Source organism: Drosophila santomea, chromosome 2L (genome assembly GCF_016746245.2).
Source record: "Drosophila santomea strain STO CAGO 1482 chromosome 2L, Prin_Dsan_1.1, whole genome shotgun sequence".
Classification (NCBI taxonomy): Eukaryota; Metazoa; Arthropoda; class Insecta; order Diptera; family Drosophilidae; genus Drosophila; species Drosophila santomea.
Window position 1 is genome coordinate 20092277 of NC_053016.2, and position 72089 is coordinate 20164365.

A 72089-nucleotide genomic window follows, 5' to 3' on the forward strand; every position below is an offset into this window, starting at 1 on the left:
TCCTATTAAGTCTTCAGTACTGTTTAATAATTAATAGGTTAACGTAATAAAGAACTACATCGAAGTTAAGTAGCTTAAACATACTCTTAGTTATTAAATCCTTCTTTAAGTTTCTGCACCAAGTTCAACCTGGTAATTCTAGGTGATACCCACGAAGGAGTGAACCGAATGTGATAAATAGAGACATTTGTATTAAATAGTATTTTTAAGTGCAGTTCTCTGGGAAGGTGTTGAGTAATTTTTGCTTTTTTTCTTAACACTGGGTATCGCCGCGCGCGACTTTTCGCTGATTGAAATCGCAGCCGCTGATCACATAAATTGCCAGATTTTCGGTTTACATGACAGTGCGCTGCCCCCTCCTGCTCCCTTCCCCACCCGCGCGCTTTTCCGGACGCATAATTGCATTGTGCGGCGTGTGTAATTGAAATTAATATGAGTGAATTACCACAGCCGGAATGACGTATTTTTATGTAGGTAAATTTAACGCCCAAGACCTGGGCAATAATTAAGCAATTTAAGCGGATTGAATTTTATACTTGGTGATTTATGGTAGCGATGGCAGGGGTTAAGAGGTGTCACGATAAGTTTGGAAAACGTCCACAACGCTTGGCTATCTGGAATAGCTACAAATCCTGGGATTATAGTGGCTTGGGATCAGTTCAGACTGGAATTGGTAGGGGCTGGGAGCTGAGTGCATGTGATCCTCACATTTGACCATAACTCATCACGCTGATAAATCTGAAAGCCCCCCTTGGACTCTCAAATGATTTCCCACACACCCAGAAAAGTCCAGAGGGTTCTTGTCGAATGCGTAACTCAAAGCGATCGGTTGATAAGGAAGGTAGTCACTCGAAAAAATTGCGTTAGTTAATTTATATAAAATATATGATATTAGAATTACCAAATAATTCGAATAAACCAATTGTCCGAGCAATACCTAGCACTATTGAGCATTCATTGTGCAAACAAATTTTGTAAGACTTTTGTAAGTAATAGATAACTAATCATTTTACGAAAACTATCTTGTCTAATTGAGCTTTTATCGATAATGTTTGCATTCATTGCGATTAGAAATATCCAAAGATATAGTTACCGCCATTTTCTAACCAGTTATCGTTTTGTTTTCTGTGTAACCTGGGTAGCTCCAAAGCTCTGCAGCGGCAGCAATTCATTTGAGACAATTAAATGACCCTCCTAATGATGATGCCACAAGCCCTGCAAGATATGGGGACAGACAGACAGGCAGACTGGCAGCCAGACCGGTCCGATAGATAAGGCATTAAAAAGCAATTATGACGACAAATCTGTAAACATACGGCACAGGCGTCGATCGTTTAATGGCGGACTTAACGCAACATTTAGAAGGTAATAAAATCGAGGCGGGCGCCATTTGGTAGGAAAAAGCCGGAGGAGCAGCAACCCAAGTCAAAGTTGCATTAACATAAAAATGTCATAAGGTTTACGGCGGAGATGCGCTTAGCCAGATCGATCCGATAGATACAGAAAAGCGGGGTGGCCAGCTGCCGATCATTTTGCAACTGAGCATCAGCGAGGCTCCATAATTATGGCGAGGGTATTTTGAAATGGTTTGGTTTGCTCCTAGAATGTGACATAAATTATGAAATGCGATCGTAAATCTTGGGTCGATCGCAGATCATTGATCTTGCGGGTAAGCCCATAAGAAAGGCAATTTCTCTTGGAAAACGGAAAGTTCAAAATAGAATTTACTGATGGATTACGCAAACCAAATTTCTATGTATTGAATATGCATTGGAATATGACAAAACATTAGTTGTACAAAGTGTCTAACAGAACTTACTGCAATAGTAATTGCTTTAGATGTAAAAAGAAAATTCATTTTGACCGCACTAGTGGTGAGTTCAGGAGTTACGCTTAGACCAAAGAACAGAAAATGACTTTGGTTGCTCCTTTAAAAAATGAATATTTTTTTAAACTTATTGTTCATCTAAGATTTATTAATTGATAATTACTTAAATAGTAAGTTTTATCCGGTATTTGCATAAAAGGTTCACCCAGTTAACGTCTCTAATTTGAGTGAATCTGCTGACCGGAAACCCGTGAACATTAATTAGGCCCCAAATTCCCGGAAAGCCGCTCTACTTTAACCCAAACCTCTTAAGCATGTCGTAAGAAACGAAACTGACCGGGCACATGCTAGAACCTAGTTCTTATGAGATTGGGGATGGAGATTGAGGAGGTTGGGAATGGAGATGGGAATGGAAATGGGGATGGCGATTGCCAACAAAGTGGATGTGTTACCTCTTAAGAGACGACAAACATATCGCTCATTGAGCGTAACAAAGGTGCACCTTCAATGAAGCCTAACCCAATAAGGCATGCCTCGCAGCCGGATGACAGCTTTGGGGTGCGCTCCACAAACTTGACCTGAGTCCAAGGAGGAGAGCTTGGTAGGGGCTTCCAGGGCGGAGCTGTGCGAGGGGTCCCGTGGAGGAGCACCCATTTTACCTGCGACGTTCTGTTTGGGTGACTAAACACTTGTTTCGCTTCAATAACGCACCGTTCGCCGATCGCCGATCGCCGATCGCCGATCCAAGTCCACCTCCAAGTCGACGCTGTCATCTTCTGGGCAACGCTTTCGAAATAAACGAAAAAACAGCGCTTCAAAAGGCAAACAAGCAAATGTGTGAATGCACTGCGGGAAAATCGGTAGCTTACAAAATTATAAGACTCCAGATAGTAAATATAGATATACTTTTTGTATTTCAACATCATTTTAAAGATTATTATTGTTTATATAACTATAATAATAACATTGATTCCGGAATTGGACTACTCGTTTCAAACACATTTCTGTGGGTTAGTAATATTCTAAAAACAATCTAGGACATTTGCCATCCTCATTTTTCCCAGTGCAGTCGTGTGCGATCATCGAAAACATATTTTAACAAGTACGCAATGCTGGAACGTTGACAGGGCGGCCACCAAACCCAAATACAATTTTAAGGCGCTGTCCGTTCGATTCGTTGACTCAAGGTGTAGTATGTGGTATGCATATGGAGGACCGCGCTCAGATCAGTTTGGTTATGGAATGGGGGTGGGGGTGGGGGTGGCACTGGGGCATAACGGTGACCCGTGTTTGCCGTTCGTCGCGGAAGTTCTCTTGGGTTGGCCTGAAGACGAAGACGCCGTCGCAGGTTAGTCGAGCTGGACTTGCACTGAAGAAAAATATCTACCCCTAATGACTTTTCTTATGAAAATAAAAAATGAAAATATATATTTGGTACAAGCATGCGAAAGCAGTTCTTATAATGAATACTGAAGAAAGGCCAGACTGTGTTTTAAGTGTATATCTAAATAACGATTGGGGTTGGAGTTCGGGAAGTTCGGGGTTTCTTCATCGATCGTTCTATATATTGTTCGAATCGGACACACTCCCCGCACGAGAAATTCGCGGTGCGCTGCGGGTCGAAAATTATGGGAAATTAAAAATGTTTTATTTATGAGTAAGAATTCTTGGCACACACTCGTGTTTTGTGTTTCGTATTTCGTGTGGCAAGTCAAGTAAATCTAAGGTGCGGTTTTTGGTGCACAAGCGCAACAGATATGGAAATTATAATTGTGGTTTATGAGCATTTAATAGCCACCCGCGACGGGGGGAAAAGACGGCTTGTTTTATGAGTCCGAACTGCGATTGCTGCAAAGTCAATCAATTGTGACACAGGTTCAGTTGATAGTCGCTCGGCCTGGCCGTGTTCTAAGCCTATCCACTCCATCAAAATCGTGGCTAACCGCCCCCGATCTCCTCCGATCTCGTCCGATCCGGAGCGGCGGCGCTATCTTCCGCCCGACGATTGCGAAAACAACTTTCCAACATTAATGACAATTTGTATCGTAATTGAAATCGAAATGCCGTGAATAAATGCCGCTTTGCACTAAAGCACCGAGACGCAGACAGAGACGCACCAACAAGGAACACCTTTTTCCATGTCCAAGCCTCGGATTGGAACACATACATATTTATGTGTTCCGCAAACCAGTCCGGTCGCCTGGCAGCCACTCCAACTCCAATCGGGAGTCCAAGCAAACCAAAAACACAGGTGCCAATTGGGGAGTGGGCCACGCCGGGCGAAAGCTCAGCTCAGCTCGGTTCAGTTGAGATACTTCGGTTAATTTCAGGCAGCCGCTTTCGGTGTGTAATCCATTTTAATGCCAACACCATTACGAACAGTAGCCTCAGTGTCACATTTAGCAAAAGCAAAGGCAAACGAACGGCGACCGAAAATGCAAGCTGTCACACACTTCAGTGAATCTGCGAAATCTGTGTAGAGCATTCAGTGGATCAGTTCTTCTGATTTTCTCTACAGTACAGTTTATAAATATGAAAACCTCAAAAGAACTCAAATAGTCTACAATATCCTATGTCCAAGAAAGGGGAACATACTATGTGGGACTTCCAAATACCAACTAACAATCCTAACAATAGAGCAGAGGGGTATAATATTAGTTATAATAACTACACCTAATTTAAATCCTTTAGACTTCTCCTACTTCCCCAAAAGCAGCGTATTTGGCAGTCGCTCATCTCACAATACAAGTCTGGACTCGCACTTTGTTTTATGATTTAAATGAAGCGCCAAAATGGGATGGCAGTGCTGATAGCGACTGAAAAAGCCAGTGGAGTGCGACCTTAATACGGCGACAATTGATTAGCGAGCGACGGAGGCGCGCAAGGCTAATGAGGATCGCTCCCTGCGGATCGAATAATATGGGATGGGATCGTATCCAGGCGACAGAAATGAGGAAAAAAAGTGTTGAATGGGCTTCATATGAGATGTTCATACATAAAATAATAAATGTTTGACTATGCAACCAATAGTTGCATACATCTGGCATTTAATGCTATACCATTCGGCTATTTATTAAAATGATTTCTATCCTTTTGGTACGTGCAATTTATAAATGCGTCCTTATTACCAGCTTTCTCATTCACGGAATCATAAATATACACTGCATTTGGCGCCAAGTGCATTGGAAACCTGTTCCCCAGGCCTCGTCATCTCCGTCCTGGGACTCTGTATTAATCACTGCGATTCAACGACGATCGCCTTCGATAGCTGCCTGCACTTCGTCGTTCCGATAGCCCTCGATAGCAGGCGCACAATTTATCAAATACCAGAAGGCAGAAGGCAGAGGGCAGAAGGCTGGACGGGGACGGGGACGGATATCGGAGGGACTGAGTCAGTGGCCAGGCATGCCATAACGAACCTTAGCCTACTTAGCAAGTCCAGCTCGAGTGGCCGAAAAAAACCCGCTGGTTGTTTCCCACAATTATGCAAAACAAAGAGGGAGCCAAAGTGCTTCTACGAGGAGCGGGTGAATAAGGGGCAGAAACAAACATGCCCATACCACAAGGTGCATCTCCCATCCAGCCAATTGCCTGCAAATTATAATGCATTATTTCATAACTCCCGCCAGCAACTTGTTTGAACTGAGTCAGCCACTGCCGGACCCCAACCCGAATCCTATCCGCCACCCGACCCCGGGCGATGGCCAGCAATCAAATCACTTGCCGCCCCAAGCGGACCTCTAAATCGAGTCAGTCTTAGAAGTCGCGGATTCGAATGGTAGGTTCTCAGTTCGATTCCAAATATTGTGGACAGAACAGTAAGGAATCGAGAACTTCTAAACTACTTTGAAAATATATAATAGATACATATGATCGCTAATTTAAATGATTTGAAGTATTGCTTATAACTTAATTGTAACTTGATAACTATTTTTTAAGAGATTTTCCATTCCGCCCATACTCTATACTTTACATTTTACATGCATCAAAAGTATCCGCTCGCCGTTTATCACCCCCGTAATACCCTGTTTTCTAGCCTCAGAGATTGCTAGACAACAATCGTCTTGTTCGTTCCGTTGTGGCCTACATTTGCAGCATTGTCCTGACTCGGACTTCTCTTCTGGCAGTTAATTTGATTATGTATTTTCCACTGGGCCGCATTGATTAACTGCCGTCTGACATGACAGCTCAATTCGGGCCCGTCGATGTCATGATTATCGATTGCGCAATATTCCCTCAAGAGTACTATCCTCGGCATCTTCGGATCGGGGTTTTATGGTCTTCAGCAAACAACGAGAGCTTTGGCTGCTTTGCCTGCTTTGGCCCTTAAGCCACTTTACCTTTTCTATGCTAACTTAAATCGGACAACGATCTCGTAATCGCCCTTAATCCATCAATAAAACGGGGCCATCACGATATCTGCAAGTCGGAGGTTGCAGTTGCCACTGTTGCAGTGAAGAAAATATGGCCAATTGCGGCGAACGATCCACAACACCATCAGTCAACACAATCAATCTTTTGGCAAGTCCGTTTGGTTGTGAAAATATTTGACTTGTATTCGATCGCTAAGTGCATTTATTGGGGCCTAACGAGCAGGCCCGATCGATCAAGTGCCCTAAAACCTTTCACTAATGATTCGATCATGCAGTGGGTGGCGCTATGGCTGTATCTGTATCCGAAAATTGAAACTGCATGCAATAGATGCATGTGGGGCTGCTGGCACAACCGGCATTTAGCCTGCCAAATGGATTGTGACAGTCCAATTAGTATTAATTCGGGGTCTTAGTTTGTTTTAACCGTTCGTTCAATTTTAGCCGTTCTTTGGCGATCTGGGTCTGTGTGCAATTTGATCGGATTTTGGGCCATAACTCATTGCCATCTTTCAATCAGGCGATACTTTTTACCTTCACTTCTTCCTCGACCCGATAGCGGTGGATAAGAAGTGTCCCACTGCCGAAAACAAACGACTCGCATTCACTTTTAGCCATACGGGCAATAAAGAAACAAATTAACTGATGATCAGTGTCAATGGAATGCAACCATGTAAATTTCATACATCCTCAATCCCGGCCGCTCACCCGGCGAAATCAGAGCCACAGCCAACTCAACCTGGCCATAACGTTGGCCAGGGCCTCTCCCCGCATCGAAATCCTGGCCTGGCCTGAATCGTGTCGTGATTACAGGTTGTTTGGAGGATTGGCCCGAACTATGCGATGTGTTGTCGTTTTGAAGCGATGAATTAAGCGATATTTGCAATTAATAACTGTCATGCTTCGGAAATCTGTTCAATAATAAAATTTGTTTAACGAATCAAAGACTGGCACTGTGAAACTGGGACTGGGACTGGGATTGGGGCTGGGTCTCGGTCTGGGTCTTTCGTCCATCTGAGATTCTTTGGAGCCGGCGTACTCGTCTCCACTCTCCTCGCGATGGCCTCAAGCGATTTCGCAATCGAGGCGACTTTCGTGTTAATGGCATGCAGGCACTGCCATTGATTTCACTTCGATTGCCCATAAAATACGGCCAAGTGGAGATCCAAGTTCGAGGCAATGTCGGAGGACTCACACTCGGGAAAAAGTTCCGATCCTCCGAAAAGGCAAACAAATGAAACCTCTAGGAGGCTGGATCCCTGAATCCAGATATGCAAGAATTTAAATGCCTTTAAGACATGTGTTTACTACATTTAAAGAAATCTTGAATGGATTCTTCAAAACGCCATTCAAGTTTATTACCTGAAACTTAATAATGTAATCATAAACTTCATTGAATTTTTTTTTATTTAAAATTATTTTTGTACTGTTATAGTCAAAAACCAACTACTGGACCCATTTTCTAAGTGCAGGGCCACGTGCTTGAAGGCGGCAAAAGTTATTGACTGATTATGAGATTTGGCACGCCATGAGGAGAAGGCGGAATGTCGGCAGATTATGTTTTGAAAGTGCAGTCACTGATTTCTTTATGAATTCATTAAACTTTAAATTGGTTTTAAATTGGCCCCGACTCCAACTCCATCTCGATGGTCTTGTCTTCCGTCGTGTGGAATTTGGCACGACCTGCCCGCCACAATTATCTGGCAGCACACATCTCGGCCAGCCCGAGTTGCCAAGTGGCCAACTGGGCAACTCGGCAACTGGGCACCGCTCAACTGGCCCCTGCTCGCCCTGTGTGGCCAATAGTCGGGAGCAGCCTGTGGGCCAATAATATTAATAACACGCACTTTGTAAGCCTGCCAGCCATCCAACCTCCTGCCTGCGAGCCAGCTGCCTGCATTCTGGCCCGTGGCCTCCGCATCAGCTTCTCATTGTTTGTTTTCATTAAGAGAAATATTGCAGCGTCAACATGAAATCAATACCGGGTCCAAGGCGATACACCCGCACCTAAGGCCAGGACACAGACACAGTTAGAGATGGTCCTTAGGTATGCGATTTCAGTTTCTTAGACTATCGCATCCGCACTCTTCAGTTCAATTGAAAATATGTACGTATACCGATGTTAAAGGTTATAAAATATATTAATATTTCCATACTTATGCAGAGGAATTAAAAATTAGCATATCATTCTAAAACCCTAATTAAAGAGTCCCTTTTATTTCGTTGTAATATCGATATTGGGGAGAAATTCAAAGGTTTACTTATTATTTATTTAATAATTTAATAATGCATAGATATCACTAGTTGGTCTTTAAAACTATTTTCTTGTTCTTCAGTATGTTTTCAGAACTCCTCAACATTTTGGCTTGACTCCTCACGTTGCCGTCTCTAGCCCGCACTCACTGAGCCCTTTTGTTTCAGAGGCTGTCTTTCTGATGGGGGTGACTGATTGGGATTGTGATTGTAGCTCTGCAGCATTGTGTCCCAGTGCCCCGACTCCTTTCCAAGACTTGCAAGTCGCATCCAGGGCTCAGGACATGGACACGGACACGGACATGGACATGGACATGTGCAATGTGCCGTTTCTCAGTGGCGCGTAAAAGAAAGGAGTTTTCTGTTTTCGGTACTTGGTCGTCGTCTTTCAGTTTTCTGCTGGTGGCTCTGCCTTCTCCAGAAATCTGATACTTTGGCTCCGCTCGTAATTGTGCAGATGCATTGGTCTAAAAGGTGTCACTGAGTGAATGCTGTTGTCTTTGTTGTTCCTACCGATGTCGCCGTCGGTCCGCCCAGCCACATCGTATATCCCCAGACCAACGAACGGATAGCAGACGAGGATCCAGGCACAAGTCGTACACGCGTTTGTGATTTGAGCCACCTACCTCACACCTGTTCAGCCTGCGGAGGAAGTGCGCTATTCTTGGGCTCGGAAAATATCGGAAGTAATGATATGTGAAGGGTTGTTTGGCATCCAAATCGTAGAAACTGAAAATCTACAGCTGTATGAGTCTTATAAATAGGTTGGTAAATGTATATTTTGTGCGATTTGATTGGGGATTGAGTATGAAAACCTAATGGTTATTGAAACATCTGTGGTTTCTTTGGGTGGAAATAAATAAAATGGTTATCGTAGCTCGTGTCTCTATATTATATCGTTATATCTTTATAATCCTAAGACAGCGTGAACTATTTTCCCTGCTGAAGTATGTAGAACACAAAGTACCATAGTTCATTAGTACTGACCAAAAACCTAGTGGCGAAGACCTTTAGGTCCATTCTGCTCAAGTCCCCACCCAGTGACCTCAACCCACATTCTGTCGATCCCCACACCCACCAACAAAATGTGGATCGCCCCAGGATGCGTGCCAACCTTGGGGTCCCATCATCATCGATCGATTGAATCGCCTGACTGGGCTACTTTTTAATTTCGGAACCTTGAACTTTTTGTGGCCGGCCGCAAATTGCACACCAGTAAATGCAATAAAAATAAAGCCATGCTGCAGATCTCAGTAATCAGTTGGCAAAATCGCAGCTGGCTGGCCAAAAGCAAAGCAAACAACTTCATCACAACAATGGCTAATGAGTCAGTGGTGCTGGTCTGTCTGGTGATCTGTCGATCTGTCGGCGGCAATCGACTAATAAAACCATCAAAGACATTAGACGTTGTGGGTGCCATTCATTTGATTGAACTTTGACACCCAACCCCAGAGCCATTCAGGCATCAGTTGCCAAAAGGCAGATGCAAATGCAAGTCTCTCTGGTTTTGACCACCGCTAATACTTACTTTGGCTTCGAAGCCACAACGGCGCAAAGGCGCAAAGGAGACCCCATCAAAATAATAATAATAATAAGCGCAATAATAATGCAAGATGCTGCAAACGAGTTGCAGATAGGAAAACCGTTCGCAAAATTACCCAAACCTATGCTTGTCCATCTACTGGTTTCGATTATAATACCCTTCCTAAGAAATAATTATTATTTACGATTAGATACTATCGTATTTCGATTTTTGAATTCTAAATAAATAAATTCTAAAATAAATAATACAACAAGATTTTATCGAGTGTTAGCTTTTGCAAACCTCTAAGTCTTTGCGATTAACCAGCAAGATGCGTTATTTTAATAGATCTAAAACATTTTGTAAGGGCATCCAACCTCTTGGATCCCCGTTAACCGCCTTGTTGCCAATACGTTGGCAACGTTAGTGGATTTGTAAATTATGGCAAGGTCTGCACGTGCTCAGTGGCCATTGTTTTGGGCCAGCTTTGTTGCATCATCGGTGGCGGCATCATAATCCGCTAAATGGGCGACAAATCATTTGGCTGAGGAAGTTCGGAACTGTAAGCCACTTCCTATCGGCTTGATCGCTCGATCAGCTGGCGAGTGCTGTGAGCACTTGGACCCAATACCATTCTTGAAAATCGGTAGAAAAACGTTTTCAAAAAATATAATTGTGTGGCCACTTCAATTTCATTTAAGTCTGAGCAGCCCGCGGGTTATGTTTCGACTGTCGCAAAGTTTCGATCGAACTGGCATTGTTTCTGTTTCTGTTTCTGTTGGCTGGCTGTCTGCCCGTTTTGCGGTGATTTCTTGAGTTTTCTTGGTTTCGGAGACTGAGAGATCGTTATAATCAGGCCTCTGGCGCCGCAGTTGCAACTGCCCCGTCCTTCGATTCGAGTGGGTGGCTTAAATTGTTTGGCAGGGGTCTATTTTTTGGCCGGTTTCCGTTATTTGCTGTTTGATTTAAAATATAATTTTATATAATCTGCTACCAGCCTCAATTAAATGCACGTTTTGGCTGGGATAGGTCTGCTAAATGCAATCGATTATTGGTTTATTTTAATTGCTTTGCCTTGGACAAAAGCAACGTGAGAACCTGCGATTCTGGTTACGCCGATCAAAGACAGATACTAAGACAAAAAAGTCTGGTGGATACATTTTTCGGTTGCTATTTCAAGTAATGCAGCTTACAACTTAACTTCGCAGCCCCATTTAAAATCATTGTAGAGGGTTAACATATATGGAGGCAATACAAATGATGTAAACATCTGTTGTTAACTCATTTATGAACCAGCAGCACCCTCGCGACCACTCGACGTGTTAAACGTCAATAAAGTTGCTAAAATCAACAGAAACACGGACCATCGGTTCATATGGAGGCGATTCATAAGCCCGCTGGCAGCCAAATGGAAACAATGGAGCGGAACCCTTTAGCTCTGAAAGCGGGGTGTACTATATATACATACATATATATATAGACTGGTCTGTCAATTAACTGTGTGAAGTGTCGTGGTAATTATGTCGCTGTTTAGGGCGAAAGTGTGCCACCAGACTCCGCGAAGGGGTTAATTTACCGGGCGCCGTCGAAAGCAAACAGAATTAGCCAGTCAACTCGTTGGTAATTGGAATTGCGTGGGGTTGATAAGGGAGTTCTACTAAATACAGTGGTTATTTCAAAACGGCCGTTTTATATAAATAAATGATGAAAGCGGCAAACTATTGCTGGTGCTAGGTATTTATTGAAAATATTTTAACCTTATAAAAAGCACAACTGTCTAAGAAGCTATTCGTTTAAATTTTAAATACAATTATTAGATAATTTTTATTATTGTACATTGTGTACATTGTTCCATTTGCATAGGTACTACTAATTTAAAAACAGCAGAAAATAATATGTAAATAAAAGGAAAAATGGGGAATATCTACTATTTTTTCATGCTCTCATAAAATATTCCTATAATGTCCCAGCGGCCACTGTATTAAGTACACAGTATTAGAGCAACTCAATTTATGACGACGTGGAGGCGCCCCAAAAAAACGAGTATCTCCCGCCAAATGCAGCAAGTGAGTTATTGAATTACGAAAAACCCCAAAAAATGGCCCCGAGCTAAACATTATAATAATGCCCTGCGGTGGAAGGAGGACTGAACGCCCCATCGAAAAATCTCACGTGGAATCGGGCCCGGCGTGTGAAAAATCTGCTTGAAAGGACGCCGACCCTTGGAATCGAGTGCCCGTACTCCCCTCGATCCCCGGAACACGTGTCGCAGACTGGGCGGCACTAAATCATAGCCAAATGCTTATGATTAGAGGAAAAAGGCGGCTCCTCCCGCCACGGTCACATTACACTTCACGGCGAGTTAAGCGCCCGGAGCAGCGAGTTTTCCGGCAGCTGGATATGGATATGCTGGCACCAAAAATAGACCATCATCACGACTTCGGGCGATCTGGTGCCTTAGCATTGTGTTGTCCCTGTGCTCGGCTTTTTAATTAGAAACATTTGAAAGCTATTGTCATCGGGAGTGAGGAGTGGGAGTCCGGAACCAACACACTTGTTGGCAGCTATCACTGCCTTAGACGGGCTAATAAGGCGCGGATTGTGGAAGTTACCGCGTAAACTTGGGGAGACAGGGCTCACCAGCAACAAATGAGCCTGTCAGTGGAAATTTTGTTGGGGAAAAGGCAGGCAAAGGAGCGACAACGGGTAGATGATTCTAATTCAGAAGAGGATTTAGAGGTATGGAAGGGAGAATAGTTTAGGGAATTATTACACATTCTGCTAGTTTAATTTGAAAAATATCTATATATCTGTATTGATTACAAATATATTGACTATAACTTAAAGATTCCTTAGTTCTCTTTGCTTTGTTTTGATAATGTTTTATGATCCAAACCCCTTTTACTATCCCTTCTTTTACATGAAACAAAAGTAATTCAACTTTGTGTGCTTTTGTGTATAGGGCTTTTCACGTATTTCAAGGAAAGAGCTTCCCAAATTCCTATTTCAAGGTGTTGAATACCAGTATTTACAAAATAATTTTCGAGAATAGGCATCGGCATCCCATCTTCCATTCTCAGAGGACATAAACGTCATGTTTTCATCGGGGCTTAGCCGGTCCAAGTGTTATCCCCCCTTTATCGAGCGATATGTTATGTTTTGTTAGCTGCAAACGCAATCATGATGGCCCATAATCGCTGAATTTGGCTTAGTTGCGACACAAATAAAACGGGCCATCGTAGGGGGATTTTGTAGTCGGTGCAGGGATACTAAAAGAATAAAAACAACTTTTACGACGGCCACAGATTTACTCTCAAAGTGCAGTAAAACTTGCACGGGACAATCCGTCAACGGAGGTCTCTAGATTCCCCAATTCTTGGAGAACTCTGGCGAAAGGTGACAAAGCCTCCGGCGATGGGAAAGATATAAAATCAAAGTCAAACGCGGCTATTTGATGGCATTTGCTGGGGAATCAATTTAATCGCATTTAATGCCAGGCCAGACATCGAAATAGACGACGGGTGACGCAGAGCCCACTGGCGATATAGAAATTTCAATAATTTTCCAGAGGCAGCGCCAAAAATACCTACCGAGAAAAGGGGGAAAGTTAAGTGCGACATCGCTGGGGGAATTGCTGCACCCCGTCCGATCCGCTTGAGGGATGTGATGGGGCGATGGGACACCTTGCCTGGGACAAACACCCACTAATTAGTTGTACCCGAAGATATTTATGCCCAATAAAACTCTTCTAGCAGCTGTGTGCGATAAAAACGCACCCAAAATTAGGCAAAGTGCAGTCGACTGAGAAACGATTAACGGCCTGCATTAGCCTAGCCGCCTCTGCTCTGATTGATGCCACATATTTGCAGAGCCCTCGATGTGTGTGCTCTGCTAATATAAAAATGGGTCTTTCCGGGCGGGAAACTAGCTCCACTTCCACTTCCACCTCCAGCTTCAGCTCAAACACCAACTGGTGCCCCTTGCATTCAAGAGCTTCGAACGTCCGACTGGGCTCGCCTGATCGCCCCAATGTATCACGATGGATTTATAGTTTAGTATGCACGATCAATCAAAAATCGTGAAGTGCGCAGAGAGAAAGAGAGAACTGCGATTCAAACTCTTCTGCGTCTAACAGTAAACGACGACCAAGGAGATGGAGATGGAGATGGAGATGGACTCGTGACCAGCATTCTGCAGGTTCTTGTGGTAATTAAAATCCATTTAAGGAGACATTAATAATATTAGCCATTTTAATGAGATTATTTATATTAGATCGTCACCTTACGTCCACTATTAGCCTTTGTCAAAGCTATCAAAATTGTATTGGTATTACCTAGATGTTGGATTGCCAAAAACATGTTAAGTAATTAGCATTTTAAGGGGAAAGCTGCAGAAAAAAGTACTCGAAGTGCCATTAAAAACATGTCTCGTTTCTATTTCTTGTAATTTAAATATCACCTAGAGTTGATACATGAACATTCAATCAAAATTATTTAAATATTTTATTCAAACAAACGTAGTAGTGGCATATTCAGAACTATTTACTCTTGGTTGCGGGTCACGGGTCCATCGCCAACCAGTCCTCAGTCGGCGGGGCATATTAAAAGAAAGTCTTCTCGACGAAGCGTTGCCAATAAGAATTATTACACCTGATTGGAATCTGCTGCCGCAGCATCGGCAGCTTCAACTTGACCACTCTCTACTTGTGGGTGGGTGGGTCGTCTCGAAATCAGAATCCGCCAGCCGGGTAAGCCGCCTTTTGGTTGGTTACCTGGCTTCAGATTCAGATTCAGCTGCGGCCGACTGCATTTATTAACATTTTGACTTGTGACCAATATTGGCTGTGCTGTGTAGCAGACGAAACGTTAGGCTTCCCAAACCCAAATCCCAAATCCCAAATCCCGAACTTCGGCTTGGTAGGCGTACTTAATCGATCGCTTGTTGATAGGCAAATTGGCAACAACAAAGCTGAAAACTGGCCATAACCTGTTTCGGTTTACTCCTCTTAGCTCGGTGGAAAATTCGTGATGAGCACGGAGCAAAAAAAAAAATTAAAACAAAACAAGGGGGAAAAGAGGCTGCTTTGGTTCTTTTTGGCCAGGTCCACTGTGTGATCTTTATCTTGGCCGCCAGAAATTTTAGCTAGGTCTCCATCGTCCGTCTCGAAGTCATTTACATTTGGCGGAATGGGACTCGGAACGTCTGAGCCAGCCCGACTCTGGCTGACAGCTTGGAGCATTGCAAAGTGATCGTTAAATCACGAATATTTAATTGTCTTCATCACCTGAGGGTGCTTGAAATTAGTTTGGACTTGCTTTAAACATTTCTTCGTCGTTCGAACTCCTTTTTGTAATGGCCTGTAATGGTCTCGGCTTTCAGATGGGCCATTTAAACTGACGGACTGACTGCCTAGCTGGCTGGCCATGGCCCTGGCACTGGCACTGGCACTGGCACTGGCCCTCCCATCGCAGGGGCTAGGGTTTAAGACATTAGCCACAAATTGCATGCATAGATTCGGCCTTTAATGAGCTCAGCAAGCGAACAATATTTAGTGCTAGTTTTATGGATTCAGGCTGGCTAAAAAGGGTTTGGGGCCAGGAAATGCCCATGCACGTCCAGAAAATGAATTTGATTGATCCATTTTTGATGGCTCTCAATTACGGTCTCAGTGTACAATTTTGTAAGTTGGAATAATGCAATGCCAACCAGTTCCCACAAGTCACCGGCCCAAGTGGATGGCGCCTAAGGTTCTCATCATAAAACAGAAATCATTAGAATCGCTAATATAACATTTTAACTTCCTTTATAACAATTCTGATATTTTTCCCATGTGGGCAGTCACACTTTGCCGGTTTCGATCACACCTAAAATCAATGAGTAAGTTATAAAAGGTTCCATTAGAGCCAGTCCATCAATTTCCAATTCCCACGCTTAAAACTCCCTACATTTCCCATTGGAAATGCACTTCATTCTATGACCAATCCTGGGTAAATATGTGCCCTTAGTTGACCCAAAACAATTAACGGTTAACGTTGGACGACCTTTTTCGCTCCTTGGGGTGGGTGATCGCAGATCAGAAATCAAATAGTGACTAAACAGATATCAATTATTGCAACCCATCGATGATGTGTGCTCTTCTAATGGTGTTCCCTCATAAAGTGGCCATGCATCATTGCACATGTTTCAATACAAAGTCGGTGAAATACTCGCAGAACATAAGAACATGCAACCCAGGGTGGAATGAAATGACAGATTCCATATTGTCCCAACCCATATTCCCACAATTGTCAAATCACAATCGTTGCGAATTTGGCAAAAGTGCCGCTGTAGCAGTTTCTGGTAGCTACAGCTACCAGTAAAAATTAAATTAAGCCAAATTAAATGGCAAGTTGCAAGCGACTCAGGGGTGGTTTTGCACCCTGCGTCTGTTCGATCCATTAATGAGCGACAAACGCTGATGATATTATTTACTTGACGTCATTCCACTGAGAACTATTTAATTTTATTCGTAAACTAATTTAGAAAATTGTAATAATATGAAAGTAATAAATTGCTACACATTTTCTTTAAAATATAAAATATTATTACTGCATAATATTTCTTACTCCTAATATGTCAAAAATATTACTTAAAAAATACGCATCATTAAAGAAATACGCATTCATTAATAAGTAAATGAATAGAAAAGCACTCATTCTTTATATATGTATGTAGATGTATGTAGGTATGCGTATTGTTTTTCAGTGTGCCATCACTGTTTCATGTAATTGCTGGCTGGCCACACAGTTGAAAGTCAACGAGGGGAGGGATGAGTTGGACGCTAAGGGTGAGGGTGGCAAGTGGGCGTCACGGCTGCCTGAACACCCTCGCCCAGTTGGCTTAACCCCTCGCTTCATGCGCCCGTCGCCCGTCGGCCGTCGGCTTAACCCCTCGCTGCCTTTGGCCCGGACATTTGACATACGTTTTGAGCAGCGTTCAGTGCTTAATATGCGACACGTGACCCACACTTTGCACGTTCAGTTTTGTTCTGCTGCGACCTTCTGCAGTTCCACCTTCATTTCGAGCCGTATGCAGGTCCTGGTCGTGGTCGTGCTCCTGGTACTCCTTCTCTGGGAATCGTCTGCTTTCCGGTTTGACTTGTTGTTGTGTGACACGCGCTCTGCTATCGCGAACTCCATCGTTCCGTCTAAATTTCCAACTCCATTGTGGGCTGACCAGCGACACGCGTCTTCATTGGACGTGGATATGGATTGCGATGTGGGTGTGTCATCTGGCGGCTAGGAGAGGGTTGACATGTGGCCAACTGAGGGTGGATCGCAGAGCTTTTGTCCAGAACCACTGATGAGGCTGAGCTCTGAGTGCAACCGTTGTGTTTTGTCCGTAGCTCATTAGGTTCGCTTTTGCTTTCTGCGGCTTCCATTGTGGAGCTTATAAGATGTCCTGACATCACCACAAGTGCTCTTTCATGGGTCAAGCAAAAAGGGATATTTATCTTTTTTTAATATACATATACAGATATGTTTGACAGTTAGGGTTCCAAGTTATAAGTAATTAAATACTAGCAAGCTACTCAAGCAAGCTGAAGAATTGAAGAATTTTTTTTATCAGTTCTCGCGTTAATGGCACTTTCCTGACCTCAGAGACCCTGTCTCGAGAGGTCATGGAGAGTCCTCTGCTCCGGGGCAGTTTAACTGTCGGACGACAAACGATCACAGCTTTGAAACTTAAAAAGAAACACCACTAGGATAATCCACCATAATGTTTGTACATTATTTGATCGAATTTGCACCATCGTGAGCGCTGTCCACAATTTCCCCCAGCACGTTTTCTTTTCTCCTAGCGGTTGGTCGAACGGCGAAAATTGCGATACAAATTAAGTGATTTGCCATTGACATTTCCGCCAGGGTCCGAACCTAGAGCCAGTCTTGGCCAGGGTCCAGATTCGAGCTAGCCGCGAGCCTTGAACGAAGCACGCGCGTGAGTAATGAAGTGCCAAGATCGCTTACACTCAGAGAATCTGCGACTGCGGTCATTTTCACACAATTCGCATTGACCCCGCGCACACTAACCTGACCCTGGGGAATCGAGGCTCAGTCACAGTCACCGTCTGTGGCCAAGACTCAAGCTCAGGTTCACTGGAGAGCCAGAGCCTGGATGGCTGGCCGGCCGACAATCGATTTTAATTTGTTTAACTTGTGCATCAATTTCTGCGCTTGTTTGTGCAGCATCTTCTTCGTTTTGCCGGGGCCATTGTGCATAAATTACTGACACTTGTCTCCATTAAAAATGAAGGTGATTCAACTGTCAGCCCTGACTCTGAATCCCAATTTGAGACCGCGACTCCCTGGCAGTCACGGCATGTTTTCCGCTCGGACATGCCATGGATGTGGCTGGATGCCATGGCTATTGGATATCGCTATGACGTTCCATGGACATCAATCGCTGGCAATTTTCTTGTAATTGTTTGATGCTGTTGTGCCAGTACAATTGACAAGCGAGCTGTTCAACTGACTTCGGTTGAGTTTTCCTTGGATTCGTTGAGCTATGGATGCATCTCAACGTTAAGTTGCATTGCGGTAAATTTCTATTAAATCTTTAATAAAAATTTTAATTGTATTATGAGAGTTAAAAGATACTCTGATTATTGTTAAAAGCACGAAATAGCCAACAATAAACCCAAAAACGTCACTCAAGCTTTAGGATATAAAAATTCCACTTTAATCAGATCTGCGGACTCACAAACTCTCTACTCCCACAAAGCACAGGGTACCTCGTTTGGTGGTCTAATCCGCGTACAATTCGTCGCTGTTAAATAAAAATTATCTATAAATTAGCTTTGACGCATTTTGAAATATTTTAGCACTTTTGCGTTATCGCGGCGACAAAATCTATTACTTAATTTTTTATTTGCGCCACTCTCGCGCATATTGGGAAAATATCAACCGAGATGAAATATGAAATGCAACTGGCCCGAGAGGTCTGGTCAGCATTTAACTGGCCATTTATGTGCGTGATTATTACGTGATATGGCGAGCAGTCGGCTCATAAATAATATTAAGCCAGTTTACAGTTTTCAGGCGAATGTCCAGAGTCGAATTCGAAGTCAGAGTTCCATTCCAGGTCCAGGTCCCACATCCAAATCCCATGCTACACCCTCTCGCGATGCGAATTGATTTCTGTTTGGGCTGCGAGCACAAGCAGACTGTTAAATCATTTAATATACCAATTATAACAAGTCGAGTAGTTAACATAAATCCTGCTATCCGCATTCAATGAAAAAGTTAAGTGATTTTTCGCGCTGGACCTTTTTTATATTTGGCCAACGGCGTCGTCGCCAAGAAATCAAAACTCATGCATTATGAATGCCAAAATTCTCTGACGTGGTCAATTTCAAATTTTATTTATTTTATTGCCTCTAATGCATCGGCGCACTGCCTGGCAAATAAATAAATATTCGAAATAGCAACAAAAGCATGACATTTTCAAAAAGGAACCCACTCTGCATGTGGAGAGAGCGAATGAGTTGGTGGCGGAGGCATCGTGACACGGCGTCTTTTGTGATTTCAAATAAAGCCTTACAATAATTGGAATAACCAGCCTCCAGAAATTTGAAGCATTCGTTAAAGTAAAAAGGATCTAAATATCTTCCTTTATTATTCAATATATTTATTCCAATTACACGATTTGATCGCGAAATGATGTCGAACACCTCACATCTCTAATCGTGGTTTTATATCTTGGGCTGACAGGTTGGTTTCCCCACTCGTTCGCTAGGTGGCGTCTAGTGCTCGGACGTCTGTCCAGCGGGTCATATATATTCGAGTGTCTCGGCGGACTTCTTTTCTTTGGCTGCTTTTGTACTGAATCATTGCCTGCCCCACGTCTGTGCACCGCCAAAAAACCAAAACCGCTGACTGTCTGCCCCACTGTCTCATATTTTATCACAGCAGCCGCTGTCTCGAGTGGCCAAGTGTCTTGGCTAGAGGTTTTTGGCCGTGGTTTTAGCCAGACTTTTTCTTCGCCTTTTTAGCTGTGGCACATGCTCTAAGACCGTTGGTTTGTATTTTTTTTATTTTCGGCACAGATTTACGACTTTTTATGCTGTTTTGATTTGTTTTTGCATAAGGGTGTTCACGTGGCCCAGGCTGGGAGACTGAAGTCGCAACTGTTTGGCCGTTTGTCTTGTCAGTGGCGTTGTAATTGGGTTTCAGAATATGACGGAAAGAGTGTTGCTAATCAGCAAATCAGGCTCTGGCGTTGAGTAGACGAATTACAGCGCACTTGGGGTATTTGGGCTATTTGTATTTGGCTGTGGGTCTCTGTTAATGCCAAGCGAGCGGAGCGATTGGCAACCTGTTTTGTATTTCCATTCAAAATGGAAAGGCGTTTCTTTGGCTCGCCGACTGGACCATCAATCTTCAGTCAAAGTGTCGCCCAGGACTTGGTGTTAACTTCCTAATTTTCAGCCAAAGTCCAACGGGAGTGGATTGCTTTAGTGTCAAGCAAACACAAAACTTTGCATTTTATTTCTCAATAAACCCATATTTTCATATCTTTATGTTGCAGACGAATAAGCATTAATACTTAAAAGGCTTTTTGGGTGAATTTCTTGTGCAAATCAATAGCACTAGTCAACAGTAAAAGCATTAAAATGATAAAGGCCGTTGGAAAGATTAATGCAGAAGGCAATCGATTTCAATTTTTGATAGGTTTCTAGGTTTTTTTTTTAGGATGGGAACCTCTTACAGTATTAATTACTTTTGTAAAACATATGAAGAAGTGAAAAGAAAATTGTGCTACATTTAGTAAAATATATACCAATATAATAATAATCATTTAGGCAGCTAGCATAAATTTTATTTTATTTTTGTTTAATAGCCTGTTTCAATATAATGTAAGACATAGTTTTTTTCTTTTAATAACTTAATTCGTTGCTAAATAAAGTTTGCGTACTATGTTCAGGAGTCGTTTTTCTTAACGTTCATTTAGTAAAAGAAAAACTTTAAAGGATGATGTCTGACTAGCAGCAATGGACTCCTCAGAGGTGGACATGCCACGGGTGGCATGATAGAGACTAGGGTGGTTAGGGCAGTGGAGAATAGACTGGCAGCTGGTCAGTTGGACTCGCCGAAAGTCGTAAGTTGGGCAGTTGGCCAGGTGCGGGTGCCACACACACTCGCACACCTCGCCTGCAAACTGGTTGCTGGACATGAGGTGAGGCAAAAGGCTAGTAACTGGCCAGCAGGTGTGTTGGGCCTGGGTACTTGGCTATTTTAAATCCTAATGCAAATGGCTATTTTAAAGGACTTTATAATTTGTATGCACATGTATTGATTTTCGATTTATAGAACGATTAGGGTTGAAATAATATAACTATAATATTACATTCTTTATTTTATTATTTTATTTATCTGTTAGTGGGCTTCTAGGTTTATAATATACACTTTAAGTTTCATACATATGAATGTCGCTCGAACTTTAAAACTTGATTTCTTATTGGATTTCTGTAAATTATATAAATATATTTTTGGCATAAGAAATATTTTAAGGCTAAAAATAATAGTTGAAGGTAATATAGTATTGTGATGCGATCTAGCGAGTTTGGTAGTCCAAGTTGGCTGCCCAGTGCAGAGACGTGGAACTCTGCGTGGCTGGGAACACACCCGCATCGCGGCAGCAGACTGGACTCAGAGCCAAACTCAGTTTAAAACCAGATTAGCGCCCAAGTCTGCGCCTAATTTTTGTCGGTGGGCCTAAGCAAATTTGAATTTGAATGTTAGCGGGTGATAGTCGCCGTTTTTCTAGTCATTTTTTCTTTTTTCCTCTTTTTGGGCAACGAGAGACCACTTGGTCGGTCGGCGAACGCTGTTCCACAATCTCGTGCCGCTGGCGGGTTGACAGTGTGGCCCGGTGCAAGCCCCTCGCGGTTCCTGTGAAATACAGGATGACATGGGGCATGGTTATGGTTACGTGCATACAAAAGCTACTAAGCTGATTACGAAATGTTGACCTTTTTGCGGCACAACCCAACCACTTGTCAGCGCCTTTGGCGGAGGAGCTGCCGGCGAAAGGTTTATGTCAACTGCTTTTTCGGGGACTCCTTGTAGTCCCCCGATTTCCAATCTCCGGCTTCCCCGGATACCCCAGATAATTGCCCGCGAATCGAGTTCGATTTAATTCACCCATAACTCAGGTGGCTCCCGCTAATGGCTGAACGGGTGGTATTGTCGTCCGTCGTCAGTACTTCCTGCTTATCACTTTGCCTATAAACTAGTCCAGAGTGAACCATAAATCGAGCTGTTACACTCTGGCAAACTGTTTGCTTGAAAGTTTCGTAATACTTAATGGAATGACCTATGCGTGACTCATTGGTCGGCCAATAGCAATTACGCTTTTCGGGGTAAAGAGTGCATACTAAATCTATAAACTTTTCTAGGGTGCAATGATTGATAAGCCAAAGAGTTGAATATACAAAGTAGTGGATTGTATCGTCTATGACTCATTATTGCGCTGATTAGTTTGATTTTGCCCCAAATTTGTTTGGCAAGTCCCTTAACGTTAGGCACAAATGATACTGAATAATAATAGATTTAATAGTAATATTATTACATTCAAAGAAACTAATTTCAATACATAACACTGCTAAAAAGTTGAAAGGCTTTCTATTTTCTGGCAAATAGAGTAATCGCTTTGGACACTCTGGAATTTGGTAATTTTCCATCAAGATCCAAATTGAGCGTGGCAAAAGCTCAGTTGGATTTGTTTGCATGCCGGCAGCTGGTCCTCGGCTGCATACCTGCGCACTATCCACTCACCCCGATCGAGTGGGGTGGAAATCAGGGTCGAAATGGTGGGAAAAGTTTTGCAACCCCGAACGGGCGAAGTGAGACAAAAGCACCGGCTCCGAAGAGGCGTCGCTTGACAGCAACCTGGTGTCGGGTACTGCTTACCATTTACCATTTACCATTCACCGGGCACCAAACCGCCAAACACCCAACACCAAACACCGGGTGCCTTCAAGGACAAGCCCTGCAAATAACCCACCCCATGCCACCCAGCAGCAGGCTGTTGCTATTGAAGCTGTGGAAGCACGATGTTCGTTCTTCGTGAGTGTTGTGTTGTCCTGCAGCTGCGCAGTAAATCCTGTCCGACGGCAGGGTGGCTTTTATGTTTTGGTGGGAAAATAAATCAGTCGAGTTCTCAAACATTGCTATACTGATGATTAATCGCCAGCGATTTTTCGGAAACTGTACTTGATCACCGGCGGAAAATGTGCAGCGGAATTCGGCGGACTCATGTTGCTCTTTTCAAAATTTGCCTCCTTTATAACTGTGAGAATGTTCATTTGATTTTGTAATATTTCTGGATCGCTGCTTTTTTATATTTACTCACTTGGAATGGGCAATCAAGTAAAATGATTTAATTTGACTAGGCAGAATTTAAAGGAGCATTCTTGCAATTAGTCGCTACTTTTGGTATGGTTTCAAATTACTGAGAAAGCTCTGCATGATATCGAATCTAAAGCGACGATTTTGGTCTCCCATCGATATAATATTTATTGAGGTGCAATGGGTTGAAAAAGTTAAGGAAAACAGGCCTGGGAAATTTATTTTCTCTTAGTAGAGCACTATTATTTTCTTCACAAAAGATGTTTCAAACAAAAGAGAAAATTGCCTGCCTAAGCAGAAAGTAAAGTCAAGCAACATTTGGCTACTTTAAATAATAGGAAACGGAATCTATGATTGGGATCAGCAAATATGCATATACATATATATGAGTTTTCAAAGTCGGTAGTTCTGTGACAAATTTGATTCCGGGAGACAATCAATTTAATCAGCACATATTTAATTTTCATATTTTTTTGCTGCCGTAAATTCACGCCTTTGGCAACATGTGGCGGTGTGGCAACTTTCCATTTCCAGATTGGTAGTCGCCAGGACAAATGGGTGCGCATGTGCGCGCCATCAATAAAAACAACAGCATTAGTCAACCGGCAATTGGCCGAAAAGAGAGTCGCTGTTAGAGCCGGGCCCAAACAATACCTCGGGCTTTGTTTTGGAAGAGGAGCACTTGCAGCCAACCTGATTCCGAGTGGGAGTAACGGGGCCATTCGATTTTCAACTGACAAATTCGCACTCATTTATTGGTGATTGGGAATTAAGGTCGACCTCTGAGAGTGAGGCACCACCAACCCCAGCATACGGTTGTCTTTTTCATCGTTGTCTTGGCCTGGCAAGGCGCAGGAACATTTCAGTGAATCGGTGTACTGGATAACGCCATAGTTGCCCGATATCATCCAGTTGTGATCGTTCCTCAAGAGCGTATCCGCCATTCCCTCCGGCAGTCCGCAAACCACCTCGCATTTGACAGTCCGCAAAGCACATATATTGGTGGGTCTAAAGCCCCGCAGGCAAGTGATAAACTCCTCTGCCGAATCCCATATATAGTCACCCAGCAACTTTCGGTAGTTCAGATCCCCCTTGAAAATGGCCAACTTGGAGGTGGTGAGCAAACGATAAAGCTCGATATCCGATTCCACCATAACGAAGTAGGGTTGTGGTCCAGTCCAGAAGTGGGAGGTAGGAGCTATAACGATTTTCTCGAATTTCATCAAGTGGGCCCACTTCTTGCCCACCGCAGAAAGGGTCTCATCCTGGTGGCCAGTCAGAAAATCTATTGTCCAATCGATATCAGCCCGCGTAACATCGGATATATACCACGGAATGGCCTTGACATGCAGACGCACTTGGGTGGCCAGGTTATTATCCACCATATATTCCAGTAACAGCATATCCGTAAAGAACTCGAAGCCTCCGTTGTCGCAGATAAAGTCCACAATGCGATTCCCGCTGGTCTTGCTCGCCTTCATCAAACAATTCCAAATAAGAGTGGAGTCATCCACGAGAAGAATTCTATCGATGTCGGCCACCTTAACCAGGACATCTATATCGTTCTTGCTATCTTCCTCCGCGAAATTAAAGTTGCCAATTTGCAGTTCGAAGTGGGTTCCCCACAGGTCAATCCGCAAAAGCTTGCTGAACACCTCGAAGCTCTTGGGCAATCCTCGCGTGGCTCTAGCCAACGCTCCCATGGCCACCTCGCTGAGCATCAGATCCTCCTTTTTCAGGTGATCGAAGCAGTCGTACTTGTGCAGGTGGCGGCTGTTTTCGAAGAAGGAAAAGATTCGCCTGTACAAGTAGCATTCGGCATGCAGCCAACAGGCGCGGAAAAAGGACTTTTTGGGACGTGGCATCTCAGTTATGAAGGCGTTCCACTCAACTTTGTCCGGCTCAGCACCGTGAAACAGCAAAAACTGCCGATCCCGGTTCAGTTCCATCTTGAGGCGTTCAATGGCATCCACTATTTGCTTGACATCCTTGCGCACTTCCTCGCCATATTTGTTCACCAGATCCGGTACATCGGAGAGGAGCCTCATAATAATCTGCTGCATAATTCCCGGCATCCGAGTCCTTAGCGTCAAATAGGCGAAACTCTGTTTGTACCTTCCGGACAGCAGGGAATGGCGAGGAGTCGGGCCCTCGAAAAGATCGGCTGTGGTGGACTTTTCTGAGTGCGTTGAGACACGCCAGCCCATCTTGTTTAATTTAATTTGAACAGTCAGCGTGATTTTTTTTTAATTTTTTAGGAAAACGAAAGGAAAGACTGAAGGAAGACTGAAAGCTGATTTAAGAATCAAAAATTCTCAACAAGTCTTATTTGGGTATCGATAACTTATAGAACACTTTAAATTATGCTTAATACATAATTGGTAGTAAAAATTTTTTAGTATCTACCATGATAAGTATTTATCTATATCAAGTATGCCTGTAAGCCCAACAACTCAGTGATAAAGTTTCATTAAAATCAACAAAATAATAATATGCAAAATTTGGGCTTTCTCGGTTGAATTTCACCCATCAGCATTTATTTATCAACTCGAATCCCTGAGCGTTCCAAGAAAAGTTACCAGAAATGTCCCCACATAAACCAGGTAAGTACTGTGGGAAACCTCAAGGCATTAATGAGATCCAACCTCCGCGCTTCCCATTTATGGAACCACTTCCTTCCGATGCCCAGGTGTTATCCGCATCGCGTCATGTCCAAGTGTAATTTACACGGTCGGTGGCAAATGAAATTAGCATATTCTTAGAGTGCTTGCCCTTGATCCCTGATTGCATCCGGTTTGGGATGGGTTCGAGCTGCAGTCCCGGATAAGTGAAAATCTTGGCAAGGCTAGGGGTTGGCTGAGGGTTATTGCAGTTAGCATAATTGTCACATGTTAATAAACAAGTCCGCGGCACTGTGGGAATCTCAATCTCCCAGTTGTCGGGGTTAATTCTATGCTAATGGAGCAAGGTGTGCACTTCCTCTGACAACCCTTTTAGGTTCCTATCCGATCCAATTGAATGTTTATGAACTGCGGATGACGCAAGTGTTCGTCCGGATCGTTCAGTTTCTGCCTTATTTGCATAAGCATTTGCCAAAGGAGCCGAACTGATATGATATTATTTGTTTGCCCAAGACACACTCATAAATATCACGCGGAGAAAAAAAATATGGTCCCAATTCTTAAAAAATTCTGTAAATATAATATAAATATAATATAATACACGTAAAAGAAACTACGAAAACTGGGCGGAATACGAAAATAACAATGGGAATTTGAGATATACCATTCTCCAAATATGTCATAAAAGTAATCGAAAATAAATCATTCTCACAGTGTAGCACTTACCCCTTGTGATTTTGTGTGGCAGACACCGGTGCGTCAAAATAGTGAAACTTGCGGCTCTTTATCGCTGGCCGTGCACCTTAGACCCCGCCGATTCGCATCCAGGTGTTCTCTTCCTCGGAAATCGGAAACTTCCCCCATGAAAATCCGGTTCCAAGTTCGGTGGTGATTCCTTTTACCTATCTTTGAATTTGCGACTCAAGGTGCTACATACCATACTTTCCGTGCGCCATTTTCGTTCAACAGTTAAGTCTGTTTTGAGTTGCTAAGGAGACGTTTATACACCCTATAAAACGTAATGCATACCCTAAAATTGCCATTCCTTTTGCATCGCTATGGGAAACAATACGAATATATGGGTAACATTAGAGATAATAATGCCATGATATGATTTGAAAATCAAAATAAATAATATAAAATTATCAAATCGTTTGATAGAGAAAGGGTAGTAGTATCTTCGGTGCCTCGGCTGAAGCTGTTAAGACTGAATTACGTTTCCTCATGAAATCACGAAATCGAAATCGCCTAGCAGCTGCGTAGTTATTGTGGCAAGTTCTGGCATGTGCTCATCGCTACGCAATATTGTCAATCTTTTTTTTTTTGGGTGTGGGGACTGAAGTCTATGACTGGACATTGTTCGACATCGGGAACGGAAAAAACGGACCCAGCCCAAGCAAGTCGCATTAAGACCGAACGGATATCGAATTCCACAAAGTAGCAATTCAGCGATCTCGGCTATCTCGCCGTAGCCAAATTATGTTCTGCCATAAAAATGCCTCAACTTTCACCCGCCACGAGAAAAAAGTGACAAAATATGGCCGGCCCCGTAATTGCTCCCAGCAGATCAGTGAATATATTTATGTTATTGCTGCCCCCGATCGTTGCAAGTAAAAATTGCATTATCAGAGTCATAAACAAATTAGGGGTCCCAACAAAAAATCAAAACGAGCACGAAAGCGGGAAGAGCGGCAGCTGCATATGTGGCCGGATAATCAAGGCTCAAGTGGCGGGTCCCATTAGCTGACACCGCAGAGAGGGAAGTGCACACAGTATTTTAGAAACAATGGCCAATGGCACACTCGAAAAAATATACATAGTTTTGTTGTACAATATATTTTGGTTTACAAATTAAATATCTCTTATCTGTTTGTATGTTCCTTAAATTGGTTTTATCTTTTTTCTGTACATCCAATCGAATGAGATGTAATAGGCAGTGTAGTTGATTATTGTTAAAACGATGCCCCGTGTCAGTAATGTTATAACTAGTACAGCTTTGCAGATCTCTCCCTATTATGTTAGCATTTTCTAAAATTTATTCTCACTGCAGCCCAGGCAACTAAGCTCGAGAAGATTAATAACTCGCCAGCGCACGTTCAATTAATCTTTCGCTGCGCCTGCTCCGAAAGTGCAACTGGATCCGGCAGACATGGAAATCGAAGTCCCACCCACTGACAACTTAACGGCACGTCTCCGGAACGGATTCCCGGGATCCGATGGGACAGTAGCCGACGAAATGGGATGGTGGCACTGGGATGGAATGAGGTGTACCTGCCGTATTGTCAGTGTCAATTGTGACAGTGCCTGCGACAGAGGCTCACTCCCCGAAAACAAACAAACGGACACGTTCTCCTGGGGGGAGAAGATGGCCCCATGATGATGCCAAGCATTTGCCCATGAACGTGACAAAACTGAAGAACACGCTGCCGGGAATCCGGCTAAATTAGTTGTTTTAGCTGCGTCTAAATTTAGGAGCTACTGCGACCCCTCGGCCTATTCGGGGATTTTGGGCGTGCGGCAATCCATTGGCCATAAATCAATTATACGGCCCCAACCGTATTTATAGACCGGCTTCTGTTCAGGTGCATGGGTAAGGAAAATTCCCAACCATATAGCGGGAATAATTTCAAACATTTTCATAGCTCAAATTTATGTAAATACAATGCTGACAGCTCGAGCCTGGTTGTGCCTTCTAAATTAGCATAAAATATAAATCGGAAATCATTTGTAATAATTAGGGCGACATTTGCTGCCGTTTTCGACACAGATTTTTTGGCAGAAAAAATGGGACTCTTCCCAAGAGTTTTCGCTTGCACTTAATTCGTTTAATTAGGAATCCCGCGGGCAAACAAATGCTTTTGACTTCATTATGGCCAGGGAATATAAAAAAAAAAACATGCGAAAGCTGTCAGCTAAATTGATGCACCCTCAAGCATTGGATTACAAAAGCAGTGAGCCCACAAAAACACGAAAACAAAAGCAAATGAGGCTGAAGTTGCAGCAGCAGCACCACCAGCTGAACCAGCTCATCCACCATCCTCCATCTGAACCACCAGCACGCAACTTGACTCCTTCCTGCTCACCACAAAAAATATCGAGGAGTTTCTGCAGGAGCAGTCGAACAGTTGAATTTTATTTGAATTAGCAACGCGCAATCAAAAACATTCAAACACGCATAAATTGAATCCCGTGGGATGATTTCTGTTTCGGGTTCCCAGTGGCGTGGTGGCGTGGTGGCAACCCCCTCGACGTCCAGCCAGCAACTTGTCACGTGATTCCAATAACAAATAACTCCTGCAACGGATCATCCCTTAGTCCTGCAGCGGAGCCGCGACGAAATCCAGCCGGAACCCGTATTTCGCAGAGCGTGGGTAAGTTATTTATCGGTCAGAATCCTTCAGGGAGATGACGTGGACCTGATCCTGACCACCCCCTCGACCAGGAATCGTCCTCCTCCTCCCCGCCTCTTGCCTTCTCACCGTCCCTGCAAGTGAAAATTGTTTCGGTCATGGGAACATTCGCACTCCATAATGGCATAGTTATGTTCCATATTAGGCACTCAATGCTACTTAATTGATTGGCCATCATATGGGGGTCCTTCTTTAGGTAAATAAATGGGCGTGGCTTTGCTATTGAATTAGGTACCACAATGGACGGGTAAATATATTTTAGTACAGTGAACTAATCACAAAGGGAAATGATGTGGGGAGTCGTAATATAAGTGTAATACTAACATGGAACATTTAAGCAGATTATGTTTCTATATTTTATCAAATCGAGTGTCTTTTTCCTGTACTCTTCAAGTGAATTAATCCCCAACAAGAGATAGCGAACTTGAACTTCAACATGCCCTTCAACTTTACCGAAGAAATACCCGAAAGGATGTTTGTCATTGATAAGCAAATTAAATTAAGCACTCCAGAAATTATCTCAAGATGTTTGGATATGCAAACATATTTGCAAGTGATTCAGCTTTTGCCAAATTGGTTCGGATGGCAACTAATAAGGCGGCAAATTGTTCATTTTTATGATTTCTCAACATTGCATTAACATAAACGCTGATGCTAATCTTTTTTTCCCATGAATAACCGGAGAAACATAAACAATTTATTATCGTGATTCATTTATGAAAATAAAATCACAAGCTCGCCGGTGATTATTAGTTCGAGATGAGAGCGCCAAAGCTAGCGATCAGCGGATCGATCTATCTTTCCAATGCCAAGCGGGTGGTCCGAAAAACCAACTTTACAGATACACGGAAAAAAATGTCGTCACATATAGTAGAGACATGCTTACAAATATTATTTTGATACTGAGATTGTTTAAAAGGAAGTATCGCAGCCAAGTCTTTAATTATTGTTGGATTAGATATAGAGTGACCTTTTATTTCCTGTGTAGTTAACCACAGAGACTAGTAACTAAGCTTCTTCCCAGCAGATTAATATCTCAAGAGCGCATTTTAATTAGCGGCGATGAAGTCGAAACTTAATTTATTGTCACTCCGACTAATGAAACACGCCTTGGAGTCCCGATTCTTCGGTTTCAGACCCCACATAATTGAACAATTTGAGAGTGTGTGTGGTGGGTCTCTTATCGAAGCGCACACGCTGTCAATAAAACAAATTAGTTTGAATTATAGACGTAGCTTCCATATTTTCATAGACACCGTCTCGATCTCCGGAGTCGGGACTAATTTATGCGGCGTCGGAAGCTTCAGACTGTTGTCTGCTTTTATTCGATTATAATTACCGTTACTGTGTTCTCCGGCCAGATAATAATATCGGATTTCAAAAGCGGCGTTTATGCTCGCTGACCTGGAGCTTCCCCCTCCGTATCAGGCGCCAATAGTTCTAAGATCTTGTTTTGATTGCAGCTCGGTCTGGGCGACATAGCATCGCATAGCATTTTTCTTGTATTTTTCTTGTATTTGTCTTGTATTTCTCCCGCATTGTGTGCTCAGTGGCTTGAAAAACCTTCAGCTCGTGACAATGTGAGACAAAAGTCGGCGTGTGGCTGGGACAAGCGCTCTGGATCGGATTCGTTTTGAATTTCTGCATACTTTTTTGAACGACTATTTCGCCGCCCGACTTTCTTTTGTCCGCTCCCGAGCGCAGCTGCAGCCAGCAGATACCCAGATACTCGGATGGTTGGATGCCCCGATCCCCAGATACTTGCCACCTTGACGGCGGCAAATTAATGGCATTTTGCACTTCATTATGCGACTCTGTGCGGCCGTTTGACACTTTGATGTGAGGCACTCAGCTGTGGAGCAGTGGAAATCTGTGTGGGACAGTTAGCCTTTGCGGTTTACCTGCCAGGTGATGTGCAGTTAGCTTTTTCCCGGCGTCCCAGGGTTCCAGGGTTTGATGACACTATCCTCATTGTTGCAACCGCCGCAGTCTTCGAGGGCTGACCAAGCAGAAGGTGAAATTGGCCATGGTCAGAATCGAATGATCATCGGCAGATGGCTGGGGACACAATTGAGATGTGGGCTTGAATTAAGATGATGGATGGGCACATATTTCAAAAGTGTTTCCCTTTTGTCAAATATAGACTTTATTAGAAATTATAAAACGAGAGGGGTATTTAAAGACAGTTATCCTGATTTAATGTTCAGTAAAATCTTTTTACTGAAAGAATTTCATCTCAAATTTTCCAAATTTTTGTTGAATATTATTATGTAATGCGTGCTTAAATAGACTTAGCAGTCCTACTTATCACAATCTCTATATGTTTTTTGAATCTTGATTACTTCATGAAAGTACTGATTTTTTTGATTGTATCTTATTTATTGTATTTCATTTCATTACCCTAAGCTTAAATTTCACAATAAAAGATGAGCCAACGATGCATCAAGGACTGATTAATGGTTTTACAGTTCCAGCAGCAGTTAATTATAATTCAAATTCACTTTTCAATGTACTATCACAGCAGAGATCGTTTCCTATTGTTACGTTACAGAGATCACAACACATCTCGGCCAGCTGAGCACACCGGTTCGTTACAGGATTTTGGCGCCAAATACCCGGGGCATGGAATAATCAGTTCAAAGACGAAATCAGTTCCTTGTGGTACGTGTCACAGGCGGCAGATGTGGGAATGGATGGCGGTCGGGGGGTGCGACTCCTTGCAAGACGCTCGACGAGGGGTTGGTCGGAAAGTAACGTCCAAAACTGCAGTTCCACCACCATCAATATTCCGAAGAAGGTTGTCTGGTGATGCTGCGGATTTTGGGGTGGGCCAACTGCGCCAGGTAGATTTGCACGAACCTCTCTCTTTTGGCGCATTCCAAGGCACTCGGCTCCGATCGGAAAAATAAAGCCAGGTAACTGTGCGGGCACATGCCCATTTTGGGGTGGATTGATTGGAGGTCTCTGGCAGATGGTGAGATTCTTTAATATCGGGAATTGAAATTTCATGGCCTTTAGGGGGTTATTTCTGCCGAGTGCACCGATAAACGAGGAGGAGGAGGACCGGAACAATACTCTGGGAAAGGTTGATTTACCTTAGATCTGCGCGCTGTTTGTCCTGGTGATTAATATTTCTGTGGACGTCCAAGTGGGTACATTGCATTGTTGGTGGGCTCGATTTAATGGCGGAGCCAATGTCACGTGCTGATCCTACTCAGCTGCCAGCTGGAGAGGATCGCTCCGAAAAGATCATCTAGAAACCTAAGTGCTTATTTTCTTCTGTAACTGCGAGATCTCTAACATAAATTCGCAATATGCAAGAGAATAAAAGTTTCTAAAGACAAAAAAGAAAACTTCTTGTACCTTTTTGAATAAATCCATCTTAATGATTATACTTAAAGACTTTTTGATTTAATGGTAATGAAATATTAGGGAATTATATCCTTAATCAAAACGCTGAAATCTCTGATCAGCAAATTCAGCAGAAAGTGTGATCTCTTAAGCTCAGCTTAACAAAATTTGAGTAGTGAACATCAGGTCGATAAGCAGCTTATTCAAACGATAGCTAAAATACCCTCTGAGTACCAGAGCAAGCTATCTCTTAAGACCGCGGGACGACTGGCAGTTGAAACAAGAGCGCCCCAAAGAGCGAAGAGAGTGAACATTTTTGTTGGGGCACGAAGCTTCTCTTGACGGGGCCCCAAAGAGCATGCTCACCTGCTCCCGAAGAGCAACCGTCCGTAAGGCTTATGTAAAAAGCGATCGTGTGAGGCGGGCCCGAAAGAGGCTTATAAACAAAGTTGATCGGGTATATAGCAAGCTCGCCACCAGCTGCCGCTCACTCACACCATTGAAAATCAGGGGAAATACGAGCTGAACCAGAGAGGCAGCTGGTGGCGATCGGGATCGGGATCGGCTAGTGAAACGGAGAGAGCCCTGTGGCACGTGCTCGCTTTTTACACACAGATTTGTTCCTCTCGTCTCCAGATCCCTCCCTCCCTCTCTCGACGATTCTCTATATGGCCGTGGTACCCCCGGATTGCCCGATCTGCAGCTGTATCTGCGTTCAATGAACGCACAGCTGTGGCTCGAACGCTGAATGGATCTTTGGCTCGTGGTTCGGGGTGGATTTACAGAATCCCGGGCGACATCGGAAGTAGGTAGACGCCAAGATCCTTTTTGCCCAGGGGGTTGATCATCCTGCCAGGGGGTTGATCGGGAGTCTATAAAACCGGACTGATCCTTGCTGGGTTGCATCATTCGAGCGAGAAACTCCAAACGATCGAGACGCGTGTGGCAAAAGCAAATGAGTGAGCAGTGATTTAAGTTCAAGGATCGGTATTAAATACAAAATCGAAGATCGTTGATTAGTTACCATAAGGAATATTCACAAAGCAACCATGGATAAACTCAAGTACAGCCGCTGTCCGCTCAAGAAGCGTCCGATAATGGTGGAGGAGTCCAGTCCAGAGGATCTTCTAAGTCATGGTAGGTTTAAGGTTATAGAAGTGATTCAGCAGGCACATAGTACTAACTCTATGCTGATGTCAACAGATGAGGGACCCGTGGACTTGAGTGTGGCCTCAGCAGCCGTGCCTTTGGAACCCCATTGGATGGCTAAGACAGAACAAGAACCTCATCCGGTGCCTACTGAAATGAGGCGTCGCTTTGATGCCGCCCTGAATCAAACCAAGGAGCAATTGGCCCGTCGCATTTGGGAGGAAACCCGTGAGATAGCCCGTGCGTTTCCGGACGTTTTCACCCGCGAGGAAATCGCCAAGAGCCTGGCTCGCCTCGGCTACGGTGAATTCGAGTTGCCACCCGAGGAGGAGGTAATGGAACCGGAGCAGGAACCAGAGCAGCAAATCCCTCTTGGATACGCCAGAGATGCTAGCCCAACCATCATCAAGGTTGAACCCACTGATGAGGATCAATTCCCCCTGCGAAACTACAATAATAACCTACTCAAAAGCATAGCCGAGTATGAGGATTGTATGAAAATGCAGAACATCAAAGAGGAGATAGCTCCGGTCCCACAACCCCAGTTGTTCTATCCACCCCCCACTCCACTGGCCGAACCGGAGGACCTTTCCGTAACCCAGCGGAGAGTTCTGAGCGAGAACATGAATCTGCAAAACGTAGCCAGAGCTCTGCTTAGCATGCAACACATGGCTCCGCAGCATCCGCAGCATACGCAGCATACGCAGCATCCGCCGCCTCCGATGGACATGGAGGAGGATCAGGAGAATCAGGACATCAACCAGCTGAAGATCAAGAGCAGCAATGACCTGTACTACCAGTGCCAGCAGTGCAACAAGTGCTATGCCACCTATGCAGGATTGGTGAAGCATCAGCAAACGCACGCCTACGAAAGCACAGAGTACAAGATCATTAGAAGCCAGCCTGGAGGATCTGGTGCCATAGTCGACCAAACCGAGTTCTGCACAGATCAAGCTTCGGCTTTGATTCAGGCAGCTAATGTAGCCTCAGCACAGAGCATGCAAAAGCCAGTGGGAGTACCGCGATACCATTGCCAGGATTGCGGAAAGAGCTACTCCACCTACTCGGGACTCTCCAAGCACCAGCAGTTCCATTGTCCTTCGGCCGAGGGCAACCAGGTGAAGAAGGTCTTCAGCTGCAAGAACTGCGACAAAACCTATGTGTCCTTGGGCGCCCTAAAGATGCACATTCGTACACATACGCTGCCCTGCAAGTGCCCCATTTGCGGCAAGGCCTTTTCGCGACCATGGCTCCTCCAGGGTCACATACGCACCCACACGGGTGAGAAGCCCTTCAGCTGCCAACACTGCAACCGTGCCTTCGCGGATAGGTCAAATCTTCGCGCGCACATGCAAACCCATTCGGATGTGAAGAAGTACTCCTGCCCCACCTGCACCAAGTCCTTCTCGCGCATGTCCCTGCTGGCCAAGCACCTGCAAAGCGGTTGCCAGAGTGAGCAGAGTGGAGGTCCCAGTGGGTCAGGAGGTGGCTTCGATCAGCAGCAGCTACAGCAGCACCTCCAGGGCTACGAGGAGGGTCACAATCCCCATCCCCACCAAGTCTACTACGCCGGCAGTGTAGGCAGCAGTAACGGCGAAGAGGAGGAGGGCGGGAACTACTCAATCCCACCACCGGCCATTTATTAATCTTCAACGTTAAATCATATTCTTAGTCAGTTTAACCAAAGTCAGTAGTCAGATTCAGGGAAAAGTCAGTGCCAAAAATTAGTCAGGGCAATTTTATTGCCTCTTAGGGTCTCTAGTTTACCAGAAATATTTATTTAGAGTTATTACTTAATTATTCCAATACTCATATCGCAGTTGAAAGCTTAGCCTTAGATTGTTTTCGTTGACAATTCCTTGTATTATAGATCATTGTTGAAATTGTTTGTGTATAAATCAAAACGGTGCCAGAGAATGAAGCCCCAATTCATACCACACACTAACTTATAATTTAATCTTATAATTTATTTTAAATTATACTTTATGATTTAAGCCTTGTAAATATGGTAAAGGTAGCCATTTACTTGCATGTATTTAAATTTAATTTTTTTAATAAATAAAACTCAAAAAACAGCAGTCATCGCATTTAAAATATTTTCTTGAAAGGAAGTAAACAAATTAATTTTCCTCATCCCCTTACTTTCGTTGAAATCGGCTTCTTTTAAAAACCTCCAGTTTTATCTATCGGACGAACCGCTCGAATCGCATCGCAATCTAAAAGATGAAATCTCGGAAATGCAATGTAGGTGTCGCTTATTTATCGCTGCACTCGAAATGAAAATCCACAGAAATCGAGACATTCAACCGTCAGAGAGACTCAATGGGGGGTTTCAAAAGGCTACGAAAGCAGTCTATACTATACATATGAAGCCGTTTGTATGTATAGAAATGTATTGAAAATCGCTGCTTAAATCAAAATTAATTGCCAGAATAATAATTGTTTTGAACGTAAAGCACCGAAATGCAAACGGCAACCGGAGGAGAATTGGCGCAGCTGCAATTGCAACTGCAACTGCGACTGCGACTGCGTCACCGTCACCGTCAACCAGCAACACTACAACCACCAACACTGCAACTAGCAACATCAACAACAGCAGCAGGCGGCAAGCGCCAACAGTCTAGTATTTTGTGGGCCTGCTGCAGTTGGCGAAATCCACTCAAAACAACAAACTAAGCGATGAATCATCGATTTTGTTTTCGGTTTTTTTAGAGGCAAACTGAAAAAATCAACAAAGCCGGCTCTTGGTGCAGCCGCACGCAGCTAGATGGCGCTAGTGGGCTGCCATGTTGCAGCCAGGTTGCAGCCCGGCAAGCTCAATTAAACGCGTTTTCCAGTTGCCGCTTTTCCGCTCTGCAGCCCAGCCGCACCTTACTTTATGTAGCGAAAAGCCCCACCCACCCTGCATCCCCATCTGGATGTCAGGCAACTCAGGCTCAGCGCACTCGCATTATTATAAAAGCCGTCCACGCAGTTTCTAACGCTCCACAACTTGCAGTTTACTTTTTGTTCATAAGCCTGTACTCTTACCAGAACTTGGGAACTCACACAGTCAGGTGCGTTTTGCTCAATATGTAATATTTCTCTTATTACCCAAGAGGATTCATATTGGCTTAAAAAGAGGATTAATGCAAAATGTAAATGTTAAAAAGTAGTTTAAGAGCTTTTTAAAGGCGTAAATTAAATTAGCAAACTATCATCTTCATATGAGTATGGCAAACTCAGTTAAAATCTTTCTTCTTTACCAGCTTTTTAAATTATTTAATTATTTAATTGTAAGGGTATTCCCTGTTAAGATGCCCTCACTTGCTTCCGAGTTCGGCTGGGGCAAGCGGTAGCTATTTGGTCTATTAGGAAACCACGCCATAGAGCTGCCACTTGAAAGTCATATTGCATTTGGTAGACAGCACTCGCCATGACCGGGGACAGCCCGGTTTTTTATAAGGTTTGTATTTTGATTTTGAGTGCGCGTGCTGTCGTTTCTTCGGCTCCAAGTGCCACGCCCCTTTGGAACGCATGCGGCTTTTTGGTAGCGGCATTTGGTCAAAGGTTAAATGAGACGGCGGCCTGGTGACAAGTGCCAGGCAATCGTTTAGAGCGCTAATTTATGGGCCGCCGAAATACAAAAAACCAAAGCCCCAAAAGCAACCGAAAAATGTGTATTTCACTTTGCTCGAGTTCCGTTTATTGCGACTACGTGCAGAGTTGGTTTAATTGGCAGTCTGTTTAACAGCCAGGTTTTCCGTTGGCCAGCAGCACACGCCCTGTTCTTTTTCTAATTTTGGGCCCGGCTTCGTCGCCGGGGCAGTTTAATTAATCTTCGATAGCCCCAAGTTCGCTCAAAATTCATTTTTAAATGCATTTTTCCGATCAAAATTATTAGTATTTAAATTTAGATATTCAAGACACGTTTTACCAGCTCGATGGCCATTAATATTTAGTAATTTCAATCGGCACATGAAACAAATTATGGAATATTGCCCGGCGCCGCAGCTGTACATATAGACACCAGGAATTGTTTTTGCCTTTACTTTTGCTTCTATCGGGTGTAGGTAATAATAATTTTGTTGTTACGCCAATCAGCTGTACGTGTTGTTTGCTTAACGCGCCGAGTGTAAATTAATATTTAATTATGATTGTTCTCAGCTCGGGCCGCTGATCGTGTGTTGAGTAAACGCCATTTTCTGTATTAAGATCTAATCGCCGTGATTGTGAAGTGCTGCCAACAACAAAAATCGTTTAGCCAAGTCTTGTACCCGGCTATTGGCAGTTGGTTTTCGCTCTCGCTTACAATAGCCATATTGGGCAATGCATAGGGGATTGGAAGAACTTTTGAATCGTTAAAGTGATCAAAGATGTTTTCTAAAAAATCTCATTGCATATGTTAACTTCTACTATAACAAATAAGAATCCACCTAAAGACCAGTTTTAGCCGAGTTCCATCGCCTCCAGCGACACTTCATATGTGTGGGGGTGACCAAGTGATTAGCCACGAGCAGGCAATCCCGGCTGTCCATAACTCATGCCACACACACAACACTTCGGCGGAACTGGCCGAAATTACGGCTTGGCCACGTCATAAATCCGATGCCGTGCACTCGTCGACGTCAAATTAATCAAAAGGAAACTAAAATGCAGCGCAGGCAAATTAGCCATAACAAAACCGAAGTGAAACCAACAGAGAACCCAGAAAAAAAACATCAAGTGGGAAAAGCCAAATGAGAACTTTTTTCCCACACTACCAGCGATCAAAGCGAACCGAGGAACAGACTTGACACAAAAAGATTAAGAACCTTCTCAGCAAATCACATGCAGACAACGCCCCTGAAATGGAATCGATATAATTATTTGCATTATTAATAATTACGATTGTCTTGCTGGCATTTCGACTCGGCTTTAGACTCGCATTCGGATTCGGATTCGTTCGGAAATATGAAATTCAAATTCATGTGCGTTGGCGTTGTGGCTTCGACCGCACACAGAACCATAAAGATTGGCTTTTGCACTCATAATATGCTAAAGAACTGGCCGGGACTTTGTTTTCACGGCGGCTAATTAATTCAAACCGCAAAGCTGAAACTTCAATACGGAAATAAGCTTAATCTAACCGCCGTACCGAGAAAAAAGCAATTTGAAAACTAAATGTGGACTCCGACTCGAATCAGGCTCAGATATATGGCACTGAGGCGCCAGCGGCGAAACAATTGCACCGAGCTCTGGTTTTGGCCATATGTGTGGGCCACCCACACCGGGCCAGAGCCGGACAAAAAACCGAAATCCGTCAACAGGCGACAGACAGCGCAAATCAAAAACCTCAAATGTGTCTGAGCCTCCAAACCCCATGAGGCAAAATCCGAACCCAACCTGACCGCGCTCCACGCAAAGCTTCAACTTGTCAGCGCGCTAAGTGCGCGTGTACATACGGGTACATATGTATATGTATATGCAGAACAGTCAAGATCTTTAAAATACCACGAATATAGCTGTGACACATTGTTCTTTAGCGCCTCGCTTTTAGTTCTTCATTGGGCGTTCAACCCGCACATTCGATTTGCTGCAGAGCAACCTGTTGTGTTGCTCACTTGTTGCATACTGCTGAAATCGGATTTGTCTTATTACAACACCGAGAAGGCGATAGGCGAAAGATTTAATTATGCCCGTGCCGGGTATTAGTTTTCAGTATCCGTGAAACACTTCAGTGTGAGCCATTTGAAGCATAAGTACATGCTCTTTTAGTAAAGTACATTACAATTTTAATACAAGAATGTGAAATTTACCTTTAGTTTTATTTAAAAATGCCACTTGTTTCAACTAAAACAATTTATTTGTGTACTTCACTTAAGTACGTCATAAACATGCTTGTGATTGCCCTTAGGTGGTGCAATAGTCTTGATTTTCAGCAAAGGTAATATTTTTGAAAAGGGTATTTTTAAGGCGAAGTTCAGTGCTTAATAATATTAGGAGGCGAGGGCGTGGGTGTTTTACCCGTCGCCTTCGTCGCCATTGAGAGGGCGTCGAAAGAGACAAAAGCCATCCAGTCACAAAATTGACATTTGCTTTCAGCAGCAGTAGTTACGTTCGAAATTACACAAAAAAATAAGGATGGAAAGGAAAAAAGCAAAACAGAGCGAAAAAATCATATTTTGCACGTTTTTTGTGTCGAGTGCCTACGAGCGAAACAAAAGACTTAGGCAGCGAACTTGCCGAAAAGGGCCCGGGAACAGCTCGTACGCTCGTACGTCTTTCAGTCCACCAGTCCGCCAGTTCATCCGCCACTCCAGCTCCGCTGCAAAGTGTCAAGTTGCGCAACTTGTCAGCCAGTCAGGGGGCTTTTTGTTTTATGCATAAAGCCGTTTTTAATTAAACCGACGACAGCCACTAAACATGCCCCATTATCATGTCATATCTATGTGTACTATCTGCATGTGCCTATCTTCTGGCCGGGGATCAGGCTTCAGACCCCAGAGCCAAGATCCCAGACTACAGGCCAGGATCGGATCGGCTCGGATCGGCTCGGATCGGTTCAGTTTGGCTATATGGCGGTGCGCTGACATAAACGCTGACATTAATTGAGTAATTTATAACGATGTCGAGCAGACAGAATGGATGGAAAGACATCGAGAGCCGACATCAAAAGCTCGGCAAGCGCATGTCTCGAGGCGCTCCAGAGTCGGAGGGATCCGAGAGCACAACATGATATTGTTATTATTATTATGATTACCAGCGACATGAATTCAATTAACACTTGTCAGATGTAGTCAGCTCCGAGCCGCGAACTGCGAACTACGGGCTGCTAGCCCCGAAAATACCCCAACAAGCTCACGATCCGCCGGCATAGATAAGTTTGGAAATTTATGTCTCGGTTTGGCCAACTTTGCGCCAAGTTATAACCGAGATATATGTTCTCTATTCGATTTTGAGCGGGACAAGCTCAGGCTTTGTAAAGTTTTTCTTTTCAAAAAAGCTTTTTTAAGACAAATAATAAAATCTCTCCCATACATCAATTTAATCAACATATATTCCTCAACATGAAATACTTTTACAAAATTAATAATAGCGTAATATCCTTCTCGTCCAGATGTGGTAATTTTCGCAGAACCATCCATAAATTAGTTTATTTGCCGGCTGGGTCCTTTTGGCCGGGTTCGTCAGCAAACGGTTCACAATAATTGCCAATGCAGAAACCTTTTTGGCCCGCTGCTAATGAGCCGAACATCGCCGCATCGCTTCTGCATTTAGGCCTAATAACTGTCGGCGAGGAAAGTCTGCAAATGGCCAGTGGAGAGCCGCCGAGAAACCTCCCGAAAAAGGCGCACAAGTCAAAGCAAATTAAAATAAGAATCACGACAGGTTACCATGCAATCCCCCAATCGAACCCGGGAGGACTTCAGCTCCATTCGGAACAAACACGAAACGCCGCCGACAGAAAAGTTCAAGTCGGCTGGTGAAAGAAATTTACAAGTGTTAAATGTCGAACGCTTTTTGGCACTGAGGGGAAATGCGTGCTGGCCGGCTTTCGACACGAAGGCAACGCGGAAACGGTGGACAAATAAACACCAGGTTGTAAGATGCACTCTAAACAAATTTGTACTAAATAATTTATACCTCTCTTCTAATTAAAAATTATATAAATCATTTAATTTCGAGGTGTAAAATGAAAATTTTAAGTTGGGAAATAAAATGATGTATTTTTACCTTATAAAGGGATTAACTAATTATTTGTAGGCATTGCTTATATGTTTATTTCAAGGACGAAGCTTTTCCTTAAGTGAAACCCCACCACTCGCACTCATCCGCTTCTGGAAGTCCGACAAATGGCGTACGTGTTAATGGCATTTGAATTTGGCCAAATATGGAATTGTCTCCGACGTCGGCGCTGTCACTTTGCATGTTCCCCTCGGCAGGCAAGTAAAGAGCCGGGCTTTGGCTTTAACTTTGGCTATCAGGCCTTACAGTTGGACAAATGCTCGGCCAGAGTCGTGTCTCATTCGCTTACCGAATTAAATCAGTGGCAGAGTCAGTCGAAAGCGACACGCATCCGTCGCTTTTATTTGGCTTTTTTGGTATCTTCAGGTTGCCCGCATTAAAATTATATAGTATTCGGGTAGCTTTCTAATAGATCGTGACTGGGTGCCGAGTTAGAGGATGAGTCCAACAGTCGCAACAGTTGACACAATTTCAGCACGAGTGTTGAAAAATTGAATGGGGATTGTTGTAATGAAATTTGCCGATAAATAGGCTGATTTCGGCTGATATCACTTACCAGCCCATCCCATCTTCACGGAGCTTTCCTCATTTCAAATTTGCCCATTTGCAAACTCACTCACTAAACACACTATATGGCCGGGCTAATCAACTCAAGGCATCTGACAGGCCCTAAAGCAATTTCCTGATTATTTATGGAGGTAACATCACTTGCCAGCGGCCAGAGACCCACACAATCCGCCGATGTGGTTCAATTGAAGTGCGCTGCTGCTGCGGTTCAATAAACCAGACTCAGTTGAGTTCCAACACTAACAGCAATAGCAATCCAAATCCACATCCCAATACAAGCTAAATCCAAATGACAGGCAACAACAAACAAGTTTAATTATAGCTCATGTAAATAATTTCTCAATTGTAAGCTGTTATCAAAGAAAACTTCAATCAATCATAGAATACCCAGGTCTTGGCAAGTATCAACCTGAAAGGCAGTCACCACACAATGGCTAGATTTCAGCTCCGGGCGTGGGCCGTGCAGTTTGAACTAGCCAAATCTTGGCTAATTAATCAAAATAATAATCAAGCAATCAGTGGATCATATGGCCAGACATCAGACACCAGACACCAGCACAAAGCTCAAGTTCGTATATTCGCTTTTTTATCTATGTTGTTCGCCTCTTGGCTTTTTGGGTGAGCCACGACGCACGCCAAAGTGCGGCCCAGAAGGGTTAGAGACGGGTGCGTGAGGCAGAAGTTTTAGGAATTCTTAGTGAACATACAAATCAGTCTCTGATTTAACTATTTTGTTATATTTTTAACACGCAATTAGTTTTACGCAATTCTTTACTATACACGATGCTAAAGATTCCACAAACTCACAGCACACGATATTATCTTATTGACTATTTTCTAGACTTTTAATTCTTTTGCTTGAAGAACTCTGGTATTAAATGTACACTTTTTTTAAATAATATCATTGCCGTTTCATAGTAATCGATCCTGCTCTCACGAACACTTCACTAGGACTGTCGGAAACATGACTTCAACCGCTGTCATTGCTCACGAGTTACGGGCATTTGGCTTTTTGTTTTGTTTCGAATTTCAGGTGCTTGGGTGATTCAAACTATTCGGCTATTCATTCATTGAGACATGCAACTTGTTTTGTTCTCGCACTCGGCTCGACACTTGGCCGCAAAATACACACTCACACACAGTTCATATATGGTTAGCTCACAATCGGAGGAGATTTTGACATTACGAGCTGGAGTTTGAGGTTGAACCTGTAGCTCCAAACCCGCCGACTGACGGTGCGTTAAGTAACGTCTACGCGTTTGAAACAATTAATCACCTGTCGTCGTCGTCGCCGTCGTCGTTTGTGCGATTGGTCTTTTTACTCCTCAGATTTTGTTTCAAAGCTAGACGGTTATGTGGTTTAGTGGCCTTTTCTGGTATTTGTGTATTTGTTTCTTTTCAGCTGGTGCATGATCTGTTATGGTTTTGTATGTTGATTGCTCTGAGCCGGTGATAAATCATTCCGGTGCTGCTGTTTTGGGAATCGTGTTGATCTTCTACCACGGCAGCGAAATGTCAAAAGAGCTTGTTGAATTTCTGGTTGGGAAATGTCCGGCGATTAGATCTAATTGGCATAGTTTTCACTGCACCCAGTTCCATGTGTTCAATTGCTGACAAATAACTCAAGTCATTTGTCCGGGCTGCCAATAATATATCACGATAAGTTATTGTTTAATTTAGTGCTATTTGACATTGAAAAAGTTATCGTATTGGAAAATAATATTATATTAAATATAATTTGAACGCAAAATATTTTCCAACTGTTTTTCTTACATGATTTCGATCTTTCTCCGCTAGACCTCGAACTTTAATTCAACTTAAAGCTCCGCCTCCTGCGCCAAAAACATCGCCAACGCGAGACAAGTGAAAAGCGCATAAATCGACGCCCAACACCTTGATTTGGTCGAGGAAAAATGGAAGGTGGAGAAAAGCCTGCCCCGACATGCAAGTGAAATTTAACAAGCCACTCCTTAAGATCAGAGCTGGCAACAATAGCAAAACGATCATCACACACAATGAGAGTCGAAAGCGGTGATTTTTCAGGCGAGCACCGAACCCAAAGTACGTCACATTTCAGGAGATGGAAATATTGTTTCAGCCCCTCAACAAAACTGGGCACAGCCGAAGAAATGCCGCACGCCCCCAGATAAATTTTCGGAGCAGAGGATCACTTGCGCATATAATTAAATCAAATTAAAGGAACCAAGAAAACAAAAGGCCAGGCGTCACATTGTTCCACTTGTCACGTCAAGGGGAGTTTATATTTTGCACACAGAAATATATGGTCATATTCATGAGTTCCGACTGTATTGGTTTTACGTTTACCTAAGCAATACACGCTCTGTAGGTATATAGCATCAGGAAAATAAAAAATACTAAATAATATTCGGTAAATTGTTTTTTTTGCTAATATTTAAATATGATAAGTCAACATTAACATTAATTTTTTCCCTGTAGAAAGTTGCGTGAGGAATAGCTGATGCCGCACCCGAACCTTTTTATAGGAGACTCGCCCTGAGCGCCAACGCAAATTCAATGGATCCGCTGATCCTCCCAGCTCCTCCTGCCATTGCCTTGATCTTTATGCATCCCACTGGAGGCGCAAAAACCAAGTCACTGTCTCTAATTGAATTCGTCGGTTTAAATAAAATAATTCAGCTGCAGGGGCAGTGCAAATAAATTTTTGCTGCCTAGGTCCAAGTCTAGCTATACGATGGTGTGGATATTGCCTGTTTCCCCAACTCCTTTGATTGCTCACTAAATGCTCCTCGCAAACATACATAAACACACACAGGTATACAATTGATTTCTGCGTTTTCCTTCTTTTTCTTGGTCGGTCTGGCAAGTGTCTCGGGTCCCTCGAAGGCGCAGCAAATCAATCTGCAAACATGCCGCCAAGCCAAGTGTAAGATCCAGAGACCCCAGAGCCAATACACAGCAAGAATAACTCAATGATAATATTTTATTACATTAAATTAGTGCAAAGAGACTCAAGATATCTCGGGAAAGAAATTTGAAATGCATAATACTGATTTACGAACAATTATTGTATTAACGAATATATTTGTAATGGAAAAGTAGTAGGTGCCAAGTATTTAATACCCTTTCTCTACCTCTTATGCTTTTTGCTAAGTGCACTTAGTCAGTCCCCGTCCTTTAGGTGGGCATCACTTTCTGGCTTGCTGCGGTGATTTTGGTGCCGTAATAAATACATTTGGTGAATTTTAATGTCCTCCTCCCATTTTTCAGGCAATTTGAGCGCAGCGTCTTCGGGACTTCCTTTCCTGAACCGTAGAACCGAACCGAAAACACAGACAAACAAACCCTGGCAACCCAAACACTTTGGTGCCCTTTTTGGGGCAACTCCTCTGGATTTGTGCGCGGTTTGGCAATAAATATTTTGAATCAGAAAACATATAAATTTAGTGATTTGCCAGTCGTCAGTCGGGGAGTTCGGAGTCAACGAGTGTGTAAGCTTCTTCTGAAGACTGGGACCTGCAAGTTGGAGAAACGAAACGAAACGAAACGATATGGATACGAAACGTATCGGATCATCGCAGTTCAACATAAATTGGTAAATTGTTTTTGGCGGCTTCTTCCCGGCACATATTTTCGTATATTGCATTTTGTAGTTGCCTCCGTCTGCCATTTAAGTGGGTCAAACCTAAAGTCCCGAAGCTCCGAGCTCGGACTCGGACTCCAAATTGAACTTGCAGTTCGCGTCTGCGGTAGCCAGCATTCAAAGTAGGTGATGAAGTTCCAATGCTCCTTGATTTGTGATAAGCTTCATATTTTTAGGGTTTAATTCAATGAAAGTTGCGTCGACAATGGGCAGGCACTCGACCAATTCCAGCGGCAGTCGGTGAAATTATGCATTCGGTGGATGGGTCTTTCTGTGTCGTTTTTATTTTTATTCCTTATTTTCCCCCGGCGGTTTTCGGTTGGGGTTTATGGCTTGGTGCTTGCGTGAAAATTTGCTTTATGCCGGGCCAGAGGTTAGCAGGGGAGAACTCTTTTCGGCCAAGTCATAAAATTGATTTCAAGCTTTGGCCGAGGAGTGAAAGCGACTGCGCATGATACGTATAGGCGGCAGCTGCTTATTGCGATCATTCCACCAGGCTCTTGATTGGGTGGAAAGTGCGGGCCGCAATTCGGTTAATTGGGGATAGAATGTGGCCAAGTGTCGTGCCCAGATGACGATAACAAATCAGGGGTAATGAATATCAGGAGATCAAGAGGGCGTAATTCACACAGACCAAGGGTAATGTGAGCTGCTACAAAGAAGTTTCTGAATCAGTCTCTTAAAGTACAACGTGATAACTAGAAGAATTGGATTATAAATAAATAACCAAAATATGGATTTAACTCATGAAGAAGTGGAACGAAAAGAAAAATAGTTTTTTTCATTGCCAATCTGCCTATTTTACGTGACACTACGTGTATAAATAATAAACAATTCAGGCGAATGTCGATGCAGCAGAGGCATTTCTAATTAACATCACTGAGTATTTAGAATCCATTAAATCATTGGGAGCATTAAAGTTCTGTACTTAATTGGCATTCCCTCCCAGACATTCGAGATCCTTCCGTGAGTGGACAGTGGGCAGTGGGCGTCACCTTTCCAGAAGAGAGTACCGCTCACCGTGCCGGCGGGTAAGCCATGACCAATTAGGCCATTTGCCAAAATCAAACTATCAACTTCGACACTCATTAACGTCAAATTATAGCGCGTGTAAAAGGCAACGAGCGGCGAATGGCAGAAGCTCAAGTACAAAAACCTCGTAAATCCATAAAAGCAATCGTAAATTTTTATTGTCATGCCACTTGCCAGTTTTCTAGGCAAGAGGGAAATGCCCCGGCACTCCGGTGTGCTGAGAACTTTTCTCCAGGGAAAACTGAACGCCATCATCACGGCAACTTCGACCCGCGTTCCACTTGGTTAGTTGGCGTTGGTTGCTTCTCTTCGCCGGCTTGGCATATTAAACCAAAGCGCACATATTTCATAACAAAATTTATGAAGGGCCATTAACTTTAAGAATCTTTGCTGCAATTTAAGAGCGGCGGCGGCGGCGGCAGGAATTGGTAGTAAGATTACACTGACATTGTTCGTTTCAAATTATTCTAAAGAAACAAATTTCATGTTTAAAGAAAAACTATAGCAGTAGTTGTTGTTTTTCAGCAGTGTTATTTACTTATTTATTTTTAGTGATCAGTTGCTGTTGTGCTTGGTTTGTTAGGATTACCTAGCAGTTTTCACCGGGTTCGAAATTTTTTCAAGTGCAGTCTTTGATAAAGGCAGCGTCGCGCCAAAGTAGCGCCAATTTTTCGTCTAACAATTGGCGACGACCTAATGCCCCGTTTGGCAATCGATGTGGTTGCCGGCCAACGTGCTTGTCGTCGTTTAATTCAATAAGAAGATGTGGGGGCAGTGGCAGTGGGAGTGAGAGATGGCGAACGATGGCGATCGGTGGCTCCCGAGGTGGTGCAGTGGTCCATGCAGTTCACATGAATGCCATGAAACAATAAATTACACTATTAATAAATAATAAATGTAATGGGATACTGCAGTTGCCGAGTGGCGAGCCAGCTACCTGTTTTTAGCCCTCTCCCAGACCCCTTTATTATTCTTATGCCAGGTTAACTACTATGTCAAAAGACTGCTTGGCAAATAAACTATGTTCCGAAAGGGTAGGGAAATCACTTTCAGCAAAAGCGAATCGGTAGTGCGCTACAGTTATAATGATTTAAAGTTTGTTTGTTTCAGATATTTATAACTGAATAATATGCTTTAATAACTCATTGAACCTATAAGTAATTGTAATCATAAAATTGTTTAAAAACTAAATCGTTTTGGCAAATTTCCTGGGTACCCATCTCTTATCTACAAAACTACAAACTCTACAAAACCCAGCAGCGAAACAATTGCAATTGGGTCTTCGGCAGCTGTTGAGTGGATGGAATAAAGTGGCCAAGAGCAGAAGCTCAGCAGCATCACGCGATGCACCAGGAAGAGCGGCTTCGTCGCCTCCTAATGGTTAATCATCCCAGAAACGACCTAGACAGCAACAACTGCACTGTGAGTTGCTGATTGCGCGTGATCTTGGGGTAATTGAAATTTCAAATTTCTGTACACGAAATGCAATTGCAATTAAAGAGTCTGAGTCATATTTCTCTGGGCACACACTTATACTTGTCGCCCTCAACCAGCTATTAAAGAGTGCCTTTTTTCTATTCCCACCTTCTGACCAAGAGAATTATTAATTTTAGTTGCCCGGCGGGTGGAAAAGGTCTGAAAAACGCATTTGAGCCACTTTTTCAATTCGAAAAATTGGGGAAACAGTAGCCAACAGGATAGACAAGCGACAACTCATCGCCACTCGCCATCGCCCCACCCGGCGATGCCCACCTAAAAACCCCAAAACCATGAACCGAAAAAAAGAGGAGCAGCTGCCCGCACGCGCATATATTTAAATAAAACGTGACTGCTAAAATGGTCCCCATATCTCCATGACTCGTTCGCCGGACACTTGTGTGCGCTACCGCTACCTGATATTTTCATACACCAAATCCATGATCCAGGGTATGCGAAGGGTATAAGGCGTTGTTATCCTGAGTAATTCTGTAAAAAAAACTAATATATAAAGACTGATGTAACAGCGTCTGCTTCTCGTTTAATATTTGCAGAAAAGTGTATCGCTTTGGAAAAGTGGATATCGTGTGTTTAACTTTGTAAGCAACGAATGTTGGAGTCCTGTTTTTTAATAAAAATTCCAAGTTGTAAATATTTTCTGGTCTAGAGACTTTTCAGCAAATTGGAACCACAACTGTTCTAGTATATTTTAAAGAGCATTCCCGTATCGCACATACATTTTCCTGCATGCCTTTGGACCATCAGAAGTCATTGGCATCCTGCTGGGAGAAATAACCTTTTGCCTGACTGCCGGGCCAACCGGCAACGTAGGCTCAATTCATATAGACAATATAAATATTTCATCTAATGTTGGCAATCTGCACTTGTGCCATCGCCAGCAGGCTGCCGAGGAAGGGAGCTGAAAGCCGGGATATGGGATCTCCATCATCATCATCTGCGTCGTGGAGTGGGTCGGATAGTTGGCCTCTGTGGGCCACGTTGGCGTATCGCGCTTTTGATTTAATTTCTAGTGCTGCCTTCTTGCCTCCTTGCCTCCTTGCCTCCTTTATGCATGTACATAGTATATAGTCTTTTTGGGGTTTTGGGTGCAACAGAGATGTCGATGAGGATGTGAGGCGATGCGATCTTTCTTCTCATGTAAATTAGCACACGTTTCCCGGCTTAAACAGAAAGAGGTTGCTGGGCCGATGCAAGGAGGCTAGTTCTTAAAACTGCTAAATGAACTCATATGCAAATGTAGTCTGCACTAAGTGGGCTGCCCGTTGAGCGGAGGTGGGCAGACTAGCCATGCTGGGAGTTGGGAAAACAATGAGCCAGCATTTGGTTCAATGACTAATGCCCTGCGCGATTCGTAGATGCCCCCGCTTCTCAGTTTGAATTCCCAAAAAATCACTCATACGACTCGTGTGACGCATCTCTGAGGCTTAAGTCCGCTCAAAGCGAATCAAAGACCAAAGCCCCAAAACAAAATCCCCAACGCACATGAATGGGATCTTATAATAGCTTTACGGCCATCCAACTGCGATTGAACAATGCCAACCCGTCCTCGTAAAGTATCGCTCAATCAAGCGAGCCCCTCTGATCCAAGCTGACGTAGAATTTTCCATGGTTTTATGCGCTCATCTCCCACTCCTTCAGATGGCGGCTTTATCTGTAAGCCACCAAAGGCAATTAAAAGAAATGAAATAAATTAATTTTGTCACTCCCTCAGATAGATTGAATACTCTTCACAAGAGACTCCATAGGACTTGAGAGAAGCGTTAGATCAATGGTGTTACCACCATGTTTTAAATCCATCAAATTAGATTTACAAAATAAATATATATGAAACCAGCACCATTTTGTTAGAGTATTTTACAACGCCATAGTTTTCACTTTAAGTCCATCCTACATTTACACATGGTCTTATTTTGACTCTTCTCTTTGTTCCAGTTTTATATTCATCTGGTTTCACGCGGCTACTTATATTGTGTTGCTTTAATATTTTGTTTCGATGATCTTAATCAATAATTTAAATTTTTTATTTGAATTTTTATAGCGTCTCAGAGCTTAATGATGGCTGCCGCATTGGGTTCGGATATACTTTCGGTGTTATGGTTTTCTTTGTGTAATGGTGTTAATATTTTTTTGTTTGCTTGCCGCATTTTGTTATTTTAATTTTAACGACTCTTTGTTGCGAAGATTAAGTCTCATTGGTGGGTACATTGTTTTCGATTCTAAAGACACTTAAACGTTTTATTAGCCCCCATATTTCCCTGGGACTGTGTTAATTTATGTGGACCAGTGACTCAAAGCAAATTCGTTTGAAGGTGGTTATGAATCGTAGAAGGCAAGCCGTGAGAACGAATGATGATATCGGAATAATAATGCGAATCGTTTTACAGATGTCTGATGACAAAAGCTAGCCATGTTCGCCAATTAGAATTTGTACACCCATTGCTCGTAGATTGTTTTCCCTTGTGTAAAGAAAATCAAAGCCCTGTGATTTGCATTTCCCACGCTGCATTCACCTGACTTTCACCTACCTGCGCTGCCTTTGTGTTGTAGGTGTTGCAAACACTTGTTTCTCTTTCTTGCGCCAAATCCTCTACCGGCATTCGAACAAATTTTTTAATTTGTATGCCTACGAGTGGGAAAAAACACGGATCAAGTGGCCAATGTGGCAGATGCTTATTAACATATCACAGAAGCGACTCCGGCCGATGCACATTAACTTGTTGGACTAACGAGCCGCTCCATTTGGGTTTGTAACAATTCGTTATGCCAGGCAAGAGCAAATAACCAGAGGACTGGAACTCAAAAACCGAAGCAGAAACAGAAATCTCATCCCCACTTCAGCGTCATCATCATCATCATGACGTGCCCACAGTTATCGCTTATCACAATCAGTGATAATTTTAACAGTAATCAACCTGTCCCTGCCCGATGACTGACATCCCGAGACAGGTTGTCGGTCCCTCCGAGTTTCGGCTCCAACTTTCGGCCTCTTCGCGGTGTGTATAATTTTCAGTGAAATTGTTTAAATTTCGTTTTAATTTAATGATGCCGACGAGCTGCAGATCCTCGACCATCACCATCACCATGGCGGTGAGCGCCAGTTGCGCAAAAAGGTGGCCACCGAAACAAAAAAAAAACAAGAACAGGAACGCAAACATAAATAAAGCAAACAGAGAAACAAAAAATAAAAAAAAACTCACGCAGAATATGAGAAATGTGGAGACTTGGTCTTGAAAAAAATTATCAAAAGCTGCCGCTAACATGTCTTTCGTTTGATCTTTTTGGCAGCAAAGTGGGCACATTCAGAAAAATCTTCAAGAATTCGCACTGTGTTTGATTTAATCTAATTAAAAACAAATTACATACAACGTATGTAAATATCTTAAATTGGCAATATATCAACCGAACAAAACTCAGTATGAATAGATATATCAAATTAAATAAAAGTATACTATAGTTTCAATCGTTTTTTAAGTGTATTTCCCATAAATGGACTTGGGAAGCCCGATACCCGATAGGGGGTATCAGGGTGAATTCAAAAGGGATTGGGGGCATCTATTGATGGCAGGAGAGTTCCCCATTTTCACCAACCTCGACAGTTATTTGCCGCATTTGTTACCTGCTTTGATAACTACTGCTGCCGTTGGTGAACTTGTTAACAGCGCTGTTTTCATATTTATTTTTTGCTACCCTCCCTTGGCGTTTCGGTTTATTTATGGTCTTAGATTTGGGTCCGCACCGCTGTTTTCGTTGTATATTAATTTTATTGTGTCATTCGGTTTTAGCATTGACATAACTACATACAACAAAAATCGGCGAGCGCAAGTTGGTGGGAACTTTTTCGATGGGCGATCGAGTTTGGTGTCTAAGTCATTTGATTTGTGGCAACAGCCTCGAAACAAAAGCAGGGTAATCTCTTCAAACTAATAGCTACCGTCGTGCCACGCCCACCGCATAGGTACCTGCTCTGCCCTTTTAATTACCACATGCCGCGTTTTCGAGTCAAGTTAAATTATATTTCCTGTCCTCGGACTCCGGACTCCGATTCCTCTCCCACATCGGCGCCTTTTACCTTTTTACCCAAAAATCCGAAAATACAAACGAAAAGCATTGAGAAGTTTTCTGTATTCATTTGATTTAAGCCGCCCGGCAAGATCGGTAAGATCTGGGCTAAAGTCCAGCTGACACGCCCTGCGTGATCGGCGGAGGTGGAAGTGGAAGATCGGGGAGGACAGCGTAAAATGTAGCAACTTTATTGGCACAACGGGCGTGCATATTAAATGAATAATAGATTCGACCGTTGGAAAACGATTCCGAGCTTCTTACGTTATTTTTGTAGAGGATAATTGACGCTGTTAGAAAGATTTTATATATTTTGTGGTATTCTTGCAAATTGCGTAAATTCATATTAATAGATGGATAGTTTTGAGAGTTCGCAGGTTTATTTAGTATGCTGATAGATTAATCGACAGAGCATAATCGGTAAGCATGATTAATAAGATTCTTCCTTAAGTCAGTTAGTAAGTGAGATTTTTAATGTATATACCCTACTTAACCGTTTATCAGAACCTATCTAAAACAAAGTCCATACGATCAGTTTCTGGGAAGCAGGCGGCCAAAATAAGCTTGTATGTAGATTTTGCGCGCTCGTTTGGTGGCCTCTATTTTTTTCGGGTTTTGTTTGCTCTGGAGTCTCTGGAAAAATTGCACACAGCCTGGGCAACGAAGACAGACGCACGAGGAATATTGTTTTGTCAGCTTTTTATTGGCCAACATGGGCCATAAAGCTACTCAAGTAGTATTTTTGCGATAAAATACAACAGAAAACACAGGAGGCGCGGGACTGCAGATCCGAGCAGAACAGAACACAGAACAAGAACGGCAGATAATGCAGACGCATAGGATAAAAGTCTTGGGACAAGCTGGCTAAGATAGCGGCAGCCGAAGAAGCTGGCCAGAAACAAAAAAAAGAAACGCGGCAAAAAAACAGCAAAATCCAGCCAGCAACAAAGGCAGGCGACAAAAGCAACAAGCGAGCTGCCGGAGAGCCGGACATTCGGGCAACTTAAAGTAACTTGTAAAGTCGCCGGGATGTCGGCAAGCCGCAATGTCGGGGGTGTGGAATACAGCTCGCAGCCGCAGCTTGTACGGATAATTGGCGATCCAGGTAGAGTTGCAGCCGGTGTGTCTGGTGCCATGCCATTTGACCATAAACGAGCTAAAAATTTGTTCGGCGTCGTCAAGTGCAGCATTTTTGAAAATGTAAGGCCAGACCAAACACGCCCTCCCCTCCGCTCCGCCCTTTTATTCCCTCCGTCGGGAGGGCCGAAAATGCGAAAAGCTTTTCCAGCATTTCGCTATCATTATTTATTAGCCAATCGCCGCTGCCAAGCTAGAAAAGAAAAGCGGGAGCAGCAAGTGCTATCAACTGGAAGCCACCGGAGGAAAAATCCACCGCCACGAGACTGCAACATTTAACAACGAAAAGCGATAAAGTTACGATTTATTAGCCCAGAGTCGCTTTAAAATCAATTATGCCGGAATGTGGAACGCTATAGAAGCGGCCATCCGAGGACACCCAAGGAGCAGGCCCAGAACAAAGATTATGCAATGCAAACACTTGGTAGAACCAAAAAGTTGGGAATTTGGGGAATTATTCGACAAGGATATACCCACTAACAAGTTCAGATGTCGCAATAAGTTATAAATTATTTTGGAAAATAGAAGAGTTCCGCTTTAATAAACATATAGCCTGATTCAAAGTATTAAGTGTTAACTTTACAAGAGTAGCGCAAGCTTTGGGGATTGAAATGTTTTCCAGATAATTTCTTCTTATATGCGAAGTTATCCTTACCTATACATACAGCCTACCCCACGCACCTCTTAAAAAACCAGGGTAACCGGGATGCGGAAAAAAAGTCGCCTAACCCGAGCGTAACCTCTACTTAGCCCCCAACTGGCGAGTCTGCTGCCGACAACTCTCGCCTTGTCTATGGATGATAAATTAAAAGCCCAACTTGACAATCACTTAAGCATAGTTTGTAAGGCGTCCTCATAGATTTTAAGCTGCCGTTGGCTTCCAGTTTGTTGTCTGGCCGAAAGGAGCAGCCACTTCTCCTCCTCCTCCCCAGGTAGCGGGCTTAACCTGAGGCTATAGCCAAAGCCAAAGGCAAGCAGAGCCACCAAAGCCGACGACAACAACGACGACGTGAACACGTTCCTATTAGTGGCGAAAGATCAGCGAAAAATAGAACGGCGGTTCATTAAAATGAGAATCCGGAGGAGGTCGGGCCCGGGAATGAGGTGGCTGGATGGGGGGTTGCAGATGACAGAGGTTACAGTGGCTGCACTGCGGGAAATTTTGACTTGTTTGGTCTAGTGCTAAGATCTTGGCCAATTAACTGCTTTTAGCCGAAAAAGGATAATGTTCAAAATAATTACTAACAAGAGTTCTTTTGTTACCAAAACTTGTACCTACTATTTCGCTAAACGACGTTTTTAATTTCTCAAATATTTCTTTAATTTTATTAATACTATTACTTTAAAAATCAGAATAATTTTTTCCACTGTTGCTGCGGCTATAGCTAAGGAGTTGGTCCGCGGCTTCGGGGCTTAAAGAATAATGATAGCGGTATTCTTGAGCTATTGTAAACGCAAAGGAGCAAGTCGGTCCAAAGGAGCCGAGCCTGACCGCTGTTCCCCCTCCGACATCCCGACATCAACTCCCCTTCAACTCCTCCTTGTACAAACCGTGTTCACTTTCGCGCCCGCTCTTTAGAACTGTGAACATACAAATTCACTCAGCGTTGATAGTAGCATCCAAATAAGAACTGCAGTCGGCTAGGGCAGTGGGCAAAAACCAAGCAGTTAAGTTTAAATACTCTTCTCTTAGAAATGATGTTCAAAAATACAAAATTCAAGCCTGCATAGTAGTGCTGATACTCATTTGAATTTAAGATATTTCAAACACAATTTTAAGTGTTAAGACCCCAATTAAAATTATTGCTTTTGGAATAAGTTCCACCTTAAAGGATTATATAGAGTTTACATTTAACGCGTGTAGAGATTCGCCTTGCTTATTTTAATGTTATGTATCACCTAATATAAAATGAGCAGTTTTTCCGCCTGTTTTCCTTCTTCAAATGTCCAGAGACTCTGTCTTCCACAGGGTGGCCAACATCCAGATGCCGTGGCGAGTTGGGGGCGTTGCTGCCTGCTCCTCGGGGCGTGCATTGGAAACAAGTTGGCCGCATATTTTGTACGGGTTCAGAGTTCATCCCGGCGATCAGGGGCTGCCAGACAGACCTACAGATAGACAGGCTGATCCAGAGGCAGCTCGCAGCTCGCAGCTCGCAGCTAGGAGCTGGCTTGTCCACTTGTCGTCGCCAGTTAGCCCGATGTCCATCGAAGCCCCGCCGGCCCCCTTTACCTGTCATTGTCACCGCCTGCGACGAGGTTGTTGGCTGACATTTGCCTATAGAGCCGCAGACATGGCCATTTCGATTGCAATTGCAATTGCGAATGCGAAACGCGAAATGCGCAAAAATTTCCAGTTCCTCCTCTCGTATTGTTGCCACATATTTCAAGTGTCAAATGAGCAAATTGCATACCAAGCTCCCTCCTCGATACCGAAACTCTATTTACATGTTCTGGTGGGCGTACTTAAGATGCCTGAAATGCCAGCGAGCCGGGCTAACAAGTCTGTGCCAATTTGCTTACCGTTTTCGGATCTCTCCAAATTGTCGCCATGATTTAAAATTCCTGGAGTCGGGCCTCCTTTCCCTCACAAAAAACCTCAACCTGTTGTCCTGCCTTTCAAAGGAGTTATTCACCCCACAAGTACTTCTGATATTAACAAGAGAGAACGCTATAGTCGAGTTCCCCGACTATCTGATACCCGTTACTCAGATAGTGGATGTGCGAAGAAGAAATTTCAACACTGACAGTTTTTGGCGGTTTGTGGGCGTTAGAGTGTGCGTGGCAAAAAGTTTTTTGGTAAATTGATAAAAATTTACAAGACTAATACAAAAATGAAAAAATATCAAAACATTTTTCAAAAGTGTGGGCGTAGCAGCTTTGGGCGGTTTGTGGGCGTTAGAGTGGGCGTGGCAAAAAGTTTTTTGGCAAATCGATAGAACTAATACAAAAATGAAAAAATATCAAAACATTTTTCAAAAGTGTGGGCGTGGCAGTTTTGGGCGGTTTGTGGGCGTTAGAGTGGGCGTGGCAACATGAATCGACAAACTTGCGCTGCTTCTATGTCTCTGGAGTCTGTATGCTTAATCTCAACTTTCTAGCTTTTGTAGTTCCTGAGATCTCAGCGTTCATACGGACGGACAGACAGACAGACGGACAGACAGACGGACATGGCCAGATCGACTCGGCTATTGATCCTGATCAAGAATATATATACTTTATATGGTCGGAAACGCTTCCTTCTGCCTGTTACATACTTTTCAACGAATCTAGTATACCCTTTTACTCTACGAGTAACGGGTATAAAAATGAATAGAAATTAAAAGATGTTTTAATACAAGAGAATTTTACACTTAGCCCTATGTATTTACTAACATTTATTATTTTTTAACAAACTACGGGAACATACATAAAGCTTGAGGCTACGCTACCTAATTATTAAAAAGATATTACTTCCTCAAATATAATGCATGATCTTAAAAACTCTGTTGAGAATAATATGTTCAAGCATAACGAAATCGGGAGAAATTGCTTTCGGCTTCACGCCCATTAGCGGGGAAATGGAGAAATGGTAAACAACAGATGAGGCCGATTAATCATGGGCGCTGTTCTCAGGTCCTGACAGGCCAAGTTCAAAGGACCTCTCGCACCGCCCGCTATTGTGGCCACATGACAGCCCAGGTTAATTTTTAATTTCCGACTTGTTTTTGCTTAATATTATGCAGCCTTAAGGAGCAAGGATTGCATGAACCGTCTAGAACTGAGGCCATATGCTGCTTGAATATTCCATGAGCAGTACAAATTAAAAACGGAGCCCCCGACTAAATTCTAGCCACTTGATTAATTTAGCGTGCAGAATGATTAAGTACTTTATACAAGGGGAAGGTCCTTGCCGTAAATGTAAGGTCCTGCCGAGTCGCTTCACCCTAAAGTCCACCCGGAAGAGTCATCTGGCCACCTTGAAGTGCATCAATGATGGAAACTGCAGCACCAATAAGCTGAAATTACATTTCCATGCATTTCAAGCCGGCTCAGCTTTTTATGGTTGTCACAAATTTACATAACACCCAATAACACACCCCCGACTGTCTTGCAACCCTATCTTTGGGTGCACTTTGAAAAATTAGGTTTATTTTGTAATACTCCAAATTCATGTTGTGGCACAGGCGAATATGAATTGCAATTATTCCATTGAACCAGTTAATAAAAATCTAATGTATATCTATCTGTAAGCAACATACATATTAGCAATCAATTTCGAAATATTGAACGTACTTATTCCGGTTATGCTTCCTTAACTCATAAAATAAAGTGTACTCCATGTTTTCAAATAATTTTGGCAACCTACCTATTCATTTTTTCTGCCAGTTTACTACCTGTTAGCAACCCACTCAATGCGAGTGCTATAATTAATGAGCCACGAGCGTGTCAGAAGGTGAGCAACAACATGGAAAAAATAAAAACAACGCAAAACAAAGTTACCTCGCCATTTCAATTAGGCATAAAAAGTTCCATTCAATGCAGGGGAGGATTGAGAATTTGACGCGTGCCTCCTGGCTCTTCTCCTCCGCTGGATTTCGTAACTGGGCAGGAGCTGCACCCAGTTGGGCACGTCCTTTGGAAAATAATAGATCTAAAAAAAAGAGACACACTTAACAAAAATTATGAACTTATATGTGAAACCATTTTGTATGTAAAGGTATTGCCATTTAAATCGACTATTAGGTTCATTTTTGCTTTAAGCACCACTTTTAATTAAAGTTATTATTATTATTAAATATTTTTATTTGAAATAATTCAGCACCGTAGTCAAAGGACCCAATGTGATATTCCGGTGCACCAATAAAAAACCGAACCGGGGCGCAAAGGACGACTCATGTCTGTGTCTGTGTTTCTGTCCGTGGGTCGTCGGATGAGTCACGTGACGCATTTGCAGCGGATTTGGCTTATTTTCGGATGCACAAGCCAGTCGCCATGGGAGCGTCACGCAACGCAGAGTCGCCCTGTCCATACATTAAAATTAATAATAAACGATTTCGGTGTAATAACAATAATTTTACCCGAAATTTAGTGGCCGCTTGCATTTGTCTGTGCGATGTACATGCAGATGTGGATTTTGGGGGCCACGAGTTAGGAGTTTGCTTTAAGTGGGCGTGGGTGCAAATGGCAAACATTTGAGCACGCAATGGGGGCCAGAAAGACGGCCAGACATCCGACCAACTGCCTCCATGTTTATGACGTGGGCGTTTCAATTAAATTGATGAAGGGGCGGACGGGGGCCGGGAAGGCTAAAGGAGAGCGGTAACAGCAGGAAGCTCCGACCAGTTGGACACATTTTTTCGGGGGCAGAAACAGGAGGTAAACATTTGTTTTGAGCCCGACTGTCATTTGGGATTTAGCGATCAGCGCGACTAAAGTGATTTGGACATGAAGTAAAAAAACGGGAAGTCCAGTAAACTTGTAGGTCTGGATAGGATTGTAAAACGGGAAAGTAGAGTTAGCAGCTTACCAGCTTAATGTGATTTTTGAATTCATAACATCTACTACCTTCCCTATGCCATTTTCCAATTACTCAATCTATATATAGTTCCAGTATCGTACTTTATCAACATCTGGACTGCTTTTACCTAAGCTATACTTAGTAATTTGTAATTTCATCAACACCTTCACCTTAATTTGATTGCACTTCAACCTCTTTTCCGTATAAAATTCATTCAAGTCTTTATAAATTACGTAGTAATAAACTTTCATTCACCTTTCCTACACCCATGATCCAATTTGAATCAACTACAAACTAGAGATCCGAGTTCCGACCCGAAAAGCCGCATACTTGGATAAATATTCGAAGATATTCAAGAATAATCGCATCTAAATGCTGTAACCAATTAAACCCATCCACAAATTTCGTTACACATTCCCCGCCGAAGCTTCATTAAAAAACAATCAACTCGGAGGAAAATGAGTTGGGAAAATTGAATAGCATAAAAACATAACGAAACAGTGGGAAATTATAATACAAATGCGAGCGAGCAAATCAAGGAGACAAGCGACCTTATCAAGTGGATGTCCAACTAAAAACCGATGACTGTCACTTTATAGGACCGTAAAAATTATACAAATTTTATGATGGCTCGATGACAAAACTGATTGAGGCGGAAAACAAGTTGAAGCGGTCGGTGGCTGCCATGCATAATTTAGTCAAATTAGACGCCATTAGCCACCAGAAAACTTACTGGCATTAAGAAGACACACCGATACCGACAACGACACCGACACCGACTCCATCACGCATTTAAAATGATTCCGAATCAAACCGATTTTCCCCAGCAGCATCAACACCTGATTCGCTGTTATTTTTATACAGAAACTGGACTGAGATCTGCGACTAATTAAAAAAGCTTCGATATTTATGGCTACTTTAATAGTCAAGACGACACAAGTCTTGTAAAATTATTTTGTCAAATTTTGAAAACGACTGCAGGATTTTGTCTTAACGCAAATATTGACCCGTTCATAAACTTTTAGAATTTATGGCACATTATTTTTATGCGCGCTCAACAAGAAATACACAAATTTGCATGCATCGGCATTTTTGTTGAGCCGAAAAATGAAACACGAATTTCTCATTAGGTGATCTCAAAAAAATTATATTATTGCGGCTCCATTGGGGTTTTTAATATGTTCGAGACCAAAAATTATTACCCGACAGGTTTGCCAACCTCACATAACTCGTTTAGAATTCATGTATAAAATGTGAATCGACTAATTTGCGTAAAGCGAGAAAGAAGGCGACAAATTTACAATTCGAATCAGCCCACAAAATGGCCGACGCTTTGGGGAAGTTTATTATGGGTCCGGCACATGGCAATCGACATCTCAGTGCCAGAGTTTTAAAGTGTTCAAGCCAGAGTATCTTTTGTGTAGCCAGAGGGCAATGTACACGCAATGCAAAAAGTGGACGATCTACGACTGCAAGTGGGTGCAATGGCTTTTAATGAGCTGGTAAAGTGGATGTAGCTCAACTCTTCTTTTCCCAATCGCCATCTATGACTGGCTTGCACCTGATGTGGGCTTAACACCCAACGAAAATCAAGCTGTCTAGGGCACTTTCAATGTATAAGTAGTTATTAATTCTTCAGGAAAAAATAACTATACGTCTGCCAGTAAAATATTTACCAATAAAATGTTAAGGGACTTTATTCCTAAAATAAGTATATTTTAAAAAGCTACACCAAGAGCTATTTCTGCAATAATATTACAATCAGACCCGTCAAGGAACTAATGATATACATTTTAAATTAGCGAAACCTTCTCTAAATTAAGTCAAGAGCTGAACACTCTGAGTTGGCCTTCAGTGGGTTAATATGCTGTGCACTTGGCATCCAGTGGAGTAACCAGCGCTCACCGTCTTGGACATGCAAAGTCATCTTCTTCACCTCGACTTGACTTCACTCGTTGTCAGTCACAGAGAAAAAAATATTCTATAGATTGTGAATTCTTTATAATTATAATTATAATATATAATTCATATATATTAATATTTTTTTTTTTCTTTCTAAAAATGAATAATAAGAACAGCGACGATTGGTGGATTTTATTAAATAATTTAAGCTGGCTGAGGTAAATAAAAAAGTTTATCGTGAACCTGCAGTTGTCTCGTGCCAAAACAGCTTCCTCTGTTGAGGCTGATAAAGTTATTGTCGCACCGTGAAGACATTTAATAAATGGCGTAGGCATTAGACCAGGTTCAGTCTCTGCAGCTCTCTAGGAATATGTGGCCGTTGCCAAACCGCAGCTAGTTGCAGTTGCATGTTGCATGAGCCGGCGATATGATACGTGGCCCAGAGCTGGCCGAAGCCGAACTGAGCCAACTCTTGTCGTTCTGGCATAATGAGTGAGTAGCAGATGGAGCAATGAGACGATACAGACAGTTGTCAACATAATTTAGGCGCATGCAAAAGGCCGGCAGCAGCAAGTACAATCTCCATTCCCGATTTAGGCGTTAACCCATTGGGGTCATAGTTAGAGATGACATTACAAAAATATGTGCCACATTTCCAAAATTATTATAATAACGAAAAATGAAAATAATGAAAAATAAAAATAAACATTTAAAATAAATATTCGGTAGTGATTGCAAGGAACGATATCCTTTTCGTTTTCAAATTGAAATTTCATGTTTATCCTTTAAATTTAACAAAACCTCCTGTTCATTCTGAGGACAGCAAACAATCGCCCTACTCCCTGACCATTATGATGCCATTTGCTGTAGCCACTTCGTGGCGTAAAAGGGTTAAAGTCGGAGGCCAACTTCAGCCTCAACTTGAGCCCCACTTCATTGGCACTCGGGCACTGGCAGTCGTATGTTGGTGTAACATAAGTGCGAAGCACACTTTATTGTATCACAAATGCCATATTTTCTCATTACGATTGGACATGATGCATGTGGAATTCCCACAGGCGACACGCAACTCCCTCGGGGCCAAGTGCAGAGTGGAGAGTGGATACTTTGCGCTGGAGAGGATGCTGGTGAGGGGGCCTGGAGAGTCGAAATAATTAAATCCGTCAAGTGTTGGCAACCGAGGCGATCGCCAGGCGAAAAAGCGACCCGAGCGACCCGTGCGTCCAAATGGCAACCTGTCACCATGGGAGCTCTGGGGATGAGTCCGTGATGCGATGTTTTAATAATCGGCAAGTTAGCTACTAGTAATATACATTAAAAAGTTCCTTTTGCAAATGTAATATAAAAAGTTTCGATGCCTAACACCGCGAAGTACTTCTATTTTTGGTCCGCGTCCTCCTATCGCCACCAAGCTCTATTGGGGATTCATGAAGTTATTCCTTGCTTTATGTCCGGAGAATATCGCACCACATTGAGTCCAACCAGCAGCGGTTTGATCTTGTTTATGTGAGCATGTTGCACATAAAGCAGACGCCAGGAACATGCAAAACAAGGAAGAAAAAAAAAGCAAGGAGTCGAGAAAAAGGAGAACAAACAACAAGCGTGGAAAAACCGATACGGAGAGGACACTCAACACGTTGAGAAGTTTATTTGGCACCTGAAGATGATAATCGGTTACAAATTAATTGCAACTATGTTGACATTGTCCAGCCCGCTCGAGCTTGGTGAGAGGAGGAGATGGCGAGGGGGGTCGGAGCGGTCAACGGTCTCAATTTATATAGACAGACGGCAACTGTAAATAAATAAAATTGTCAACGGTCGCCTGCACTTGCGAACTCTTCCACAGATTGCGCCTCCTTGATTGCCTTGCTCTTAAATTGTGCTGCCAACTGTTCAAAAAGCGCAAAAAATGGGCAAAAAAGGAAAGGAAAATCCGAACAAAATCTGCAAATTTACACGGAAATCTTCGAATACAACGCTGGGGATTGGCAAAGTGTTTTACATATATACACTCGTATTTTCTTCTTTTGGTCCCCTGCTCTTATGGAACGCATTCCATTTGACAGCTTCAGCGGGGGCCGTCATCAGGCGAGTTACTTGTTGTCTACATTCTGGAGCAAGTGGTTTCGGACCAACAGAGGACAACACGCAGAAACAAGCTGAATGTAATCGGAAATAAAGTGCAAATAATATTTTTAAAATAATCGGTTTTTTTTATCGTATATTCAAAGAATTGAAGAGTATTTTATTTTCTTGCCTGAAATTCACTTACAAAGGTTAAGATGTTTTGCTAAATCCTCTTCCAACATTAATGAACCAAATCTCATATTATAATATAAATATGATCATTTACGTTTGGTTATTGGTTACATTGGCTTCTTAAATCGATTTGGTTCTTAGGTGGGCTCTTTTCCTCACTGTGTACACCCAGAACCGTGAACCTCAGGCTGCGTCTGGATCCCGGCATGCGTAAATTGGATTAATGCATTTGATTCGCCCCAAAAGACGCCAGCGCCACAAGACTCAAGCTTGCTGACTTTGAGGCCCAGTCCGAATACGAATACGAATACGAATCTGAATTTGAATTCGAATCCGAGTCCGAGTCTGAAGTGTGACAATTGTCTGAGGGCCCGATTCGCGAGTTCTTGGCCAGCAAGCATTGTTCCAATTTGGTTTGTTCTGGCTGGAAAGGCACTCGATGTGGTTCCCTGGTTGTAGTTCCTGCTGGTACCACGTACAGGTGATATATCAGACAAGTGACGACGGCCAGTGGTGAAGGGGGCACTTCCTTTCATCTGCGATGACGTGCAGCGATAATGGAGCTGCAAAGGAATGTAGACGTCTGGCCATTTCAGTGGGTGTAGGTGTAAAAGCCGTGGGTGTCAGCATTTCTAGCCACGAAAGCACCTCTGACTGTCCGATGTCAGATTTTGCAGCCAAAGGTCAAGGATGGATTTAAAGTGCTTTCATCATTTCTCTTGTTGGATTGTCTTCGGTCAGGATGTAATCACATTTAAAAGGGCTTTATACTTGACCCAAATTTATGAGCGATTTACGCAACTCATTACCTGCTCATTAGGAACAAGAAATTCACATCATATTTGCCATAATCTGAGCGCGTCCCAAGACCGCAAATGTGTAATTGTGTGAAATCCCAATCACAATTCAGTGGGATATGTTTATACAGTAGAGGTCATAATTCTGAGAAGTCAGTAACTTTTCCTTAATTATATTTTTCATATATTCAGCGCCCGATTTTATACCCAGGTGATACAAAGTAAACTAAAATGTCAGAGTTTCAGAGACCTTCAAAAACTTTCAAATATTGCATATGCACCTGCGAGTCGAATTCGACTAAATACTTTTAAAAAGCACCATGTTTCCCTGGTACAGATCCCTAACTACTAATCGTGTAGGTTCGTTCGCATTTACAGCGCTACTTTATTGACCCCACCTGTTTGCATTTATTGAAACCCCTAAGAAGCCGCCGCGAATGGGGAGCCATCATCTTTCGCAAAGTTATGTGCGCCTTATTAGCACATCATTTAAGCGAGTTACTCGACACTTCTCCACGTCCATGTCGCATCTCATGTGGCTGTGCCCAAGTGGTTGTGCCACGACCAGGTCCATCAGCTTCAGTCTCGGGCACTTCCTTATGGCCAGTCGGTCCGATTGGCTCATTAAATTTGAAAATATAGCCAGCGTTGTCATATAAATCTTGTTTCCATCAATATTGACCTGTCAATGTCGGTCGCTGTTGCCACTGCCACAGCCACTGCCATAGCCACTCTTTCTGCTCCACCGTTTCTGGGCCCTTTGGTTAACGTATCAAAACCCCAATATAATCACACCAAACGCATCTCCCGGCATCTCTCGCGTTGCGCTGCTTGCCGGTGTCTTGGCAATTATTTTTGATTTTTTCTGCGATTTTTGCAGAAGAAGACGGCGTCCAAGACGACGAAGGCGACGGCAACGACGCACTTGGCCATTGTACACTTGCCAATGGCACTTGTATCCACACTCTCGTGCGTAAGAAGCTGTCAATAAGCAAACAAACGAGCCACTGACGCAGCTCCTCCGGTTACGCTTTTGTGCCTATTAGTCGCTCCCACTCCCAGTTCCACCTCCTCCACCATCACCATCACCTCCATCGCCATTGATGTGTCAGGGCATATGTTCTTTTATGTCATCATTTCACAGCTAAGTGGCAGTCGGCGGACAACCTCCTTCCCTGCTAGCAAGTGTAAATTCAAATGGTGCTCAAAGTGCACCCAAAAAAAATTAAAGCACTCCATGTACTTGGTTTTAATTCTAATTGTTCGTATTTTTCCAACAAGAGTTGTATACAACAAAAGTTTTAATAATCACCCTACAAACGATGCATGAATTCTTTTATAATCCATTCTAGTTTTCGTTACACTTTTCTGTGTGTATTGAATACAAATCAATTCAAGGGGCCTCGTGAAAACAAATACCACCAAGCCAATTAGATTTTTCACGCTCTCCCCTGGACAGAAAAGCTGAACCACGCTGAAAAAAACCAAGCGAAAAAAGAGAGAAATTCAACAGCCTAATTGACATTTGCAGTGCAAGAATTTATTGTGCCCAGAGCGTACATAAGTTATTCCCTTTGGAAATGAATACATACTACTGGCTGACAGGAGCGCAGGAGCTGGACTTGGAGCTGGAGCTAGAGCTGGAGTTGGAGCTGGAGCTGGAGTCGAAGTCCGAGTTGGCGGATGGCCGCTTGAAGTCCGAACCTGGGGACAAGCTCTCTTTTGACCGGCTGGAGCTGCGTGGCCATAAAGTACCCACCAAAGTCGACACACACGCCACGGAAACCCAAGCACAATCACTAACACTCACCCCCACGCAGCGCCATTCTGTAGAGTCACAAGTGTGCCATTGTGTTAGTTGTAGGAGGTTTGGATTGGGCCATCCACAGTGGTGAGTCTTTTCTCGTGAGGCCAAGAAAACATCGGTCAAGGCAGAGGATTTCGAAAAGGAATCATTTAAATCAAATTATCTTGTCAACTTCTATTGACAGTCAAATTTTTCCAATTTACTCTAGCGTTCTTATCAACAAAACCACTTATTTACGTAGCCTTTGTTTAAACGTGTGACCAAGACATAAACACTAAAATTAATATTGTAATTATTTTATTTTTCTACTTTAGAAAAAATATCCCAATATTAATTAAACATTTCGTTATATTCGATAACATACTATATTAAGCACTCATGGTAGTCACGCTCGCATCGCCAGTCTTATTTAACCCATTGAATGGAATGGAGAGCCAAATGGCAACAACGGCCATAACAACAAAAACACTGTGTCAACAGTAGTTTATTGTTGTTGTTAGTGTCATTTGACTTGGGGCTGCCTTTTGGGCCATTTTAGACAGTTGGCAGCGCGCTAATTTGTAAGCCTTTGCTGCATTTGGAAGCTGATAAGACTCGTAGATTTCGAGTAGAAGAGGCACAGAAGGAGTGCACTGAGAAAAACCCCTTCGAAGGGGTGCAAGGAAAATGTTCTTAGAAAATAAGCACCCTTGAAGAATTCAAATAAACTTAACTAACATTATATCGATTACATGCTTAGACAACGTATCTACTAGTTACTCCTGTCATTAACAATACAATTTTGAATAAAATATTTTAAAAAGTCCATAGCTTACTTTATCCCTTTTATTTCTCTCTGCTGGAGATAGAAAGAGAGAGCTGTCTGCTGGCCATATTCGTAGAGAAACTTTGTGTCGTTGGGCGTTTGACGATCCACGTTTGATGTTTGGCGGCGACGACGCGCATCACGAAGCCATCAAATGTCAGGCGGCGGGCAGCACCTCCATTTTGGCCACATGTGAAGGGGGAAATGGTGTGCCCATGGGGCAGCAGGGGATTGGGAGGAGCAGGATGGTGGCTTGGCCATTAGCTAATGTCATGTTGGGATAATGCGATGCGGCGATTAGGAAGTTTGTTTGCTCCCTATGATCGCTTGTATTAAAATGTATTATAAAAGAAACCCAACTATGGGATATAACTGCTAAAACAACAGCACCTTTACGCACTATTACAATAATTTTGCATTTCAAGTAATAGAATCGCACCATGGGTAAATAAACCATTGGATAGAGCAAGAAAAAGATCGACAACATAAATTAGTGTATCACCGATTAGTTGGCGTTATTAATTGAATATTTTCACAACGACAATTTAAGTGTTTCTGATGCATTTTTAGCTGTCCATATCCGCCTCGAGGCGAACTGCACTTGCTTGTCCGAGTATGATTGCCCATAAAAATACCAAAAGATGCCGTGCATAAATTAGCGACTTTAATTGCCCCAAGTTGGCACACACAAGCCTGCGGAGCCTCCTATGTGGACAGACTCACACATTGACAACGACTTAATTACGCCAAAATCAACGAGCAATTGCCATCAATAACATGGGCTATTAATATTCTTCCACCGCCGAAGCTTGTTTATTACCACTTTAAGCCACAATTAAACAGTGAGCCAAGAGAAACAGGCGACAGATGACGCGGCGACCAATAGCGAGTAGCTCCACAACCACGACGAACTGTGTCTTGGGTGCTTGGCAAATAAAAATTTGTAGTAATAGCAAAACTATGTAAATAATCAACAGCGACCGGAGTCGCGGCAGAGGCAGAAATGCGTGTGTGATTCATGTTCAGTGCGAAGCAGCCAGGTGGAGATTGTCATACTGCCGCTGCACTTAAACAAACTTTTAGTGGGTACTATATAATTCTCAGAACTATAACCACTTTTTAGAGTTATTGTGACTACTTGGATTTCTTGTTTTTCCTTTTTTTTCAAAAGCAGCTTCCGTTTGAGAGGTACCCCTTCTATTATTCACTCCAAAATATAATTCAATCATAGATATATATATATATTTTTACAGTTTCATGGAAAGAGGTTAGAGCCTAATCAAATTTATTTTCAAATTTAAGTACTAGAACGATTCATTGATTTTTCCCAGTGCATGCTGGCCACGTTCAGAGTGGGCCATGGCACGAGCCGCGGCCAAAAGTGGGCAACGCTTGGAAAATCTCGCACTAGTTTTTCCAGCCTGCGCGCGTTGGTAATGCGAAACCAGCGCCGAGCGGAAATGCAAATGAAATTAATGTGCTGACAACTCGGGCGCGCATGCGCGTTGACACCTTCGAAATAGAGAGATACTGAAAGGGAAGGGGCAAGGGGCAAGGGGCTGAGGATGGAATTGAAATTGGGATTGGGCAGTATGTGGTCCGGGAGAAATTACAATTGCACATGGCGGCATGTGCCATATTTCTGTTTCTCCAGGTCGGTGCATCCGACTGTGGGTCGTCTTGTCGTCAGTCCTGTTGTCGCTGTTCCTTATGTCGCATGTTGCCGTTGCAGTTGAAGTTAAAGTTGCAGTTGCAGCTGATGTTGCCGCTTTCGTCTGGTTAAACAGGTACTACGGACTTCCAGCTACACTTGTTAACATGCCTCCAGAGCATCGCCCTTACGGCGGTACATGGGCGGGGGAACTAGGAAGTGGATGTGTAATTATACACACCTGACGTCCAAAGTGGGTAATTTATTTTGGTTTGAAGCTGGTACAAACGAATAAGGTTAATGTCTTGAGATTTGTACACATACAAATGATGTAATTAATATATGGCAAAGAACATTTTTATGCACATCTTTATTTTGTAAATATAAAACAGGAAGAGTCCTGTCATAGTTAAATTTGCGTTTCATAAAACAGAGTTTAAAGGCCTCATTAAGAATCCCAACCTCCTTTATCGTAAATCTTTTTGCTTACAATTACTTGTAAGCCCCAACAATTTAGACATAGGCTCGTAAAAATAGAGTTTTAGCCAGAATCATGTCTTGGGTTCACAGTCTGCATCACCTGTGGAGCACGCTGAGTTTAAAGGCCTGGCTGCCACCTCATAAATATGCATTATCTTGGGAGATGGGAACATGGCGCATCGACAGCCACTAATCAACACTTGGCATGTCCTAAAGCTCCTTTGCCCGCCTCTACCTTCTCAAGGCCCACCTCGTCATCCACCTTCTCCTCCAACACCCATGACATAAATCAAACATCAAACGGCGCGACTCACAAGAACAAGCCAAACATCGGCAAGCACCTTTCACCCATAAATGGCCCGACCAGTGGACCATAAACTCTCTCGATGAGCGAGTGTGTTGACGCACTTGCCTCCTAATGATAACATTAAAATTGTGTTAAGAAATTAGCAGAGTGGGGAGGGGAGCTGGTGGGGCCTGGAGTGTGGACTGGACCACAAGTCGTAAATCATGCCCCACGACAGCACTGGAGATTCCTAGAGCCAGCAGCATTTTCACATTATGCGATAGCGAAATGTGCACGTCAATTAAGATACGCCGAGGAATGCCATGCGAAAACAGACGAGGACAGGTGGAATTGCCTATATGGAGGGGGGGAGTCAGAGGGGAAAAGCTACTCCTGCAAACCAGAAGCTTGTCTCTGGCACTTTTGTCAACTTACTTAACAGTTTTTACGCCTGTCAGCTCGTAAATCTTCAGCCAGCGAGGCCATTGTAGGAGACTCGATTCCTATCCTGTGGACTCTGCTCCTGAGCTGGGCTAATTTAAATGAATCTGCACTAAGAAAAATTTAATTCCCATTCAGTACACTGTTTAAACTACCATTTATCTTAAAATAAAGATGATTTCTGCATGAATCTTATATTGTTGAAAACTATGTAGACTGTTATTTATATAAAGCACTAAAGTGATATGACACATTTTATACAAATACACACCTCAGAGTAGAGAAAATCTAAAATAAACAATGGCATTATATCATTTTGCCTCAGTGCCCAACAGGCAATAACTGCCACTTTTAGCCCTTTATTAAAAGTCAATAAATTAATAAATTATCGCATTAAAATAAATTGCATCTAAATGTTCTAAGATGCACATTAATTAAGCAGATTGCTTGATTTATTGCCATATCAAGTGTCGTCCGCATCTTCATCTCGGACAGTTGCGAAGCTAGTCCTCCGCACTTCGTTGATCTTTATCATCATCATCATCATCGCACTCACGATGATCGAGTGAGTGCAGCAGCCCCTCCAAAGGGTCTTTCCCATCATCATCTGGACTCACATTTTATGTGTCCATTTACGTATCTCAAATTGTGAGCATTCTAGGCAGCCGAAGAAAGAAAAAACAGAGGCAGAGTCTTCGCAGAATCTTCGCAGAATCTGACTCTATCTCCCAGACTTGGCTTTGAGATCTCTCCTCGATGTCGTCTGCGTGCCCAATTTCCCACTTATTAATAAAGATAAATAACTTAATGATTATTACGTTTAAAGTGTTTAATTTTTCAGTCATTCAGGTGGCGCTCTATTCAGTTTTACTTCTTGTGTTCTACTTGATGACTGCTAATGGGTTGTTATTGAAATTAAGCAATTAAATGGTGTTTGAGTTTATGTCCAGGAGACTGACTTGTCTCTTGTTGATCGCTTATTATACTTTAGGAATAAGATGCTACCGAAGCCACCGTTTAAAACCTTTCTGTTTGTCTTTAGCTTATTGGTGCTGCACCCACAGATCAAGTAAGCAGCGTATGGAAATATCCTTGAGACTCTTCAACTGTTTACTTTTTTTTAGCCAACTTCCTTACCAACTAGGGCCTGTCTGTCTGTCAATATGGGGACTAAAAACGATTATTTAACAACTGTTTAAACAGAAATTTATGTTTATTAATAATATCAACAGCATTTTGCCAATGGGGCATGCTGGAGAACGTTTAATCAACGCGCTGGCAACTTTTGGGCAGAGCCTATGAATCAGCACGACGGATCAAGATCAAGTGGAACAGGAGTACGAGACTCACACTGAAATTCAGACAGAGACGAGGGCGTCTGTGGACGTATTTTTTCGCTCATTTCGCAGCACACACTTGGCCGTATATTTGTGTACGACTATATATAATTTTGCGGTGTAACAAGTTTTTGCCGCCTGACAGCAGCGGAGGAGTCGCAAGTAAAGCTAAAATGCGAAAAGTAAAAAGGCAGCGGCAGAATTCTTGTTTCCACTCGAGATGCTGGAGATCTCTGGAAACAAAAATTCAAGGTTAGCGACTGAGAGAAGCCGAGAATTGAGAACTGAAAAGCGGCGGCACCCAACACCAAACCTTAACCCCTTCGTGCCCGAATTGAGGTGGGCTAACTCGAAATATGTTTATATATACGCAATCAAACACCATCGTAGATATAATTATTTCAAAAGTATCTGGTACGATTTTCCCCGTATGGCATCTAATTGTTTAAGGACTTTTTTCATATCAACACATATTTGGACTTTTGGAAACGGATCACTTATTAAACTAAAGGTAGAAACGAAATTAACAAATATGTGAAAAAGTTACTGCTGCAGTTAAAAAGGGTTAAGAATCGCCATGTAGGGGAGGAGCCCCGCCCGGGCAGACGGACATCCAACAAATGAATTTCATTATATTGAAACCATTCGTGCATTCTACCGCACACGTCGGCCTTATGGATGCAGAAAGGTGCAGCCGAGGGACTTGTAATCAGTTGGCAGGCGAACGCATAAAGTAATTGCTAACCATTTGCGTTGGCACCGCCGACAACGAACTTCACTGGAGTAGTGCCCCACCTCTGGGATCCACATCACCCCCTTTGCCGCTTGGCACCCCTTTGTCTGGCCTTCAAGTCCCGCGGTCTCTGATTCTGCTTCTGCGCGGGCGTTCATTAACAGCAACCTGTTGAGTGTTCCGGCCAGGGCGACAAACGTTGCCTTTTCGGGCAGCCGAGTGGTGGTGCTGCAACAGCAGATCCCCCCAGCCCAGAATAAAACAATCAGTGCAGAGAAGCTGAAAGGTCGAACATGAGCTACCCAGTAGCTACCAGACAAGTCCCATCTCGAAATTATTATTGATAGTTCGCAAATTCAAAAATTCAAAAATGGCTAGTTCAATAACATAAGCAAGAACATTTTCTTCTAAACATTACTCTATCATTTTAACATTAGACATTTTGAAGTTGTTTATAAATAAGAAAACAACTGCTTCCTTTTTGGCAAGGTAAAGGTAAAGCTATAATTTTATTATTATATATACTTTTTTGTGGCATATAAAATTTGTTTCCTAAAGCTCTCATTTATCACTAAAACACA

At 43.0% G+C, this 72089-nt stretch overlaps 3 protein-coding genes and 1 long non-coding RNA gene across 6 annotated transcripts; 3 read left to right on the top strand and 1 right to left on the bottom strand.

Moving 5' to 3' along the window:
• Nucleotides 1-23770: 23770 nt before the first annotated feature.
• On the bottom strand, nucleotides 23771-25642 carry LOC120458851 (damage-control phosphatase ARMT1). The gene has a single exon (XM_039646677.1). It carries the CDS (start codon nucleotides 25566-25568, stop codon nucleotides 24114-24116), a length of 1455 nt encoding a protein of 484 aa, XP_039502611.1. The 5' UTR covers nucleotides 25569-25642; the 3' UTR covers nucleotides 23771-24113.
• A 185-nt stretch (nucleotides 25643-25827) lies between these two features.
• LOC120443704 lies at nucleotides 25828-32698 on the top strand. 3 transcript variants are annotated; one of them, XR_005615592.2, is made up of 5 exons: nucleotides 25830-25964; nucleotides 28033-28572; nucleotides 28625-29353; nucleotides 31944-32352; nucleotides 32411-32698. It is a non-coding gene; the product is annotated as an uncharacterized LOC120443704 (long non-coding RNA). The 3 variants fall into 3 exon arrangements; XR_005615591.2 differs by having other exon boundaries at nucleotides 31944-32307; XR_005615590.2 differs by having other exon boundaries at nucleotides 25828-25964; nucleotides 31944-32698.
• Nucleotides 32699-33792: 1094 nt separating this feature from the next.
• Nucleotides 33793-35538, top strand: LOC120458262 (zinc finger protein 135). Its single transcript, XM_039645852.1, has 2 exons — nucleotides 33793-33880; nucleotides 33947-35538. Exons 1-2 carry the CDS (start codon nucleotides 33793-33795, stop codon nucleotides 35536-35538), a joined length of 1680 nt encoding a protein of 559 aa, XP_039501786.1.
• Nucleotides 35539-40862: 5324 nt separating this feature from the next.
• Nucleotides 40863-41591, top strand: LOC120456090. The gene has a single exon (XM_039642688.1). The coding sequence runs from the start codon at nucleotides 41249-41251 to the stop codon at nucleotides 41510-41512; it is 264 nt and encodes an 87-aa protein (XP_039498622.1). The 5' UTR covers nucleotides 40863-41248; the 3' UTR covers nucleotides 41513-41591.
• Nucleotides 41592-72089: the final 30498 nt, after the last annotated feature.

What these genes read in the sequence shown, in the direction of transcription:
- LOC120458262 (XM_039645852.1), top strand. Translation starts at nt 33,793, where the DNA reads ATGGATAAACTCAAGTACAGCCGCTGTCCGCTCAAGAAGCGTCCGATA. An exon ending in AGAGGATCTTCTAAGTCATG is followed by an intron (nt 33,881 to 33,946) that starts GTAGGTTTAAGG and finishes TGATGTCAACAG; the next exon opens with ATGAGGGACCCGTGGACTTG.
- LOC120456090 (XM_039642688.1), top strand. Translation starts at nt 41,249, where the DNA reads ATGCAATCCCCCAATCGAACCCGGGAGGACTTCAGCTCCATTCGGAAC.
- LOC120458851 (XM_039646677.1), bottom strand. Translation starts at nt 25,568, where the DNA reads ATGGGCTGGCGTGTCTCAACGCACTCAGAAAAGTCCACCACAGCCGAT.